Genomic DNA, 72,089 nt, shown 5'->3' with positions numbered 1-72,089 from the left:
GAGGGGAAAAGGGGGAAACTTCCCACCGTAATATGGCCTTGGTTGGTCCCTTTGCCTCCGCTAAGATTGGAGTTTGCCCCTCCTAAGTTTTATTTTGCTGTTTAGTTAGGTTCAAAAATTATTTAAGATTTGTCATGATACTTGTTAATTTGTGCGATACCAACTTGGATTAATAATATGACTACTGGATATAGCACTACAAAATATTTGTTTCGGTCAAATTTCGCATGGCGGCCAAGCGTCATCTTTTAGCAAAATATTACTTTCTCTCATTTCGTGGGAGAAACGTTGTTCAGCTGGTACACGTGCTTTTTCGGTTATCCATTGGTTTTCTAGACTCTCGCGCGAGTAGGCAAATATAACTGTTTGAAAAGTGGCTTTTATTAATTTAATTTTTATACTCGTCAATAAATAATTTCCTCTTTAAGGTCACATTTGAATGAAAAGGGATTTAACAGATTCTTTTTGCTGCCTTCGTTCGTTCTTCTTTCTCTTTTGATGAGTAGTTAGTGGAATACTTATCAGGAGTTGGGAATTCCAAAACCTGAAGTTATTTCCTTTTCCAGTTCTGAATCTTCTAGTAAGATTATCTATTTTACTATATATTATTTCTTTTAAACTTTTAATATATAATAAATGAGGTGAATGTGATGAAACAATTGTAGAAAATCATGCAAGTCTAGTAAGATTATCTATTTTACTATATATTATTTCTTTTAAACTTTTAATATATAATAAATTAGGTGAATGTGATGAAACAATTGTAGAAAATCATGCAAGTTAAGTTTATTGTATGTTAATAATTTACCCATATATTAACTTCTGATTAGATATATTACCGTGCGATAAGAAAATGGGCTGAAACGTCATGACAAACAACTTGAAATTTCTACATGTTAGGTATTTTCAATATTTGGAAATGAGATATGGGGAAATACCTCAAAACAAAACTTTAGTCGAATACTGACTCTCCGAAAGAGAGCGGTTCGCTCCATTTTTAATGCCCCTTATCTATCCCATACCAGTGAGCTTTTTATCAAAGCTAAATTCTTAAAAATAGAACAAATATACAAACTTAAAACATTAGTGTTCATTCATAAAAACCTTACAAACGGCCATTTGTTATTTGATAAACTTGTCAAACATCGTGTCTCTAAAAGTAATGATATTATTAAGCTCTCCCTTTGTAGGACTGCGAAACGTTTAAACTCGATTTATTATATGGCTGCAAAACTATATAATAAATTAGACAGTGGAATTACTAATATAAGACATTTTCCTTCTTTTAAAGCAAGAGTTAAAAAATTCATCTGTGATAACCTAGTATAATCTTTTAAATTTATACATTTTCATCGAATATATATTTACTTTGTTAACCTTTACTTTTGTTCATACCTAGTGGGGCTTACAAGTCGCATGATGACTTAGCCCCGTAGCACTTTTGGAAAACTCTAATTAAATTGAATTGTTTTTTTGTCTAGATGCTCAATACTGAAACCGAAGAAAGCGTTGAGGAAATGTTCAGTGACCAAGAAATAAACATAATTTTTAATGATATTGATGGAGGCATTTGCTCTTCAAAAGGGAAAAATCAACGCGAGCCATTAGGAACAATAACAAAGTAAGATGAAATTAGCTTTTAGCAAAATTTAGGTACATAAAATAATATTTCTTATATTTCACTATAGCAGTCCTCAAAAGCCAGTGAAACCCCCACCTTTTAAAAAGGTTAAAAATAGTTTAAAAAAATAATTATAAGTTGTATGATCAAACGTATGTATTCAATATTTCAATGCCTGTGATAATTATTTTTTATTGAATCGAAACATTTACATTTAGCGAATGAATATTATGCTGAATTTGGGGGAATAGGTGTTTCTATAAAATACGATAGGTCACGTGTAAATGTTTTTTTCTACGTCACTAGATAAAGTTATTGAAGATAGAGCGCGCGCGCTCGAGTCGATAAAGATTTTGGTATTTGAAGTCGACGTGTGAAACGCGCGTGCCAATAAAGCACTAAAAAGCTTAAGCTCGTGACGCGGGAAAAAACATTTTGTACATTTATTTTTTATTGATTTATTTTCTAGAAACACCTATTGTTTTTGAAGTACAACATTCATTCAGAAATTCTAAATTGGAATTTACAACTGATGCAAAAAAAGCTTACGAAAGGCTGCGTAAGGGAAATTTTTACTACACCTCGGGAGGATAGAGTCGAGTTTAAAATAATTTGTATAATCAAAAATTCAAAGACAGCCGAAAAAATTATGAAATATTTGCAGCACACGGCTGTAAACCGTATTTGTAAATTTTCACTGGAGCCATTCCCTAAATAATTTTCTTTTTTTAGGGTTTTCAAGATATTACAACACAAGAAAAAATTGGGCTACTAATTCACTAATTAGAAGAATTGTAGAAATGGGTTCAGCCAGGGGAAAATATTTGCCTATTGACACATTGATTGAAGAATCAAATGATACTCTAATGTACGTTGTAGGAGCTGTGTTAAGCGCCATTGCACAAAAATCTGACTTAGGGTTGCACCTTGTTTAGAAAGCTTACTACTACAAAAGAAAAAAAAAGTATGGATCGAGGCTCAAGATAGTGGTCGATTGTTTGATCCAACAAATGAAGCCTACAATTTTTTCGTACCAATGTACAAACACATTGGTAAATTTTGTGGAAAAATTGCCATTGAAAATAGGGTTGCAAAATCCAAAGATTTACGAAATAACGACATTGGGGAACATTTTTTTTACGATCATGTCTTAGAAAATTTAAGAAGAAAAATATTTAACCATTGTGTCCAAAATTTCAAACACAAATGCGAATTGGCATTTAAAAAAATTAAAAGATGGTTTTAAATCAAAAGCTAAAGCTAGCAAATGCAAGGCTAACTCGAACGATAGGCAACGAAAACAAGTTGTCAATGGGATTCAATAAATAAATATTTTGGTATTTTAAATGTTAATTAAATGCTTTTAACTCTCCTTATTAGACTGTCTAAAATATTCATTTGGAAAGGTGAGAAAATTATGAGAGTAGCAAGAAAATTACTAAAATAATTCTTCCACAGAGTCTATAGATGAGTTTCCCGAGTCGTTATGGCAGGGTATTTTGTAATTCTTTAACATCCAGACAGTTTCCCGGTTGTTGCCAACAGTATCGACTGTTGGGTTGTCATTAGACCTATTGGCCCCTCGACGCTGCCTAGAAAATTCCAGTCCGAGTGGGTCTGGGTTGAAATTCGCTGTGAGCACCTATTTGGAACCTTTCTTCCCAAGAAATTTGACAATCCTAATGATGGCTTAAGCTGTTACAGAGAAGTTAATATTTAATTTGATCAACAAATGAATTTTTAGGTCTAGTTTGTCTCAACCCTGAAAGTTTTTCGGAAGATAACATCATATTTTTTCTATCCTCCACTCCGTAAAAACCAGGTCATTGCTCCACAACTTGTTCCCAATCATCCAAATATTGTAGAAAATAATTTTCTAACCACTAACATGTAAAAAACAAATTTGAGTATAGTGATAAATTTTAGTTTGAAATATTTTTAACTGATATCTTAAGCCGTGAATAGTTTATTGTGGAGAATGACCTCTTGTTCACCTTCCGTTTGTGATATGCCTCGTTAAATTTTCTAGTATTTAGAATATCGAACCATTCGTCAAACAATCTAATAAATTTAACAGTTTATCTTTTTTTTATTTAACTTCTGGAAATACCAAATCAAAAGCATTTGGAACTGAGGTGCCTAAGACTTGAGAGGCATATCTCACTTTCATTTCGCTGTAGGAATTTTTTAAAATGTGGTCAGCTGTTAATATATGTGCTTTCCTTAAATTTCCTGTACTCAGCATTTCTTGTTTGTAGATCTGACTCACAGGGCAAAAAGCTATATTTTTCCCATGTAAATCAGTCGTACAGTTGAGCCTACATAGCTTGAGTGCTAGCAATTTCTTGTGGTGTATCGAACAAGAAAAAAATGGGCACTTTTCATCCAAACTATAGTGAGTAGTGGGGAATTTCATCTGTTACATTCACCTTAATGTTGAAAAACTTGCGATTTGTAGCTGCGCCATCCCCAGTCACTGAAAGGATTTTAAAGCCAAGTTCCTCTAGTTTTTCAACTTCTTCCCAAATGAGAGAATTGAAGTCATTGGCTGTCAGGGTGTTTGCGGCCAAATGGGCGAAAGGGTACTTTATGTGGCTTGTAATGCCTCGGAGCATCAACATTAATACTTGACTTTGCCACTCTTTGTCTACATAAGCTTTGGAATCAATGTTGGTAATATTGTTTCTTGCGTCATTTAGATGCGTATATCCTACAATATCGCCGGTAGGTGTTTTGCAAATTAATTCTTCTTTGACCTTTATTGGGTCCTGAGATAAAGTGTTGCAAAATAATGATCTTCTGTTTTTGATAGGGACGCTTCTAAAAATGATTGAATGCAAGTCTTCATCCTCATCAATTCTTGTTCCTTCTTAGGAAATATTTTTCTTTGTTTTTTTCTTTAGACGTCTCACTTTTCCCCTTGAAAGGTCTTCGTCTATCTTCGAGGCTTTGAGCAATTCGATTAACTCTTTCTTAAACATAGATTTATAGTACTTATTATCATTTAATGCCTTGGTTTTAAAGAATAGCTCCACAACTTTAAGCAAAAGACACAGGTTTTTTTTATAGGACAACCTGATTCACATATTGTCGCGCAAGCTATTTAAAACGTGTGCCATAAACCTGAATTGGTAAAGCGCACCCGCCTCATAGCACCGCCAGGCGGGAAACGCCAGCGGCAGCCCAACAATAGAACAAAGACGAGGCTCTGGTATAAAAGGGGGCGACCCTCGGGACTTGGGAGAGTTCCCTCTCCGGAGGCAGCCTTAGTAGGATCTTAAGACTGAAAAGTCCCGCCTGCTGAGGTTAACGGTTCTCGTGAGGATCTTAAGACTGAAAAGTCCCGCTTCACGAGAATTAGCTTCCGAAGACCACGACGCGAAGACGCCAAAGCTTCGCCCCTGCCTCGCCGTCGCTTCCTAATCTCGTCCCGGCCCGTCGCCAACCTTATTCCGCGAGTTTTTGTAATCTTTGTAAATATCTGTATAAACTTGAGTGTAAATAAAATTCCCTTTTCGTTTGAAACCACGTCTCGTTAATCGTACACGTGACAAAGTGCTGGAAGCGCCTGCCTCGATCCGCCGTACTATCTACCAGCTCTCCCCGCCGATGAAAGTACCTCTTGCGGCGTCCCCCTCACATTCTATTTCATCAACCGATACAGAACTTTATGGGTCTCCCAATTTACCCACCTTCACCGACTTCCTAGCCGATTTACCGGCTAGCGAACACGCCGTCGCGTCCACCGCCTCGTTCTATTGCACCGGAGCCAACCACTCGCCATTCCCGCCGGACCCTACACTTGGCACCCGAATTTTTGGAGCTACCTCCACCGACCCATCGACACCGCAGAACACCGGTAACAATGGCTACAGGTGCTGAGATTGCCGCCGCAGTTACCGCCGCTCTCGCCGCTTTAAATGTTCACCAGAATTCACTGAAGTTCGACCCCGCCACACAGGATGTTAACGACTTCCTCGCCATTTTCGAGCAACGCACTCACGGGAAATCAGATGCTGACCGAATTTCTCTTTTGCCGACTGTCCTTGTGGATTCCGTCCTGTCATGGTACCCAGGCTGCGCCCTATACTACGTGGAATCAATGGAAGAGTGCTTTGCTTAGCGAGTTCGGACGCTCCTCCCGCTCAATCTTTAACGAGGTCCTACTTCACCGTCAACTTCCCGGGGGTGATCCGGTTCAATATTACCGTGACACTATCATGTTATGTTCACTCGCAAACCCCACAATGCCAGAAGAAGAGAAAGTAAACTTTCTATTGAACGGCCTTCTCCCTGAACTAAAAGACAAACTCATCCTGATGACACCGACGTCGGCCACCGACTTTCTGGATAAGTTGAGAACGATAAGCAGCCTTCCCCACTCGATGCCAACTGCCGATGGAAAAATTCTTGAACTTCTGACTACCTTAGCCACTAAGACGGCTAACCTTGAAACGCAAAGGGTGGAACCTGCCCTCCTGCACCCTTCGGGTTCAGATATCGATGCGCTACGCCGCGAAATACAAGACTTGCGCCAAATTGTCACTCAACAGCGTTCCTCGTCTCGACCAAGCGGACCCAGTCCGTCATATTCCTGCTATACTTGCGGTGGACGGGACCACCTTGCCTCCTACTGCCGCCAGACGAATACCCGACAAACCGCTCATACCTTCAACGACCAATCATTGGACTACAATCGGGGCCGCTGACCGCCTCGTCCCGACCATGGCCGCCAGCAGTTCCAATACACATCAGGCTACGATCGCAACCGTTCGCCCCAGAGGTTTCACACTGCTCCCACTCGATCTGCTTCACCCCATGCGACGTCTTCATCTTGGAACCGGGGTCGCAGTCCGTCAACCCGTTACAACTCGGGAAATGGTTCTCGACGGTGGTAACAGAGGGAGCACCGCCGTCCTCCCACCACCCCTCCCTCTCCTTCTCAGCCCGTCAAACAAATTAGTCACCATTCCTGCTACAGTTAACACTACAAGAATTCACGTAATTGTAGATTCAGGAAGTATCAAAAACATTCTCAATCCCCGACTCCTGCCCAGATTGAATCTCTCTACAAGACCAGCTGGTTCTATTCAGTTACGGGTCGCTGATGGCTCGTTAATTTCTCCTCGGGGAACCACCACTCTGAACGTTTTACTGGGCAACACCGTCCACACTATAGACGCTCTTCTCGTCGACAATTTCGATTACGATCTCCTGCTGGGTTTGGAATTTTGTGACCAGAACGAGGTTGAACTCAGTTTTCGCGACCGGTCCATCACCAACGGTACCGACGTCTTTCCACTACCAGACTCCATATTTGACCACTCGAATCTTGTCCGCAATTCTCAGGATACAACCATCCCCGCGTCATCGGAACTGGCCCTCGAAGTATCCATTCCTGGGGCCTCCGGCGCCATGATGATCGAACCTCTAACTTCCACCTTCGAGCGCTATGGACTGCTAGTCTGCAAAACCGTGGTAACATTTCAGGACGGCAGAGCCGTGATACGAGTGGCGAACCCCCATATTCGCCCCATCATACTGCACCACCATGCTAGACTCGCTCGGGCCCATGACATCCTGGAGCTGCACCTACTGGACACCCACCAGGACACCAATGCCCGCTGCGATCTGCCGCCAAACTTGGACATCTGCAAAAACCTCCCTATCTCACAGAAGGACCAACTGCTATCGCTTCTCCGACAACATTCCTCCGTCTTCTCGCGGTTCGAGGGCGATCTTGGGCTCACATCCTTGATTCAGCACCAAATTCACACAGGTGATGCAGCTCCGGTTGGATCACAACCGTATCGCAAGTCCTTAAAGGAACGGGACATCCTCAAAGGAGAGGTCCACAAGCTGCTCGAGAACGGAACGATCCGGGAGTCATGTAGCCCATGGGCCGCCCCGGTCATTCTTATCAAAAAGAGGGACGGTACATGGCGCTTCTGTGTCGATTGGCGCAAATTAAATCTGGTCACCAAGAAGGATGATCATCCATTACCCCGTATTGACGACACCCTCGATCGCCTGGCCGGAGCGTCACTCTTTACCACCCTGGATTTAGCGTCTGGCTACTTTCAGGTCGCCATCAACGAAAGCGACAAAGAAAAAACGGCCTTTGTCACCCCATATGGACAATTTGAGTTCAATGTTCTTGGCATGGGACTCTGTAATGCCCCTGCCACCTTCCAACGCCTAATGTCAAGGACTCTGGGATCTCTCATGTGGCAAATCACTATGGCCTACTTGGACTGTATAAACTTGAGTGTAAATAAAATTCCCTTTTCTTTTGAAACCACGTCTCGTTAATCGTACACGTGACAATATCATCATGAACAGCCCTAATATCCAAACAGAAATTTCCTCGGGATCTCTTTTTTAACTAAGTTACTAGCTCTTCTTAAATTGGATAAGAAGTCACACAGCTCATCCCCATTATCAATATTCTGTGGTACTGTGAACATATTGTGTATATGCAAACTTTTACCTAAAACTGAGGCTTTAAATTGAAAATTGGTATTTGCAGTCAGAGCTTTTTCTATTCTTTTAGTTTCCCTGTTAAGCCGGAACAGCTCAAGTAATGGAAGGTGAATAGTTTGAAAACCATTTTAAGTATGCTTGCATTTTGAACCAATCTTCGCTGTTAAAAAAATGACCTTGTCACAATAGACACTGCTTCTTGGGCATTATTTGCAATTCCAAACATAGCTTCACCTGTGATTAAACTGTTACTGCTCTCTAATGTTTGCCCTTCTTGGGTTGTGTCCAAAACAGTTTGTATGTCCTCTATAACAGTCGCTTCAAATAAATTTCCCATTTCATCTGGAAATCTTTACCCTGAATTGGTGGTTTCCTGAAGTGATACAGGTGTAGGTTGTAAACTTGAATTAACATTCCTGGTGTCCTATAATAAGTATTTAACAACCATCAGTTACTATATATAAATTAAAACCCTTCATTTAATACTTACTAAACAATAAACTTTATCTGGATATTGTTCATTTGTTAATTTAGATTCCATTTCGTCTGTAATTATTTGGGCAGGATCCTCAGATTCCTTTTCACTTTGAATTCTTTGGTCTGAAACTGTTTTCCTTCAGAACAGGAGATGCATATGTAGGTTCTAAACGTGAATCTACATTCAAGAATTAACAAGCGTCAGTTACTATACATAAATGAACAAGATGTCCAGGACATTTAAGTACGCACAATTGCCCAGATGTATTAACTAAATTTCAAATATTAAATTTATATTTGAACTAATTAACTTTTAGACCGAAGAGGAATTTTATCGGAATCGAATTTTTCCAGTTACCTGGTTTTGGAAATAAAGTAGCGAAACGCGAACGAGTTAGATGGCGCCTGAATAGAGCTCGGCGGAACAGATAAATTAACCGCTAAAATTTAAATTATTCCTAAAAATTTCGGTTAACTGTTTATTTATGAATATTATTCTAGGTTATAAAACGAATTAATATGGCAAAAATAAGTTTGTATTCGGATAATTTTCGGCTATGGATAAAAACAAATAAGACCGATATTTCTTATCCTAACGACGAGCTCTACGCCTGTATCAATTGGCACGAAATTCAAATATGACAATAGTGCGTACTTTAAAATTGAAAATTCTTAATCCAACCGAAATAGTAGTTCAGAAATGATCAGTACCAACTAAAAATATAATATTTAAACAATTAACTCTTAATTTAAAAAAGTACGTACATTTTAAGACGAAAATCGCCAAAAATAACTTAAATGGGCAAATACCCCACTTACGGGGCCCCGATCTCCAAAATTGTGAAAATCCCGTCGAGGCTATAATAGTACCTACCGATTGAGATATCAATAGCCGTTGTACCACTAACGTGCCGCGAGCAACCGTGTGAGAGGCGGCGGGGGCGGCTACACAGTAGGTGATCGTAATACACACAAATCCCTAATGATTTGAGAGTTAAATCGCAGTACTCTTATTAAATTTTCGGTCTTTTTAAGCAGTTTGTCTCTAATTTGACTTCATAAGCTTGGCAAATATTTATTTTCAGATAAATGGTCATGCAATTAAAAAAATTAATATCCTCCCTGATTATTTATTAATGAGGAATAAGGACAATATCCCCCAAGACATAATCACCCTTTAATGTCCTAGACCCAAACAACGAAATGGTAAAAGATCATTCATTTTGAATATCAAAATAAAATGAAACCATTCATTTCAAAGATATGAATGACTTATAACAATAAAAGGGTGAAACAAGATTTTATTAAGCTATTTCTTTGCCTGTAAATGACGTGTTTTGAAGTGCTTGTTAAAATGTGGCCTCTTTTTGCCTTTAGTTTATGTCTAATTTTGTGAAGCCAAGCATTGAACGTGTGGAAACTCCGTACTCTAATTGTTCTTACAAAATGTGAACAACAATACCACTATTTGATTTGCCTTTAGGACTGGGTACACCTTCATCAGTTGCTATTCGTGGTGAAACACAAAACTGAGCTCTAGGTTTCGTTGCCTAGGTGGAGGAAATGGGCTTTCACTACCTGTTGCTCTAGCATCTGTTTATGAATGTAGAACAAAGGTAAAGCACTTAATAGTTTTTACGTGACGTTATTGAAATGTACCAATTCCTCCTCCATACTTCTAAACTTCTTTCCTCCTGCAGACTTATCAATTTGGGAAGCTAAACAAGATATTGTGTAACCAATGAAACCGATTCTACTTCTAATCCCATTTTACCACATCTCTTCAGTGAAAAGTCTTTAGCGTCACCATCACCGTCATTGATGGCGGTAACCCGAAATAGCCCACACAGGCAATCTATTGGACAATTTCTGCCCAGGGCTTCTACACATCTTCACTAATTTTGTATGTGTTCTCCATACCCATTTCCTTTTTTAATAAATCAGGCCTAGCTTTCAAAACCAATAATAAGTGCTTGAAGTTCTGTTGTACTAAAGTTCGGTTGTCTCTCTTCTCCTGCTTTAATTTCCCCCGTATTCTTTCTCCAAAAAAATACTTTCAACTAACTTGTAAACTTAAAAATGTGAAAATCACAAAAAAAGTTACTTTCAAAATAGAATTGGGACTTCGAACAAATGTTTAAATTTTTGCGTCAAAATATCGCTTCCTCATTGGTTGATAAGTGGGCGGAGCCTTAACAAAAACAAATTCCCAAATACCAGACTTTTAATTTACGAGAGCCCGAATAATTGTCTCTGCACCGCGATTTCGATTTACGAAATCGTATCTTTACGAAATCGTCAATCCGCTCTCGTAACTTACGATAATTTTTAAAACGTCTCTGCACGGGGCCCTTATTTTATCGCTTTTTAGCTACTTCGCTTTAAAATACCGGCATTGTTTTTACAACTTTTTTAGCTCACATTCAGGAATTGAGGAAGGAAAATTGCTTTGAATTTCCTGTGGCGCCTAATAGGACTTTCAATCAAAGGCAAGTGCATAGGGCCCTAATTGCTGAATATCGGCAGCGTAAACCAACGGAACCAAACTTGGCCATTCGTCAAGGTAAATTAGTCCCTCAACATTCTGATTGTCCACCCTCAAAAGCCACTGAACCACCTTCAGCTCCAAATTATGATGGGGCGCACTTGGCAACTCCCATTTCGCCTTTTGCACTCACAAGGAGACGACCCGAGGTGTAACCCACCGATTTGGCTTAAACTCGGTGAATTAGTAGACCTTAACGTAACTTCAAAATTCCCAAAGGGAAAAGTTACGCTGGGCTTTCGTTTTGCCATGGCAACCGAAAAGGTTTTTTGCAACACCAAATCCAAATTTCTCTATGTGATTTAACATGGGAAAATCACATATTTCAAGGGTCCCCACCCCCCCCCCTTATGAAAAAACAAAGAAATTTAAAAAAAATAAAATTAAAAAGAATATGTAAATTGGGAAAGTTTTTCTATTTTTGGGTGAATTGGTACGTCGCGTCGTTGGGTAAAAGCGAGCGAGGTAGGGTAAATTGAGGTAAGTTCAAATATTTGTGAATAATTGCTATTTATACTAACAAATAGAAATTTATTTAGCTATATTCGACTAAATTGGACCAATTTCAAAAAAATCATAATAAATTTTGGTATATTTATGTTAAATACGAGAAATATTCGGCAATATAAGTAAAAACGTTTAAATTTTAATTAATTTGAGTTAATTCGTCTGTATTGGACAAAGTCGATTAAATTGGGTAAATACTGATAATTTAAGGTAATGTTAATATATTACGGAAAATCCGAGTTAAATTCGGTAAGAGATAGTAAAGTTCAGTAAGTTAAGACTAATTGAAGTAAATTTGTCAAAATTCAACAAGGACGATTAAATTGGGTTAGTACTATTAAATTTAAAAAAATAACTTTAGGTAAATGCGAGTTAAAAACGATAAGATGAATAACTAAAAATATATAAATTGGGAACATTCTAGTATTTTTGGGTGAATTCTTCTACGTAAATGCGAGCGAGTAAAAGCTCATAAAAGAAGGTAAGTAGAAGTAGTTGAAAATAAATAAACAAAATATAAGTTTATGCAGATAAATTCGACTAAATTGGATCAATTTAAATAAATTCGGTAAAGCCAAAAAATACAATAACTTTTGGTAAATTTGAGGTAAATACGAGTAAAATTTAGTAAAATATAAATAATAAAGGGTAAAGGACATCGCAGTTCTTCTATGGGATTTATCTTTCGACAGATTTACCCTATATTACTTATATTGTCGAATATTTCTCGTATTTCACTCAAATTTAAAAAAATTTACTGAATTTTTCGGTTTCACCCAATTTATTGAAATTGGTCCAATTTAGTCAAATATATCCGAATTAACTTATATTTTGTTCATATATTCACAAATACTTCAACTTACCTCAGTTTATGAGCATTCCCTTACGAAAATGGAGGATCATAATTTGATTTAATTTATTGGATCCAAATGTGATCAAAAATTGGACAGATCAAACGGGGATCCAATTACAGTTGGATCCAATTTTGTTTTTACTTTAAGGCCTCTCGATAAAATTTAGGAACCAATTTATATCAAATTGGGATCCAAATTGGATCAAGTAAGGATAGATTTTATGAAATTTGAATGCCAATTTCGTAAATTAGGATCCAATATATATCACAATTTGATCCAATTTCCTAAGTTGGGATCCAAAATATATCACAATTTTATACATATTGGAATCCAATGAGATTGGATCGAAGTGGGATCCCATGAGATTGGATCAAATCGGGATCCAATGAGATTTGGAACCCGACTGGATCAAATGATATTTGGATCCAGACTGGGACCAGCATTAAAAGTACGGACTCTGGACGGTAAACAATACTTTGAAAAAAAGGTAATTTTGGTGCCATGAATTATAATTAAATAACCCTAACAGCGGATATACTACACTTTACACCTAGCCGTGAGAGTCACTCACAGTGTAGCACATGTGACAATTAACCATAGCCAAGAGGACGAGAACTGTCAAACTTTGTGGAAAAATTTGTTACATACATAACAAATTATGCCAAGAAACGGTAAGAAACTATAAAGAAAAGCTAATCTTTAGGCCAAAAAGCTAGGAAACCTACAAAACCTGCCAAAAGACGTCTACTTTGGCCTAAAATGAAGAAACTGACCAAAAAATGGCACGTGCATCACGTGCTCTCAGTGCTCAAAACGCGGTAAACGAAAATAATTGAGGTAAATATAACAAAAATTAACAAAATCAATGAATTATATCCCCACCCAAATCCCTTGTTTTTACCCCTGGTTCCGCTTAGATGGTAGATTAAATAAAACAAACAAATGTAATTGGCCTGAACCGAGTGACGTCACTGTAACTTTGGGAGGGCTGACTATTAGAGAACCGTCTAGAGTGTAGAAGGCAGGGAACAGACTTAAAATAAGACGACGCGTAAACCAAAACCACCCAAACGAGGCTACCTTTTATAGCATTTTTTACTAACTTTGGGCGTTACTGACTAATCCGCCAGTTTCAAATCGGCGCGTGTCCATTGCAAAAATCGTTCTAGTTACATTCTGATTTCTATGCTGTAGAGTTTTATAGAAATGTTGCCAGCTGTTCGATAAATTTAACTATTGAAAAAAATATATATTTACTGAGATCGATATTGTTCTGGCGGTCTCGCCAGTCATAAAAAGTAGTCATCTAATCTCCTATCGCCTTCTATAATTATGTTTATACCATTGAGTTAGGAATATTTACTCTAGATTCTTGAACACTCAATTGCTATCCGCTTTGGTGTCTCGGTTGGGACCAATTTCTAGAAACACTTACGGCGGCCGTCATCTATTTTAGAAATAATATATTTAAGCTACCGGCTTAAGTTATTCTCAGTGTTTCTAACCGCTGGCGGTAGATGACTACACATTACAAGATTCCATACACGATTCCAAGAAAGTGTCCCGGCGAAATATCAATTGGATCCAAATTTGATACAATTTTATTTGATCAAATTAATTTGGATCAAACTTGGATTCAATTCTTAGTTAAAAGATTTTGGATCCAAATTTGATACAATTTTATTTGATAAAATTAATTTGGATCCTACTTGGATTCAATTCTTAGTTAAAAGATTTTTTGGATCCAAATTTGATACAATTTTATTTGATCAAATTAATTTGATCAAATTAATTCGGGTCCTACTTGGATCGAATTCTTAGTTCAGATTTTTTGGATCTAACATCGATACAATTTTATTTGAATAAATTAATTTGATCAAATTATTTTGGATCCAAATTTTATCCAATGCTATTTGATCAAAACAATATAGATCAAACTTGGATCCAATTCTTAGTTAAAAGATTTTTTTGTTCCAAATTTGATATAGTTTTATTTTATCAAATATATTTGGATGAAACTTGGATCCAATTCTTAGTTAAAAGTGTTTTGGATCTAAATTTGATACAATTTTATTTGATCAAACCTATTTGGATCTAAATTTGATACAATTTTATTTGATCAAACCAATTTGGATAAAACTTGTATCCAATTCTTACTCAAAAGATTTTTTGGATCCAAATTTGATACAATTTTATTTGATTAAATTAATTTGGATCCAAATTTGGATCCAATGCTATTGGATCAAACCAATTTTGATCAAATTTGGATCCAGTTCTTAGTTAAAAGATTTTTTGGATCCAAATTTGATAAAGTTTATTTGATTAAGAAATAGTTGATCCTTATTTGATCCCTTCAGGATATAGCTTGATACAAATTGGATCCAATGTCCAAAATTGGATCAAGTCATTTTCGTAAGGGTTTACCCTAGCTCGCTCGCATTTACCCAACGAAAAAATAATTCACCCAAAAATACTAAAATATTCCCAATTTATATATTTTTAGTTATTTATTTTATCGTATTTAACTCGCATTTACCTAAAGTTATATTTTTTAATCGTCTTTGTCCAATTTAGACCAATTTTCTTAAATTAACATATCTTGATTATTTTATCAAGAAGGGCAAAATGTTATTTTGGATAATTAGGAGTACAGTCAGTAAATCCTGGGGCCTTAGTCTCAGAGTGGTCTCAGACCCATTCTGTCTGGTGGTCAAGGGTTACTTTAAAAACCGTGCAGTCTGAACTGCGCACCTTACAGAGGCTAGCTTGTATTGGCATTACAGGAGCTATGAGAACAGCCCCAAGTGTTCCTCTAGAAGTTCTCCTGCACATTCTTCCTCCGCATCTTTTTATAGAGGAAGCTGCTGCTTTTGGTGCCTAAAGGCTTTACAAAAATGGGTGGTAGAAGGCTAATAATTGGATTAACTGGATTATTTTTAATCCGATACAATTAGCGGATAACATATTTTGTTACTCTAATGGCAGACGCGGATACGCTTTGCGGTTGTCTGACAAACCAAAATGATTTTCACGGGTTGATCTGCTTTTTAAATTCTATCTTTAATCCGCGATAACTGCGGATATACTATTTTAGTGTATCTTTATTTTGGCTTGGTGGAACTAAGCCAATTATTTGTTGCAAGGATTAAAAACCTTTAACTACATGTCTAAAAGTAGACAACATGAAGACCGATATATACGCGCTTATCTGAGAAAAAACTTCTTACAATATCTGTGGTCTCGTCGGTTACCGAAACCAAATAAAAAAACCCGATAGCCGCGGGTCAGATAAAAAAAAAGGGTACAGGTAGCTAGAGAAATCGGGTTATTTATCGGAAATATATCTGATATGAGATATAGTAATCAGTTTGCCTTATTCAGATAATCGTTAGAAGCCCTAGATACACCAAGCTCGTTCGTAATATTTCTAGTTAGATACCGGTACTTACGATGGATTCTGACACTTCGGCTGCTAAGTTACACTTTAGTAAGCCTTTGATATTAACTTCCTAAGGCACATGGGTTGGTTTAATATTCCCCTCGGTACTAGAGACAAGGTGGTCTGGCTAACCACTTCTGGTACTGGCGCGGGATGTACACTCTGTTAAATAAGTCTTCGGCCGTTGGGATTTTGACACTTATTTGCGGTTATCTCAAAAACTATGAATGATAGCAAGTTGAAACCAATTTTATTTTTAATATTTTACTAATATCTTTCATACCTATGTCTTGATTCACGTGTAGCATTTCCATATCCGCCGGAAACGCCAAATATCGTTTTTGACAACTTTTTTAATAGTGATGTTACGCCCCTGAAACCTGCATTTTCGGATTCACAAGGGTCGATTCATATTTAGAAAGTGTCATTGTTATCCGGTTACGTCGAACGGCTGCTAAGATATGGCCTATCGAATATTCGGGTCTCATTCGGAAAATTCTAAAATGCCTAATGAATCAATATTATTAATCTGGCATATAACCACAGCTTTTAAACAACTCGTTAAATCAATATATATATGCATATTGTGTTACCCGCAATGAAACGACGAAAGTTGTTTTTTTCCTCAACAATAAAATATTATTTCTCGGTCGCCTCGAGCATTTTAGAATTTTCCGAATGAGACCCCAATGTTCGATAGGCCATATCTTAGCAGCCGTTCGACGTAGCCGGATAACAATGGCACTTTCTAAATATGAATTCACCCTTGTGAAACCAAAAATGCAGGTTTCAGGGGCGTAACATCATTATTAAAAAAGTTGTCAAAAACGATATTTGGCGTTTCCGGCGGATATGGAAATGCTACACGTGAATCAAGACATAGGTATGAAAGATATTAGTAAAATATTAAAAATAAAATTGGTTTAAACTTGCTATCATTCATAGTTTTTGAGATAACCGCAAATAAGTGTCAAAATCCCAACGGCCGAAGACTTATTTAACAGAGTGTACTTCCTAAATATTAACTATGGTTTTTACGAAAGCCTAGGGGAATACGCTACCGTTTTCCAAGCAGAAATTTCTGCTTTTGGCTTCTGCACCGACTATTGTCTGAAAAAGGAGCATTGAGGGAAAGTTATCCAAATCTATTCAGATAGCGAGGTCGCTCTTGATGCTTTTAACCAGTATAGTATCACTTCTAAACTGGTTCTTAGCTGTTTGGATCTCCTTTTTGGAACGCACAACAAAGTTCAACTGTATTGGATATCTGGTCATAAAGGGCATCACGGGAACGGAAAGATTGACGTCCTGGCCAGGAAGGGTGCAAAAGCTGGGTGTATTGGGCCAGAACCTGCTCTACCCATCCCCCGTGGCCTGGTAAGTAGCCTCGTCTCCAAGTATATGTCGGATCGTCCACTCAAGCTCTGGCTTGAGATGGATGGTCAAAGGCAAGCCAAAGAGCTCCTCTCGCTCTCTAATACGAATATAAGATTGGTAACTGACTTACTTACAGACACTTAAATCTCATTGGAGGTAGTGATGACCCAATTTGTAGGGCTTGTCTCAAGTTGTCTGGCTGAGGAGGAAACTGCCTCTCACATTCTCTGTAGCTGTGACTATTATGTGGCTCAAAGGTTTGAGCATTTCATGTGCACTGCTTGGAGACGCGTGACTTCTTCAACATCCGGGACAAGGGGATTCTTAACTTTGTGTCGGAAATAGGACTTTTTACTTAAAGTCACAGGTTGGGGGTTGCATAATGAACCAAGGTTCGAAGTGCGCGGCTTTCCACCCCTTTCACTAATAATAATAATATCATAAGCTACTATTTGATGATCAAGTCAGGTTTTCCCATCTTTCCAAAGTAAATCCAGAGTCTTGTTTAAATAATCATCAGGATTCTCCAAAAACTTTTGCTTTAAAGTTTTATTTTCTTTAAAGGTCGGTTTTTCCACGCGCCGCCGATGCTGGTAGGTGCGGTATTTTTACCACTGTTTTTCTAGTTACCCCAGAATCCTCCTATCTTACCTAGAACGGTTTCCCTCCTTTTTTGGGTTTTATTGTGATTCATCTACATTCCGATTCATTCATTGTGCTCAACTCCAAACCTCTGTTTTCAAGATATTTTATAAATTATATTCTTGAGAATCCTTTTCTCAATCGAATAAAAGAGCTTCTTAACGTCATTTAAGGTATTTTGAATATTTATTATTATTTATATATTGTTATTTCGCTATTTCTTATTATATTTATTGTTTAACTCTTAGTTCATTTCATATACAGAATGTCTTCAAAAATGATATGCATAGCTCCAGGTTGTAAAAGTACCAGCAGCAATTCTGGTTTAACGTTTCACACGCTACCCAAGAATGTAGAAACTAGGGCTAAGTGGCTCACTAATATGGGTCCTTCGACTTCCAAGGTTTTTGAACGGTCAAGAATTTGCTCACTTCATTTCGAAAGTGACTGCTATGAGCGTGGATGTCAAACTTTTGATGGAATTGACCGTAACATCATTCCAGCTGCAAATCGATTGAAGCGAAATGCCACACCAACTTTATTCGGTGTTAGGAAAAGGAATTGTGCATCAACTGTAAGCTTACGAACCCTCAATGTTAACCAGCATCTAAGCTCAAACATATTTTTACAGAGTGCTACGAGTAACATAGGGGAACCATTGTCTAAAATTTCTAGTAAAACGTATCCTCAAAAGGTTGCCACTAAAAGTGTAGTTGTTCAGACTGAATGTGAAAACAAAACTCGAAATGTTAAACATATAGGTAGGTTATTACTGCATGAAGAAAATAATATTCCTTGCTTTGCATTTTAATTTGGTTTTGGATGACTTATATATAAACAGATTAAACCATGAATCCTGGTTAAAACTGGACTGTTGGGTTTTTACCAACCTTTATTAGATCAAATGATATATAACTTGGAAAATTTATTTTATAGCCATAAAATCCAAAATTGCCAAGGCTGCCAAAACAAAAGGCTGTGAAGTTCTGTTCCAGTGGAATAGATCTATTCAGAATCACCTTTACTGGATAGCCAATTCCAGTTCTGGTGATACCGAATTAATGAGGGCAAAGTGGACTTCGCTACTGCATCATGTTATTAATAAACACGAAGGACACGAACCACCCTTTGAGAAGTGTGCTCATGACCCTATCAATCTGGCTGAAAGAAAAAAACATTGGTTAAATCCAAGTATGTGCTTTTATAATAGTAACTAAATTGAAGAATGCCTTTTATATTATAATTTATGTTGTAGTATCTGATGCGTATGGCAAGCTATCAAAGATAGTGAAAGCCTATACGAAAGATATTGGATTTATGTCATCTAATGCACAGACATCTTCAGTAGAGGCTTTCCACTCGGTCATTATTAATTTTGCCCCTAAAAATACCCACTACTCATTTCACGGAATGTATGCTAGGCTTGTGCTTGCAGTTCTTCATTTCAATGAGAACTCCGTAAGAATTCAAGCCAGGACAAGAGCGGGTAAACGGAGGTGGTGCATATATTTTCCTAAAGCTAAGGCTGGGGAACCTTCCGTAAAACCAATTATGGTTGGATCAACTTATGGTACGCCTATTATATATTTTTTAATTTGCCAGAGATTTCGTAAGTTATTTATTTTTAGAATATGTTGCACGACTGATGAAAGTAGCCTGTGAGTATTCTGTTGATTCTATAAATGATGGGACAGAAAAGACGTTATTGGAATTAGGGGAAAGCCCAGCCCCCCCCCCCCTTTGCTCTTCCTTCATTCATCCCGATAAGGAAATGGCGATAGAAACTTATATGAAATGCCGAAGATTTGGGTGAAAAACAATTTACTTTGAGACTCAATTCCTTGACTTACTTGAGTATTTTGTAACTTTACTGTTTTTCAAAATATTGACTTTTGCAAAGGACTTGGGTACTGGGTTAAAACCTGCATACTTTTAAGCACACCAATATTTATATTAATTATATTATATAATTTTTATGTAGGAATGAAATGTCACAATAACGCACATTCTACATTATGGAAACAAGGAAAAAAAAATTTTATTAATGGGATCAAATTAGATGGTTGAAATTTTACAGATAAATCTGAAGATAACATCTCAGGAGTGCCTTAGCAAAAAAATATTGGTATTTTACTATCAATAGGAAGTTACAGTGAGAGATGATGATAAATCTATTGAAAATATTGATGTTAAAATGCTCGCTGGAACCCACAGTATTCATCCGATGAATAATGGGATCTGATTTCTGACACAACGCAACTTGGGATAGGGTGACGATTATAGCGGCCCATCGCCCCGAAGATCCATTTAATAAATCTATAGTACGCTTGGTACCTATAGGCTCTATTGGAATAAAATAAATATTACTACAGTTTGAAAGTGATTTTAAATAGAAACCACAACCCTATACCTTTTTATCATTCATGCAAATATATTCCACAAAACTTGCTTCGTGAACTAATACCTAAATCTTATTTGTAAACTGAAGCATTAACGCTACCAAAAAAATGATGTAACGCAAGCTTCTAATATAACCAAAACTTACCTGCGTGGAATATTCAAGCCACAATAATTACCTAACTTACTTATAAATATAACCTTCTGGAGGCTCTTCCCTATCTCTACCTCGGGCATGGGGATCATAATGGGCCTGGTATGCAAGGTCCAGCATCAGCCGATCAATGCATACCCGATGGAACGCATCATGTTGCGTTATGCAGCTGCCATGGGAAATTTTGGCATCCACAGAGGGCATTTCCCGACAACACTGACTCTCTGTAAGTGTTGACATGGGATGGCACTCACCACACCTACACCTGGTGTTAAAATTATACTTTATTTCCAAGCTGTATGAATAGTAAATACAAAGGCGCTTACCAGTCAGTGTTGTCCAGTCTATCATGTGGCACAACTTCATTTTCAACATCAATATCCTCAATAGCTACACCATCATCTTCCACTGGCGCCAAAGGCTCAAATTGATATGGTAAAACACCAAAATCAATTTCATTGCCAAGGCCCATGTAGTCTTCCTCATCTACAGCTGAGTTGCTACCTTCAGATTCATCTATAAAATTAATCGAATCATCCGATTCGTTCCCAGATAGACCCGAATAAAATACTTCATAATCGTTTGAATTCTCCATTTTTAGTTATCACGTGGGCCGTGGCTAGACCAAGAAAAACCCGTGGTCGGAGAAAACAAATTGTAGTATAATCATGGTAGCATCACGTGGTTCGATAGGAGATTTTCCGTTACACCCTCCGAGATCAGTAGTTTCTACCGTTTGTATATAAGCCAAAGCTCTACATTGTGGAAGCTAAGAAAATATCGGCCAATTGGGTAGCGAGCGGCCGTCTACGTCACCGGCTGCTGAAAAATAATTTGAATAAACCTACAACATCTTTTTCTTTTAAATATTTCTAATTAAATATGTAATGTACAGCAACGAAAATTTATATTCGGATATTTTAAACGTATGCGCATCGTTTAATACTAAAATTAAGCGTGGAAGAAATAATTTGCAACTATCTCTTTAATACATCAAACTAAGGCTTATTTGTTTACGTTTAATGATACAACAATTGTCCGCTTTTATTTAATTCCACCATGGTTCATAATTGTTTTATTAAAAATTGCTTGTCAACTAAAAAACAAATTGACGCTTAAGTTAGTTTTCACAAATTTCCTCAAAATGAAAAAACTCGACGGAAATGGGAACAGGCAATTTTAGAGAAGATTCCTAATCACAAGGAAAGTAAACCAGTTACCTTGAACTTAGACGGAAATCCGAGAATTCGTAGTAAGCATTTCCTATTAAGGGATTATGCTATAACGCCTACTTCTAGAAAACAACTTTCACCAGAAGCTATTCCTTCACAATTTGATGGCATTCCCGTGATTAAGAAAGCAAAATATGTCTCAGCACCTTCAGGATTAAAACTAGTAGTTTCTGATGTAGGAAAAAGCCCAAATACTTGCAAACGCCGAACACCCCTGAACCCGGCGATAAGTATAGAAAATGAAAGCCTAACACCCAAACTTTAAGAAACATAGACATAAACCTCAATGCCACAATTAAAAATACTGCTATTTGTACATTTAATTCAAAATCTCCAAATCAGTTACGAAGAAAAAGGCTTTTTATTGAAGAGTGTAACATTGACTATACGGTACCCCTTAAAAGGTTACTTTTTAGTCAAAGTTCAACCATTAATATATCAGCTCTTACACGTAAACAAATAAAAGCGATACATAGAAGTGAGCAAAACTCGGAACTTGCTACCTGCTCGCCTCCCCACCTAACAATTTCCACTCCCCAGTCAAGTACTTTCCTAACGAATTTAACCCACTCTGCATCGACACCAGTTTCAACTGAAGAATTTTCCTTTTATGAGTTAATTTCGCAAACATTAACAAAGTTTAAAGTGGATGTTGCTATCCAAGTTTCCATTTCTACCATTTCTACAAATGATTCAGGAAAATGCTACTCATAACATGGGAAAGCTAAGTTTGGAAACATATGACGCTATATGTTTAACTACCAAATCAACAGTCTTGCTTATTCATCATCTTCTTAACTCTGGCTTCTATTATGTTTTAACAAGCAAAGCGTCAAGTGATGGAATTGAAATGTTTTTTAGTCATTTACGTCAAAAAGGAGGCTACAATGCTATGATGGATGTGAGAAACTGCATCAATGCGATTGAATCTACTCTAAAAATCGGCATTTACAAGCCATCAAAGTATGGAAATGCTCTTAAATCCAACTACATGTGACCTAGAAAGCTCAAATTTACCCAACGTAAACGTAAAAGAACAGCAATCTCAAGCTACGCATCGGCCATTTTCTATAGATGATACTGTAAATGCTATACCAGAGTCAGTAAGACGAATACTTATTCGGATTGAGCAACTTGATTTCAGAGGTAATATGAAAATAAATATTATAATTTAAACAAAGAAATATAAATTTATCCGGTTTCGTTACAGAGGCCTGCATTGCGACATTGAAAAACACCACCATAGCGAGGATAGCTGGGTACATTGTTCGTATTTGTGAATAAACAACAGAGTGTAATTTATGTTTGGATAAATTGTATCAACCCAAAAATAAGATAGAGGAGGTCTGAAATATCCGAGTAATTTCCTAGTCAATATTCTAACGATCATAACTGATTTCGTAAAGGAGGCTTTGCCTACAATCCCTCGAAAACATACTTTAGCAGTCTTAGAAAAAGGTATAATGCCCATATTTATGAAAGCTCTTAAATGTGTTTGTGCAGACTATGAAAATCTTTGTAATGTAGTTTTGAAAAAGTTTCTTAGGCTGTTGCTTGATAATTATGGAAGAGACATTGCGGATGTAAAAGAGAAAGTAAAAAAATATAAAAAGAAACCTTTATCTAGGAAATATGCTAAGTTAAGTTAAAAAGTTCCTGTGAAAATTTTGTACAAACATATTCACTTGTTTAATATTTTTAAAATCAAATGTATTAACTGTTAAAGTATTTTGTGATATTTACACAATCAAAAAATTTTATGCTTATTAAGTACTTTTGCGATATTTCCACAATTAAAAATGTTTTAAGTACTAATTATATTTTCATAATTACATTGATATTTTAAGGCTTACGGTGAAACAAAATTTTACTTTGAAAATTCCCGCTTCTTATTTTCCCCATAATACCGCCATCTGTCGGATTTCAAAAAACCGTAATGCCGCCCTCTCGATTTTCTCTATAATATGGCCTGTATTCGGTAATGAACAGTTCAGTTGGCTTTTCCCACTTAATAGTATCCGCAGTGTACAGTGGATCACACGTGGAGTATTTTCCCGTTCTTTTGCAAGCACGCCATTTTGATTTTTTGTATTTTTAAATATTAGGCTTAAGAGAATAATATAAACATATCGAATTACAATAATTTAAATACTTCAGAACTTTCTTTTTGAAATGCCTTATTGATTTTTTTTTTTGAATAGCCATATCCAAATCAAAAAATCCACCAGAATTGTAGTAAAATGGCGAAATGATGAAATTTGGGACATCATTGATATCGTTTTCGCAGTTTGCCTTTAGTAAATGTGTACTTTGCAATACAATTTCGACTGTATAAATAATATAAATAATTTAGTTTTGAAGCCTAGGTTGATTAATAATTTTAATATAATTAATTTAATATAATATCAATTGAAAAGTATAAATTATCATTTCGATGAAAACCGGGCCCTATTTTATTTGTTTTATTTGGTAAAAAGAAATTATTTGTAAATTACTCGGCCATTTTTACAGAGCTTACTGTATATCGTTTCAAAATAGTTTTATTTCCTATTTTTATGGAAGGAAAAACTTTTGCAACGCGTCTAGAAAATTACCCCTCACATTATCTGTGTAAATATGATTAATAAGTTCTATCACTTATTGATACGATTCTTTTGTTATAAACAAATCTTACAATTTTCAATTATAGAGAACAAAAAATTGTGATTTATGTAATTTTAATAGCGTAACTCGCCGTATTTTTTTTGTTATGAGTGGAAAGTGTTAATTTTAATTAACACTAATTATTCTACTAATTATTTGCTGATCTCTCCAAAGACCCAAATTAGCTATACATCCCCAGAACCTTCTATACTTGGTTTTTCGTATTTTCGCAATAACGTCATGTGGAGGCTGGCCACGACCTTCCCATTCGAAATTTCTTTCAGAAATGCGTAACATTGTAAACAGTGTGGACACTGTCCGTTGGGGTCTTCAGAAGCTCCAGTGGAGGCATTTATACATAATAACAAAAAATTTAAACGTACTTGTCTCTAATGTCCATCTGTTTTCAAGAAATAAATTGTTAATGGCTTCTTCATGTTCTGAATTTACTTAGATTGAAAATTATTTCCTACTCATTATTAGAAGTTACAAATTCTATTTGAAAATTCGAGTTTCTAACTCCGGCTAAGTTTCTCAACTGATGAAAAAACGGCAACTAAAGGCTGCTAATATCTCTATCTTGAAGTTGTGGGAAAATCCAAAGTATAACGTAGATAGCCCAGGTGGCAAACAGGTTTTGTCATTTTATTGTAAAATGTGGGGAAAACACTAGACACATGCATTTTGGTTCAAGTTTTGAATCGTACAGTGGGAAGTTATTTATCTGCAAATTTGGATGTAGTTCGGTCGTGCAGTGCTTCTTTTTTATCAAATATGTATCCTACTGCTCTCTGCGACGTTTCAATACGACTACCTCGAGAATTGTTGCTAAATGTAAAACACGTTTATAGTGTGGAAACGTGAAAGAATACTTTTATAACCGAAAGTACCCTTTTAGAAAATCATTATCTTTATATTTTGCATCGAACGAACAAAAGTTGTATTTTTATGGAAGACCAGCGGAAGCGAAGGAAAAGTTTTCAACAATATCTGTAACAGCTACCTTTATGAAAGCGGTGATGTACCTCTGCAATTTGAACAAACCTATTTCTGTTTCTGAAACGGACACAATGGGATCTGTAAGTGAAGAAGCATCGCCAGAAAATTTCATAAACGGAACTCCGAAGAGCTCTTCTTTTCAAAATGAAGTTATATCTACGCTTCGCGATGGAACTACAAAGAAGTACACATATTCAAAGAAAGCGCAGACTCAAAAATCAATTAGTTTGTGTTTTGAAAAACAGATTTTCGAAAATAAATACGATGAGGCGAAATGGAAGCATTTGAGAGTATCCATAGGCCTTTTGTTTAAAAATGCACTGGAACTTCTCAATACAAACATAAGCTGAAAATAGAAACGCAACACCTTTCAACATGACCGACACATCATTTTGTTCAGAAGCTCAGGAGGCCATTGATTTTAGGAGTACAGAAATGTAATGTGATAATCCTAATGATACTGCTGAAGATTATCCACGTTTACTAAACTAAATGTTGAAGTGCATTCTCGAAAACGTCATTGTGCTCTATCAGTTTTCGAGAAACGAGAAGTTGGTCATGTCACAATATACTCGTGTTCCTGCAAAAACGGTCATTCAGTTGAAATTACGTCATCCAGTCGACTTGGAGAACAATACAACGTAAATGGCATAATGTACGTGGATTTCATTTGTTCCGGTATTCTTGGGGCTCAGTACAAGAAGCTGTGCGATTTTGGAAATTTCGGGTTACTAACCGATAGTATAATGAAGTCGATTAAAACCTCCGTCTGTGCCATAGTGGACATACTCAAATTCCAATCTATTTCGAAGGCTATATTCAATGAAACGGAAAGCGAACCCATTGAAAATACAAATTCGTATCACACTGATGTAGTGGCCTTAGGAAAAAATACGCACAAAGTCGTAGGTATAATTCACGTGACAAAAGAAGTAGATAACTGTTCCCAAAGACACAAAGCGGACGGGATAGAAAAAAAGTACCAAGACTTCGAAAAATAATATAATAATAATCAGCTAGGCTAATCACGCGCGTAATTGTAATTCTTCGGTAAACAAAATAATAAGTAGAAGAACGGCCTCACTAGCACCAATGACAGGTGGCACGCTGTGAAAGCCATTTCGAAATAGCTGAAACTACTTGGAAAAGCTCCAGTAAAAAAACACGCAGTAACGTGGCACGAACAGCTTCAGGACAAAGTGGCGGCGGTAAAAAACCATATATATTGAGAAATTGAAAACTGCGAAAGTAATGGTGACAAGCTTCGGGATTTCCCATTTTCAAGGTATACATCACAAATACCATGAAGAGTCAAGCTGTGAAAAGTTAAATTATGTGCCTTGCACTCTAATACTATCAGATTCTGTTGGGTGATTTTGTTTTTTTTTCGGTAAAATTTAGTTTCGACAAAGCGACAATAATTATTAAATTTTACAATGAGTATGTTTCTGACTATATCATTGAACTAAATCAAAATTGTGAGTTCCCTTCATATTACATACGTAGAATGAAAATAAAATTAAAATTTGCAATATTCACTTATAACAAAAAAAAGTACAGCGAGTTACGTGATTAAAATTACATAACTCACAATTTTTTGGTCTGTAATTGAAAATTGTAAGATTGGTTTCTCACAAAAGAAAATATTTGCAGCTGAAAATAAAAACAGTTGTACCATACCCCATAGTTTGCTATCGAATACTCAATTGCTTCAGAAGTCACAAAAAATGTCTTATTTTGGCACAAATATTTACACCAACTTATTTTTTATAATAACTAAATTATTTTATTTAGTTTTATTTAGTATTTCGTAAATTTTTATAATATTTTTTCGTAAAAATTAAAATTGTAAATCACTTATGATATATAAATGCTTCCACTGATAAAATGCTTCGAATTCCATTTTATTTAGTAACAATAACAAATATCAAACAATTTTTGGCTACAGGCTTATGTTGTTCCTTGTAAACAGCTATAGGATAAAAATCAAAAATTATACTATTTCACAATACCTTTTCAATTATTATTAAAATATTTAAGCCAAGAAATCGTTTACAAAATATCTAAGAGTAGAAAATTATTGAATTTTTTTTTTTACATCCTTTCTTCATAGTGACTTCTAAAAACATCAAACTTGTAATAATAATAAAAAAATCAAATAAATATCTTTTATAATTGAAAATAAACTTAAAACATCACAAAAATGATACCCAACAAATATCGCGTCTTTCATAATTCGTTTATCAACACAAAAGATGTCGTAATACCGCATTTCACTGCCCATAGCAATATAAATGAAAAGTGTTAGCTGTCCTTTTCAATATAGCACTTCAAAATCTATCAATAAATTGCAGTGTTTTCAAATATAAATAAATAATTACAAATAATTAATTTTATAGTTCAGTTTCAAAGTGCATTATATCCGTCTATGAATAATACAGGGCGGTGTTATGATTACCAAGAAATATGTGCAATAAAATGTGGCGGAGCATTTCGTAATTTTCTATTGATATAAAAAAAAACTAATTTTTAACTGAATTATACTCTAATTTCCCGTACGTACCAGTGCCGTCTTTCCCATTGGGCAAAAAGGGCACTGCCCTAGGGCCACTAGATTCTGGAGGGTCCCATTTTTCAAATTGTGAAATGCAAAAGAAATTCTAATAAAAAAAGTTTTTAATCTTCGTATTGTGATGAGCAACTCCGGACCATAGCGGTTGTACCAACTGACCCCCACTATCTCCCCCTAACTCTTCATGCCCATCAATGGAGATAATCCTTTTACCCCAGAGCTGTCAAGCCCCACAGCAAATTTTTGTATACCCGTAGCCGGGGAAAACCACTCTTTGCTCGGTAAGACCTATTTTTGGAATTGTTGTAATTTTTACCCCTCTAAAAAGGGATCCTTTTTCGAGGCTTGGGTCAGTTTGAACTGAGACTCTGAAGACAGAGGCCACTCTCTCCTTTATTGTTAAATAAACTTCGTTATGTTGAACTAGTACGAGTGTAATTCTTTTCGCCGTGGTTATTTTACTGTAGCCGGACGCATCCGCAATCGCCTGCTACAGTATTTAGTCGCGTCTATAGACAGGGTAAATCTAAAACGAATAAAGACTTTTGGTTGTTAGTATTTTTAAATTCAGAATAAGCTTCTTCTTTAGTAACTTTTAGTAGGACAAGTGAAACCATTTGAACCGATAGTTGTAGATTAGAGCGACGATGGACTTCGCACTGAAGGTTAGAAACTGGGGTGGAATTAAAGGAGATCGCCCATAGCTTTGCCCAGGGGCCTCCAATTAGGTAAAGACGGCCCTGGCACGTACGCGCGGCAATAATAACGCTTTTTCGTAGTTTGCTTTTCCCAGTGAAAAAGAAAAGAAACTGAACTGGATATCCATTCCAATATACATTTTATGCTGCATTAAAAGGAAACGTAAAGAGTATTTAATGACGCTCGATGAATTTACCAAGAAAGATACCCAATCCGAAATGTGCCGAACGCACTTACTTTTACAAACGTCCATCGTAGATTGCGTGAGACAGGCACAGTAGAGGTACGATACAAAATAACTACTAAAATAACTACCATCTGATTGCTTTAATTTTTACAATCTTATTAAATTACAGAACAGGAACGTCAGATTCCACCCACGGGAAGTTCGAAATCCCGAGTTCGACGAACAAGTTCTACAGGCATTCGCCGACAATCCGTCAACAAGTACCCACGCGCAATGGGAGCCTCCCAATCTTTGGTTTGGTGGGTGATGCACTAGGACCATCAGCACCCTTACCACCGCCGGCGGATGCGAGCCCTTTAAGAGGAAGATTGGCAAAGGCGTGTCGAGTTTGCCCGATGGTTCGTGGAACGTTCGGAACAGGATGTCAATTTCCCTAGAAGCGTATTGTTCTCGGAAGAAGCCACATTTGGACGGGAGGGTCGTTTAAACACTCACAACCAGCAAGGGACCGACTGAATAACGTGGAAACTGAATAACGCGCATCCTGATTTACGTGGAAAAGTTAGTAAAACCTGAATAACGTGGAAACTGAATAACGTGGAAACTGAATAACGTGGAAACTGAATAACGTGGAAACTGAATAACGTGGAAACTGAATAGCGTGGAAACTGAATAACGTGGAAACTGAATAGCGTGGAAACTGAATAACGTGGAAACTGAATAACGTGGAAACTGAATAGCGTAGAAACTGAATAGCGTGGAAACTGAATAGCGTGGAAATGAAACATTTATTATTGCTTCTTCTCTTTTCTCGAAATTGTTTTTATTTGATAAAAATAGGGCCTAATTATGCATTAAGCTAGAATGGGAATATAGCCCCAGGGCGGTAATCGCTCAATGGTGGCTGTTGTTTCAATATTGCACGGAAAAGAATTACGATTTTGTATAAAAGGGTGGCAAATTTTTGGGCGGCAAAAGTATAAAGACGGCCCTGACTATAGTTTTAAAACAATAATAAATAAATTATATTAAATAGTCAGATTTTCTATAACGAAATTTTCTTAAAAAAAGGTTAATTAACTAAGAAATATAAATTAAATATTATTCTTATATCAATTGTCTAAGAACGAGTGACACTATCTTTAGAAAAGTAAATTTTAGACTAGAAATGAAGTTTATGAGTGGAACAATTTTTACCAAAGAAAATTGCGTTATAGCCAAAAACGTTTCTTTATTCACTATATGAGGTAAAATTTATGAAGTCGCAGATTTTCTTAATGAAATTTGAAGAATTATAGTAAAGTTGCACTTGGAAAATCCACGACTCGAGTTTTGGTCTACAAGTGAGCGGAAGTGATCTGCGAATGACCGGAAGTGGAAGTTTGTCTTCCCCTTATAGATGATTAGGGAAAAAAGGAAAAGTTTTCTTCCGTTAACGATTTTAACAGGCTACTTTGCACATATTGAAACGTTGAATTTATTAGAACTAAATTGAAGTGGTCGTTTATACATAAGAGGTTTATTTAAGGTTTATATCTGGGACGAAAAGTTCGAGGTCGGAAGTTATAGCGTCGTGGCTGGACGGCAACGGCTGTAGATGGAAAGGGAACGATTTGCGGCGGTTGCGGCTCGACGGGATCGGTTGACGGAGGCGGCGGATCGACGGGAATGGCTGGCGGCGGCCGGACGGGAACGGTTGACGGAGGCGGCGGATTGACGGGAATGGCTGGCGGTGGCCGAACGGCGGCGGTTGGGGATCGACGGGAATGGCTGGCGGCGGCCAGACGGGAACGGTTGACGGAGGCGGCGGATCGACGGGAATGGCTGGCGGCGGCCGGACGGGAACGGTTGACGGAGGCGGCGGATTGACGGGAATGGCTGGCGGTGGCCGAACGGCGGCGGTTGGGGATCGACGGGAATGGCTGGCGGCGGCCAGACGGGAACGGTTGACGGAGGCGGCGGATCGACGGGAATGGCTGGCGGCGGCCGGACGGGAACGGTTGACGGAGGCGGCGGATTGACGGGAATGGCTGGCGGTGGCCGAACGGCGGCGGTTGGGGATCGACGGGAATGGCTGGCGGCGGCCAGACGGGAACGGTTGACGGAGGCGGCGGATCGACGGGAACGGTTGACGGAGGCGGCGGATTGACGGGAATGGCTGGCGGTGGCCGAACGGCGGCGGTTGGGGATCGACGGGAATGGCTGGCGGCGGCCAGACGGGAACGGTTGACGGAGGCGGCGGATCGACGGGAATGGCTGGCGGCGGCCGGACGGGAACGGTTGACGGAGGCGGCGGATTGACGGGAATGGCGGGCGGTGGCCGAACGGCGGCGGCTGGGGATCGACGGGAATGGCTGGCGGCGGCCAGACGGGAACGGTTGACGGAGGCGGCGGATCGACGGGAATGGCTGGCGGCGGCCAGACGGGAACGGTTGACGGAGGCGGCGGATCGACGGGAATGGCTGGCGGCAGCCGGACGGGAAAGGCTGGCGGCGTTCGAACTCGTTGTAGAATCGGTTTATTAGACTCGGAGTCGGACTCGTTCTCCCTCCCAAATATTTTTTTTATAAATGTGATCAGGAATTTGAGGAATAACGTGGAAACTGAATAGCGTGGAAACTGAATATCGTGGAAACTGAACAGCGTGGAAATGTTTCCCATGGTCGTAAGGGAACGGCTACCGGCGGCTGCGGGTGGACGGAAATGGCTGGCTGCGGCTGGACAGGAATGGCTGCACGGGAACGGTTGGCTGCGGCTGCCACTGGACAGGAATGGCTGGCGGCGGCTGACTGCGGCTGCGGCTCGACGGGAATGGCTGGCGGCGCCTGGACGGGAAAGGCTGGCGGCGTCCGAACTCGTTGTAGAATCGGTTTATTAGACTCGGAGTCGGACTCGTTCTCCCTCCCAAATATATTTTTTTTATAAATGTGATCAGGAATTTGAGGAATAACGTGGAAACTGAATAACGTGGAATGTTTCCCCTGTTCGTAATGGAACTGCTAACGGCGGCTGAGGGTGGACGGAAATGGCTGGCTACGGCTGCGGATGGACAGGAATGGCTGGACGGGAACGGTTGGCTGCGTCCGAACTCGTTGTAGAATCGGTTTATTAGACTCGGAGTCGGACTCGTTCTCCCTCCCAAATATTTTTTTTTATAAATGTGATCAGGAATTTGAGGAATAACGTGGAAACTGAACAGCGTGGAAACTGAATAGCGTGGAAACTGAATATCGTGGAAACTGAACAGCGTGGAAATGTTTCCCATGGTCGTAAGGGAACGGCTAACGGCGGCTGCGGGTAGACGGAAATGGCTGGCTGCGGCTGGACATTAATGGCTGCACGGGAACGGTTGGCTGCGGCTGCCACTGGACAGGAATGGCTGACGGCGGCTGACTGCGGCTGCGGCTCGACGGGAATGGCTGGCGGCGCCTGGACGGGAAAGGCTGGCGGCGTCCGAACTCGTTGTAGAATCGGTTTATTAGACTCGGAGTCGGACTCGTTCTCCCTCCCAAATATATTTTTTTTATAAATGTGATCAGGAATTTGAGGAATAACGTGGAAACTGAATAACGTGGAATGTTTCCCCTGTTCGTAATGGAACTGCTAACGGCGGCTGCGGGTGGACGGAAATGGCTGGCTACGGCTGCGGATGGACAGGAATGGCTGGACGGGAACGGTTGGCTGCGTCCGAACTCGTTGTAGAATCGGTTTATTAGACTCGGAGTCGGACTCGTTCTCCCTCCCAAATATTTTTTTTTATAAATGTGATCAGGAATTTGAGGAATAACGTGGTAACTGAACAGCGTGGAAACTGAATAGCGTGGAAACTGAATATCGTGGAAACTGAACAGCGTGGAAATGTTTCCCATGGTCGTAAGGGAACGGCTAACGGCGGCTGCGGGTGGACGGAAATGGCTGTCTGCGGCTGGACAGGAATGGCTGCACGGGAACGGTTGGCTGCGGCTGCCACTGGACAGGAATGGCTGGCGGCGGCTGACTGCGGCTGCGGCTCGACGGGAATGGCTGGCGGCGCCTGGACGGGAAAGGCTGGCGGCGTCCGAACTCGTTGTAGAATCGGTTTATTAGACTCGGAGTCGGACTCGTTCTCCCTCCCAAATATATTTTTTTTATAAATGTGATCAGGAATTTGAGGAATAACGTGGAAACTGAATAACGTGGAATGTTTCCCCTGTTCGTAATGGAACTGCTAACGGCGGCTGAGGGTGGACGGAAATGGCTGGCTACGGCTGCGGATGGACAGGAATGGCTGGACGGGAACGGTTGGCTGCGTCCGAACTCGTTGTAGAATCGGTTTATTAGACTCGGAGTCGGACTCGTTCTCCCTCCCAAATATTTTTTTTTATAAATGTGATCAGGAATTTGAGGAATAACGTGGAAACTGAACAGCGTGGAAACTGAATAGCGTGGAAACTGAATATCGTGGAAACTGAACAGCGTAGAAATGTTTCCCATGGTCGTAAGGGAACGGCTAACGGCGGCTGCGGGTAGACGGAAATGGCTGGCTGCGGCTGGACATTAATGGCTGCACGGGAACGGTTGGCTGCGGCTGCCACTGGACAGGAATGGCTGACGGCGGCTGACTGCGGCTGCGGCTCGACGGGAATGGCTGGCGGCGCCTGGACGGGAAAGGCTGGCGGCGTCCGAACTCGTTGTAGAATCGGTTTATTAGACTCGGAGTCGGACTCGTTCTCCCTCCCAAATATATTTTTTTTATAAATGTGATCAGGAATTTGAGGAATAACGTGGAAACTGAATAACGTGGAATGTTTCCCCTGTTCGTAATGGAACTGCTAACGGCGGCTGCGGGTGGACGGAAATGGCTGGCTACGGCTGCGGATGGACAGGAATGGCTGGACGGGAACGGTTGGCTGCGTCCGAACTCGTTGTAGAATCGGTTTATTAGACTCGGAGTCGGACTCGTTCTCCCTCCCAAATATTTTTTTTTTATAAATGTGATCAGGAATTTGAGGAATAACGTGGAAACTGAACAGCGTGGAAACTGAATAGCGTGGAAACTGAATATCGTGGAAACTGAACAGCGTGGAAATGTTTCCCATGGTCGTAAGGGAACGGCTAACGGCGGCTGCGGGTGGACGGAAATGGCTGGCTGCGGCTGGACAGGAATGGCTGCACGGGAACGGTTGGCTGCGGCTGCCACTGGACAGGAATGGCTGGCGGCGGCTGACTGCGGCTGCGGCTCAACGGGAATGGCTGGCGGCGCCTGGACGGGAAAGGCTGGCGGCGTCCGAACTCGTTGTAGAATCGGTTTATTAGACTCGGAGTCGGACTCGTTCTCCCTCCCAAATATATTTTTTTTATAAATGTGATCAGGAATTTGAGGAATAACGTGGAAACTGAATAACGTGGAATGTTTCCCCTGTTCGTAATGGAACTGCTAACGGCGGCTGCGGGTGGACGGAAATGGCTGGCTACGGCTGCGGATAGACAGGAATGGCTGGACGGGAACGGTTGGCTGCGTCCGAACTCGTTGTAGAATCGGTTTATTAGACTCGGAGTCGGACTCGTTCTCCCTCCCAAATATTTTTTTTTATAAATGTGATCAGGAATTTGAGGAATAACGTGGAAACTGAACAGCGTGGAAACTGAATAGCGTGGAAACTGAATATCGTGGAAACTGAACAGCGTGGAAATGTTTCCCATGGTCGTAAGGGAACGGCTAACGGCGGCTGCGGGTGGACGGAAATGGCTGGCTGCGGCTGGACAGGAATGGCTGCACGGGAACGGTTGGCTGCGGCTGCCACTGGACAGAAATGGCTGGCGGCGGCTGACTGCGGCTGCGGCTCGACGGGAATGGCTGGCGGCGCCTGGACGGGAAAGGCTGGCGGCGTCCGAACGCGTTGTAGAATCGGTTTATTAGACTCGGAGTCGGACTCGTTCTCCCTCCCAAATATATTTTTTTTATAAATATGATCAGGAATTTGAGGAATAACGTGGAAACTGAATAACGTGGAATGTTTCCCCTGTTCGTAATGGAACTGCTAACAGCGGCTGCGGGTGAACGGAAATGGCTGGCTACGGCTGCGGATGTGCCAGGAATGGCTGGACGGGAACGGTTGGCTGCGTCCGAACTCGTTGTAGAATCGGTTTATTAGACTCGGAGTCGGACTCGTTCTCCCTCCCAAATATTTTTTTTTATAAATGTGATCAGGAATTTGAGGAATAACGTGGAAACTGAACAGCGTGGAAACTGAATAGCGTGGAAACTGAATATCGTGGAAACTGAACAGCGTGGAAATGTTTCCCATGGTCGTAAGGGAACGGCTAACGGCGGCTGCGGGTGTACGGAAATGGCTGGCTGCGGCTGGACAGGAATGGCTGCACGGGAACGGTTGGCTGCGGCTGCCACTGGACAGGAATGGCTGGCGGCGGCTGACTGCGGCTGCGGCTTGACGGGAATGGCTAGCGGCGCCTGGACGGGAAAGGCTGGCGGCGTCCGAACTCGTTGTAGAATCGGTTTATTAGACTCGGAGTCGGACTCGTTCTCCCTCCCAAATATTTTTTTTTATAAATGTGATCAGGAATTTGAGGAATAACGTGGAAACTGAACAGCGTGGAAACTGAACAGCGTGGAAACTGAATAGCGTGGAAACTGAATATCGTGGAAACTGAACAGCGTGGAAATGTTTCCCATGGTCGTAAGGGAACGGCTAACGGCGGCTGCGGGTGGACGGAAATGGCTGCACGGGAACGGTTGGCTGCGGCTGCCACTGGACAGGAATGGCTGGCGGCGGCTGACTGCGCCTGCGGCTCAACGGGAATGGCTGGCGGCGCCTGGACGGGAAAGGCTGGCGGCGTCCGAACTCGTTGTAGAATCGGTTTATTAGACTCGGAGTCGGACTCGTTCTCCCTCCCAAATATATTTTTTTTATAAATGTGATCCGGAATTTGAGGAATAACGTGGAAACTGAATAACGTGGAATGTTTCCCCTGTTCGTAATGGAACTGCTAACGGCGGCTGCGGGTGGACGGAACTGGCTGGCTACGGCTGCGGATGGACAGGAATGGCTGGACGGGAACGGTTGGCTGCGTCCGAACTCGTTGTAGAATCGGTTTATTAGACTCGGAGTCGGATTCGTTCTCCCTCCCAAATATTTTTTTTTATAAATGTGATCAGGAATTTGAGGAATAACGTGGAAACTGAACAGCGTGGAAACTGAATAGCGTGGAAACTGAATATCGTGGAAACTGAACAGCGTGGAAACTGAATAGCGTGGAAACTGAATATCGTGGAAACTGAACAGCGTAGAAATGTTTCCCATGGTCGTAAGGGAACGGCTAACGGCGGCTGCGGGTGGACGGAAATGGCTGGCTGCGGCTGGACAGGAATGGCTGCACGGGAACGGTTGGCTGCGGCTGCCACTGGACAGGAATGGCTGGCGGCGGCTGACTGCGGCTGCGGCTCGACGGGAATGGCTGGCGGCGCCTGGACGGGAAAGGCTGGCGGCGTCCGAACTCGTTGTAGAATCGGTTTATTAGACTCGGAGTCGGACTCGTTCTCCCTCCCAAATATATTTTTTTTATAAATGTGATCAGGAATTTGAGGAATAACGTGGAAACTGAATAACGTGGAATGTTTCCCCTGTTCGTAATGGAACTGCTAACGGCGGCTGCGGGTGAACGGAAATGGCTGGCTACGGCTGCGGATGGACAGGAATGGCTGGACGGGAACGGTTGGCTGCGTCCGAACTCGTTGTAGAATCGGTTTATTAGACTCGGAGTCGGACTCGTTCTCCCTCCCAAATATTTTTTTTTATAAATGTGATCAGGAATTTGAGGAATAACGTGGAAACTGAACAGCGTGGAAACTGAATAGCGTGGAAACTGAATAGCGTGGAAACTGAATATCGTGGAAACTGAACAGCGTGGAAATGTTTCCCATGGTCGTAAGGGAACGGCTAACGGCGGCTGCGGGTGGACGGAAATGGCTGGCTGCGGCTGGACAGGAATGGCTGCACGGGAACGGTTGGCTGCGGCTGCCACTGGACAGGAATGGCTGGCGGCGGCTGACTGCGGCTGCGGCTCGACGGGAATGGCTGGCGGCGCCTGGACGGGAAAGGCTGGCGGCGTCCGAACTCGTTGTAGAATCGGTTTATTAGACTCGGAGTCGGACTCGTTCTCCCTCCCAAATATATTTTTTTTATAAATGTGATCAGGAATTTGAGGAATAACGTGGAAACTGAATAACGTGGAATGTTTCCCCTGTTCGTAATGGAACTGCTAACGGCGGCTGCGGGTGGACGGAAATGGCTGGCTACGGCTGCGGATGGACAGGAATGGCTGTACGGGAACGGTTGGCTGCGTCCGAACTCGTTGTAGAATCGGTTTATTAGACTCGGAGTCGGACTCGTTCTCCCTCCCAAATATTTTTTTTTATAAATGTGATCAGGAATTTGAGGAATAACGTGGAAACTGAACAGCGTGGAAACTGAATAGCGTGGAAACTGAATATCGTGGAAACTGAACAGCGTGGAAATGTTTCCCATGGTCGTAAGGGAACGGCTAACGGCGGCTGCGGGTGGACGGAAATGGCTGGCTGCGGCTGGACAGGAATGGCTGCACGGGAACGGTTGGCTGCGGCTGCCACTGGACAGGAATGGCTGGCGGCGGCTGACTGCGGCTGCGGCTCGACGGGAATGGCTGGCGGCGCCTGGACGGGAAAGGCTGGCGGCGTCCGAACTCGTTGTAGAATCGGTTTATTAGACTCGGAGTCGGACTCGTTCTCCCTCCCAAATATATTTTTTTTATAAATGTGATCAGGAATTTGAGGAATAACGTGGAAACTGAATAACGTGGAATGTTTCCCCTGTTCGTAATGGAACTGCTAACGGCGGCTGCGGGTGAACGGAAATGGCTGGCTACGGCTGCGGATAGACAGGAATGGCTGGACGGGAACGGTTGGCTGCGTCCGAACTCGTTGTAGAATCGGTTTATTAGACTCGGAGTCGGACTCGTTCTCCCTCCCAAATATTTTTTTTTTATAAATGTGATCAGGAATTTGAGGAATAACGTGGAAACTGAACAGCGTGGAAACTGAATAGCGTGGAAACTGAATATCGTGGAAACTGAACAGCGTGGAAATGTTTCCCATGGTCGTAAGGGAACGGCTAACGGCGGCTGCGGGTGGACGGAAATGGCTGGCTGCGGCTGGACAGGAATGGCTGCACGGGAACGGTTGGCTGCGGCTGCCACTGGACAGGAATGGCTGGCGGCGGCTGACTGCGGCTGCGGCTCGACGGGAATGGCTGGCGGCGCCTGGACGGGAAAGGCTGGCGGCGTCCGAACTCGTTGTAGAATCGGTTTATTAGACTCGGAGTCGGACTCGTTCTCCCTCCCAAATATATTTTTTTTATAAATGTGATCAGGAATTTGAGGAATAACGTGGAAACTGAATAACGTGGAATGTTTCCCCTGTTCGTAATGGAACTGCTAACGGCGGCTGCGGGTGGACGGAAATGGCTGGCTACGGCTGCGGATGGACAGGAATGGCTGGACGGGAACGGTTGGCTGCATCCGAACTCGTTGTAGAATCGGTTTATTAGACTCGGAATCGGACTCGTTCTCCCTCCCAAATATTTTTTTTTATAAATGTGATCAGGAATTTGGGGAATAACGTGGAAACTGAACAGCGTGGAAACTGAATAGCGTGGAAACTGAATATCGTGGAAACTGAACAGCGTGGAAATGTTTCCCATGGTCGTAAGGGAACGGCTAACGGCGGCTGCGGGTGGACGGAAATGGCTGGCTGCGGCTGGACAGGAATGGCTGCACGGGAAGGGTTGGCTGCGGCTGCCACTGGACAGGAATTGCTGGCGGCGGCTGAATGCGGCTGCGGCTCGACGGGAATGGCTGGCGGCGCCTGGACGGGAAAGGCTGGCGGCGTCCGAACTCGTTGTAGAATCGGTTTATTAGACTCGGAGTCGGACTCGTTCTCCCTCCCAAATATTTTTTTTTATAAATGTGATCAGGAATTTGAGGAATAACGTGGAAACTGAACAGCGTGGAAACTGAATACAACGAGTTCTGACGCCGCCAGCCGTTCCCGTCCAGGCGCCGCCAGCCATTCCCGTCGAGCCGCAGCCGCAGTCAGCCGCCGTCAGCCATTCCTGTCCAGTGGCAGCCGCAGCCAACCGTTCCCGTGCAGCCATTAATGTCCAGCCGCAGCCAGCCATTTCCGTCTACCCGCAGCCGCCGTTAGCCGTTCCCTTACGACCATGGGAAACATTTCCACGCTGTTCAGTTTCCACGATATTCAGTTTCCACGCTATTCAGTTTCCACGCTGTTCAGTTTCCACGTTATTCCTCAAATTCCTGATCACATTTATAAAAAAAAATATTTGGGAGGGAGAACGAGTCCGACTCCGAGTCTAATAAACCGATTCTACAACGAGTTCGGACGCAGCCAACCGTTCCCGTCCAGCCATTCCTGTCCATCCGCAGCCGTAGCCAGCCATTTCCGTCCACCCGCAGCCGCCGTTAGCAGTTCCATTACGAACAGGGGAAACATTCCACGTTATTCAGTTTCCACGTTATTCCTCAAATTCCTGATCACATTTATAAAAAAAATATATTTGGGAGGGAGAACGAGTCCGACTCCGAGTCTAATAAACCGATTCTACAACGAGTTCGGACGCCGCCAGCCTTTCCCGTCCAGGCGCCGCCAGCCATTCCCGTCGAGCCGCAGCCGCAGTCAGCCGCCGCCAGCCATTCCTGTCCAGTGGCAGCCGCAGCCAACCGTTCCCGTGCAGCCATTCCTGTCCAGCCGCAGCCAGCCATTTCCGTCCACCCGCAGCCGCCGGTAGCCGTTCCCTTACGACCATGGGAAACATTTCCACGCTGTTCAGTTTCCACGATATTCAGTTTCCACGCTATTCAGTTTCCACGTTATTCCTCAAATTCCTGATCACATTTATAAAAAAAATATTTGGGAGGGAGAACGAGTCCGACTCCGAGTCTAATAAACCGATTCTACAACGAGTTCGAACGCCGCCAGCCTTTCCCGTCCGGCTGCCGCCAGCCATTCCCGTCGATCCGCCGCCTCCGTCAACCGTTCCCGTCTGGCCGCCGCCAGCCATTCCCGTCGATCCGCCGCCTCCGTCAACCGTTCCCGTCTGGCCGCCGCCAGCCATTCCCGTCGATCCCCAGCCGCCGCCGTTCGGCCACCGCCAGCCATTCCCGTCAATCCGCCGCCTCCGTCAACCGTTCCCGTCCGGCCGCCGCCAGCCATTCCCGTCGATCCGCCGCCTCCGTCAACCGTTCCCGTCTGGCCGCCGCCAGCCATTCCCGTCGATCCCCAACCGCCGCCGTTCGGCCACCGCCAGCCATTCCCGTCAATCCGCCGCCTCCGTCAACCGTTCCCGTCGATCCGCCGCCTCCGTCAACCGTTCCCGTCTGGCCGCCGCCAGCCATTCCCGTCGATCCCCAACCGCCGCCGTTCGGCCACCGCCAGCCATTCCCGTCAATCCGCCGCCTCCGTCAACCGTTCCCGTCCGGCCGCCGCCAGCCATTCCCGTCGATCCGCCGCCTCCGTCAACCGTTCCCGTCTGGCCGCCGCCAGCCATTCCCGTCGATCCCCAACCGCCGCCGTTCGGCCACCGCCAGCCATTCCCGTCAATCCGCCGCCTCCGTCAACCGTTCCCGTCCGGCCGCCGCCAGCCATTCCCGTCGATCCGCCGCCTCCGTCAACCGTTCCCGTCTGGCCGCCGCCAGCCATTCCCGTCGATCCCCAACCGCCGCCGTTCGGCCACCGCCAGCCATTCCCGTCAATCCGCCGCCTCCGTCAACCGTTCCCGTCCGGCCGCCGCCAGCCATTCCCGTCGATCCGCCGCCTCCGTCAACCGATCCCGTCGAGCCGCAACCGCCGCAAATCGTTCCCTTTCCATCTACAGCCGTTGCCGTCCAGCCACGACGCTATAACTTCCGACCTCGAACTTTTCGTCCCAGATATAAACCTTAAATAAACCTCTTATGTATAAACGACCACTTCAATTTAGTTCTAATAAATTCAACGTTTCAATATGTGCAAAGTAGCCTGTTAAAATCGTTAACGGAAGAAAACTTTTCCTTTTTTCCCTAATCATCTATAAGGGGAAGACAAACTTCCACTTCCGGTCATTCGCAGATCACTTCCGCTCACTTGTAGACCAAAACTCGAGTCGTGGATTTTCCAAGTGCAACTTTACTATAATTCTTCAAATTTCATTAAGAAAATCTGCGACTTCATAAATTTTACCTCATATAGTGAATAAAGAAACGTTTTTGGCTATAACGCAATTTTCCTTGGTAAAAATTGTTCCACTCATAAACTTCATTTCTAGTCTAAAATTTACTTTTCTAAAGATAGTGTCACTCGTTCTTAGACAATTGATATAAGAATAATATTTAATTTATATTTCTTAGTTAATTAACCTTTTTTTAAGAAAATTTCGTTATAGAAAATCTGACTATTTAATATAATTTATTTATTATTGTTTTAAAACTATAGTCAGGGCCGTCTTTATACTTTTGCCGCCCAAAAATTTGCCACCCTTTTATACAAAATCGTAATTCTTTTCTGTGCAATATTGAAACAACAGCCACCATTGAGCGATTACCGCCCTGGGGCTATATTCCCATTCTAGCTTAATGCATAATTAGGCCCTATTTTTATCAAATAAAAACAATTTCGAGAAAAGAGAAGAAGCAATAATAAATGTTTCACTAAATAAATCAGCAAGTGAAACTATTTGTACGATTTTGCCCAACTTGTTTAAATGGAAAACGACGCCTTTAAAATTCAGTCAGTGGCGACTTCTAACAACGACAAGGGGAAACATTTCCACGCTATTCAGTTTCCACGCTATTCAGTTTCCACGCTATTCAGTTTCCACGTTATTCAGTTTCCACTTTATTCAGTTTCCACGCTATTCAGTTTCCACGTTATTCAGTTTCCACGTTATTCAGTTTCCACGCTATTCAGTTTCCACGTTATTCAGTTTCCACGCTATTCAGTTTCCACGTTATTCATTTTCCACGTTATTCAGTTTCCACGCTATTCAGTTTCCACGTTATTCAGTTTCCACGCTATTCAGTTTCCACGTTATTCAGTTTCCACGTTATTCAGTTTCCACGTTATTCAGTTTTAACGTTATTCAGTTTCCACGTTATTCAGTTTCCACGTTATTCAGTTTCCACGTTATTCAAGTTGCTGTCATTTTCCACGTTATTCAGGATGCACGTTATTCAGTTTCCACGTTATTCAGCCTCCCCCCAGCAAGAGTGGGCGCATGCAAATCCTTATGCCACGTTTACACGTGGCTATCAGAAGAGATTATCCGTTAACATCTAGGCTGGTATTGTCGGAGATAATCTGATTGGCCCTTACATGCTGGTGACCAGCCCACTTTGCCGTACCAGTTCGAGTCCCCCTAATTTGGAGCTATCCACATCGATGGATTGGGTGAGTGCGATCTTCGGACCTAAATCCACTGTATTTTTTCTTTTGAGGCTGGATGGAAGACCTCGTGTATGCGACGCCAGTGGAATCCGCGATGGATTTGATTACAAGAATCCACGCCACTTCCGAACACATCTGAACTACACCCGGAGTGTTCCAGCACGTTCGTGATTCACGTTTTCGTCGGTGCCACCTTTACATAAGAGCACTTATTGTAATGAAAATATATTTGTGTACTTTGTGTGTATTTTTGTTTTTGGCTTATTTCCTACCCATTCGAAACTCTATCGCGCCCGTGCAATTGTTTTTCATTACTTTAATGGAATTGAATTGAATTTTATTTACTCAACACCTTTTAAGTGATTCCCTTTTTCAACAGGGAGGAATCTCTAAATAGCATTAAGAAAACAAACTATATTCTTATATCAAAATATCCAAGTATAGCAAAGTGATATATAAAGAAAGTTATAAAAACATATTTACATTTTGTGTGACAGTTTAGAAAAAAATATATAATAATAAAATAAACTGAAACTGAAACAAACCAATCTCCACCCTAACAGACAAATAGCTATATTATTGTTGCATTTCTCTTTATTTTAACATAATTTTAAGAGAGAGTCACCCTAATGGCTACGTATCTTCAAGAGGTCTTCGTGATTGCGTGCTTACGGCAGCGTACTTCCAGGGACTAGTAGGCCAAACTTTGAAGCCCTCTAGCGCTGTTTAAACTCGTCGCAGAGATTCGCGACCACCGGCGTAGGAACCTGGAGGGGCAACCGCCTTTGACAGTGCAATCCCCCCCCCCCACCCCACGTTCCTACGCTCATGATCGCGACAGAAACAAACATAATTTTCGGTTCATCCCCTACAAACACCAGAAATCTCAGACTGACCATTGAATCACCCTGTATATCTTAAATTCTGATGGTTCCAGAGATGTACCTCGAAAAAGTTAATATCGTCTAAAAAAGAAACTAGAGGATGTTAAGAAGAACATGAATTCTCGAAATTCTTCACGCTACACCGGTGTAGAAACAATTTTCAGTTCAAGCGATGACTTTGATTCAGATAGCTCAGCCACTAACGACATAGGGGTAAATGACAACCTAAAGATAACTGGCAATTCTGAAAACAGCGACAGTACAGATTGTAACACCAACAGATCAAATGAATATATTCTACATGAATCAACAGTTTCAGAATACTCCTATAATGAGAGCGTACTGGTAAGCGACATGAAACTGAGGATGAAAACAATGTAATGGTTAATTCCGCTCAACCTTTACATAATCAGGCCTTCAGACTTTATTGTTGTTTTTTTGCACAGTAAAGTAGCGCAACACTAGAAATGTTTTACAGGTAGGTTTGATGTATAGATTTTGTGGCCCCAAAAGGTTTTTTATAATCTTATTTGTTTTTTTAAACAAAAATTCCCGTATTTTCATTATTTTTGGCGTACCTTTATAAAATTCAAGAAGATATTGCCCGTTTTGAAATTCGCGGTGGGCTATAACCTATACTTCTACCTACCCTTAGCGCAGCAAATGATGATGTATATAAACTTTCAATGAAAGTAAACACTATGTAAACCATTGTTTAAAGCCAGAACGCCGTGAACAAGCTCATGTCACTTGTAAATGTTAGATGTATAGGGTAGAAAAATTAATATAAATATGGATACCTATGTGGCCCAAAAAGTAATCAAAAATATTGTGTTAAAAATTGGAGTAGCAGTGGACTGTGGTTGGAAAGACTGAATGACGTCATTTTGTTGTTCACAGAAATAAATTTTAATACTATTAAAATGAAGTTGACATATTAATCAACAATAAAAATAATATATGTCCCTCTAAGACCGCACCTATAACGAGCTATAAACTATTTTTGTTATAATATTATCTTTTCGTCGGAATCATAAATGTCCTAAAAAGGATACTCAAAAAATTAAATAAAATATTAAAACAAAAGTTCAAAAATTCAAAAATAAAAGATGTATTTTCAACAAATTAAATTTGTTAGATCTTTAACGGAGAAATTTCTAAGGTAAAATAATAATAATAATCAGCTAGGCTAATACCCAAGGCACCACCATATGCCCAAGTCATCTAGCGACTTATAATGCCATTTCAACAGGTTACAATGCGTAGGAGAGTATTGACAACAGCTCCCTACCAACAGCTCCATACCACACTATAGAGGGTGGTAAGAGATATAACCTATTTGGAAAAAATTTAATACCTTCCGGAGAATTCCTGTACATTCAAATAATTGCGAAGATATCTTTGAAAAAAGAATTAATTTAACGAGATGTAAAGACTGTGGCCATATAAGAAGCATACTCGCTAAGTAGAATGAAGAAATCTGAATATCTAAATAGAATAAATACTCGCTATACGACAAAAACTTAACTATAACAGCTTTGTGAGATAAATTATTGCCACCACCCTCCTACGCAGTGTAACCCGGCCACCTGAATTAAAGGCTTCAAAAGTCGCTTGATGACTTAGGCCTAAGGTGGTGCCTTAGGTATTAGCCTAGCTGATTATTATTATTATTATTATTAAGTCGTTAAAGGGCCGTAAAAAGACCTCAATTGCTATTTCAGAGATTTTTCGTTTATTGTATTGTAGAATTTGTGAGCTTGTTTTGAAACTGTTTGGTAGGGATTGTTTTTGGGGTATTATAGACCCATAACAAAAGAGGGGCCGCAGACGAGGCTTAAGTGAGACCTGTGGACGGAACATCCTGTTTGTGACGTTTTCAACCACGTGACCGCCATTGAAATATACAGGCGGAAGTAAGGAAACGGATGTTCCGTCCAAATGCTGAGTTGCCAGGTAAAAATGTTAATTTTCGGCCCCCCAACTTTCAACATGGGTCTATTATTGTATTTTTGTGGGTTAGGGAATAATTAAGGGTAGTCACCAAACCAAGTGTCAAGCCAAGAAAAATAAGCCATAAAAGCCATAAAGCCTTTTCTATGAGAGACTTTCAAAATATTCGTAACGTCCATCGTAATTTTAAACTAATTGTCACATAAATTCAAGATGGCAGTAATCTTGGGATTGAGTAGTAATAACACCACCCAGGGTCAGCGATTAAGTAGCCCACAGGCTACCTACACGTCGCCCCTAAGATCCCGGATGTCCTGAGACATCAAAATCAGGCAACTCAGTGGACGGGGTCCGAAAATGAGAGCTTCTTGATTTAAAACCAATCTCTTTCTACAACGAAATAAATTTAGTGCGCTATTAATCAACGTAGTTCGTGTTATTTGCAAATCCAAGACGTCTCTTGGTCGGAATCGTCTTACCACACTGCCATCTCCAAGCTCCTAGTCTTCCTCTGTAGTCAACTTCGCTAACTTCAATTTCCGTTTCTGAAGGTGACATATCAGCAGTCGGTACCGACAACACTTGTGATAAGTACTATTAAAATAAAATAAAATGGCTCTGGTTCGGCGTTTAGTTTAAATAATTGGGGATTTGTAGATAACTGTTTACTGTATAATAATGTGTCAACCTCGTGTTAAAAGTGAAAACAAGTTGTAAAAAGTCACGATGGTAGACAATTTTCATCATCGATTCAAACGGAATTTGATTGTGAAGCTCACTTCAAATCAAATTGTTCTTTTGAAGTTCATAATACCTGATCATTACCATTTCGAAAACCAAGAAAGGGACAGAGCCTGATCTCTCAACCTAAGCTACTTAATATATCCATAAATGCTAAAGTATACTTAATGATTAATATAAAAATATATTCTATTTTGATTTAGGACGAAACTAATGTGATCTCTTTATGGTACTAATGATAAATGTTATCACGATATGTTTTGTCTGATCGATAAGAACACTAATAACACTTAGCTTTACATTATCTTACCATATTGAAAAATATAATAATAATAAATAGTATATTTAATTTGGTGCATAAAAATATTTTACAGGATGAAAAATTAAAATTTACTAAATTTCTTTGTCGAAACAAATATTTTATAGCTTTTTTAGGATAATTCAGAATTAAGGTAGATTTAAAGAGGTATCTATGACACAATATTTAAATAAAAGAAAAATAAGTGTGTCAATTAAAAGCAAAAGCTTTATTAAGTAATTATTAGTTTTATTATTTCTAAGCTTTCGAAGGTCCAAAACAAAAAAAAATAACTTAAAACACTTTTTCAGTGTTTTACATGATTCGTGTCAAGTAAAATGCGTAGAATGTGGTGGTGTGCTTTGAATAGGGCATATCTTGTATCGGTCATAAGTTATAGAGTATTGAATATTTTGCGGGATGGGGTTCCAAATTGTGCCGCATAAGGGCCAATGGTCCAAACTTTAACAATTTAACTTTTAGAATTTTGAATGCCTGATTTTTTGCTAATATAGTTTTATTTCTGATAAACAAAGTTTTTAATATTACACTTTTTCAAGTTTAAATTATTTCATTTAAAATGAACAATTTTAAAATGTTCAATATTAAAATAATCAATTTTAAAATGTACAATTTTAATATGTGCAATTTTAAAACGTTTAACCGTTGTAACATGATTTATTTCAGGGGAATTGAATATGTTCCTCGTTGTACTGTTAAACATAAAACTACACTATTAAGATGATAAAAGTATGTTTAACTATCTTGTAAAACATACTCTTATGAAAATCTTTAAAAAAATTTCAACACCACTCTTTTCTCCTTTGAAGTTGTAGTTCTAGCAAATGTACAACCTCTAATAGATAGTATGCATCTTCTTTGTTAATAGTTTAGTCAGCTTGTTGAGAAATTTAAAATTCAATTCAGTTTAATTGAAATAGCCTTTATTCAAACACAAAAAGCGACACGCTCCAGTACACTTACTAGGTCGCTACATTTTTTGGTAAAGCACGCGACATAGCAACGAAATGTGTATTTCTAAACTTCTAAAGAGTGATGACTTATGATTATCGATAAGAGATTGATTTTCCAAATTACGCTGATGCCGAGTGCTAACGATATTTTTACGTATTTTGTTTACGATAAAAACTTCAACATAATAAACATAAGAATGACCCTTTCTATTCTCGAACACTGATATTTTTATGATAGTCCGTTTTTCCAATGACCGCTTAAATCAAAACGGGGTAAGAACTAGCATCTCTCCGCTAGTCGATTTTTCGTAACTGTCAGGTAACAAGGCCTAAAGTCGTCTTTTAACTGATCAACCAATGCTTTTTAGAAATTGATTCGCTCTTAATAATGCTAAATTTGGGGATACTATTACTAATTGTAAATCGGAACATAAAATAAGTTATTATTAAAACTAGTGGAAAGTAGTAATTTTGTGAATTTGAGAACTACAACCGGCTGCAAACATAAAGACCGCAAGTGAATTTTGAGCGCGCAAGCATGCGTAGTTTCAAAAACCAAGTTCGCACACGAGCAAGCTAAGCGTGTGTGAAATTGGAAATTTTCTAATTTCGCGTTGCACGTTTCGCGTCTCATGTGTGCAGCCAATTCAGCGTCAGACCATCATTTAAAATATATTTCAATGGGTCGTAAAAACGGCCATTATATTACCTATGATGTTACTAATATTCATCCACACCCAATTATTTGTGCATGTCAGATGAACCAACTAATCGCTCACCGTATGCTATTCGCACCTTTCCTCAAAAATGCATTTTAATTAATAAAGTTGTATAATCTGAACTTCATTTTAAGCCCGAAACATTTTAAAGTGGAACGAATGTTTAAGGACCGTTCACATATTACGTGAAGCCAAAATAAACTTTTTCAACACCTTCCTCCCCTCGTAAAGAGAACCCAACCTCTTTTATTACAGAGCGTTTTTTTAAACCTCCCTGAATTACAATAGCACGATCAACCTTAAAATTATTAAATTTTATTTAAATTGAAGTCTAAATATTTAAAAAATAAATTGCGATTGTAAGTTAAAATAATTAGTGATTAAGCTTACATGTGTACTATAACTTTTAAAATCAGAAATTCCCTTTTGACCTTACGTCATTGGTGAACTGAGCCTATTTTCTTCCCATTATCAAGATGCAATTTAATATAACTGGAACTTTCATATCTTCGGTTTCCTTGACGTCGACATCAAGGCCCATTTCTCGCAGAATATCGTTCTTCATTTGGTTCAAGAGGTTTCTGGCTTTTTCCTCTCCTTCCTCTTCCACGAGAAATCTGTAAGTTGGATTTGAGCGCATGTGTCCAATAACGGTGGCCAGCGGCACCTCAGTCTCGAAAGAGAGGTCATCGAAACGAACACCGTCCTTCAGTAGAGTCGAATCAAAATCGTAGAGAACGCCGCGCTGACGCCAACTCGGGTTGTTTTTCAGAAAAGAAAATTTCCGGAATTCCTCGTCCGTTCTCTCGATTATACTCTTCATTTTCTCGGTTTGCTCCTCAGTGCTTCCTATTTTTGCAAAATTATATAGTTCTGATCTTGAAAATTTTGATATGATAGCTAGTTTTGTTTTTAAAGGGTTAGTATTAACATGTTTAAAATGTAAGTATGTCATACAGATATTTACAACTAATCACATAAATTCTTGGTTTAGAGAATCTGTTCATTATTTAAAAATAACATTATATACCAATACCTTACAAAGAATTTATTAAGGTTAACAGCTAATATCATATGTAACATAATCACTCATAAGGATGGTTTTATTTCATCAAAATTTGTACACGGGACATGTCGTAAATTTCGTAACTCGCAACTCCGAGACGAAAAAAGCAACATCTGTATAAATGGGAAATAGAATCGATTTAAGCGAAATAGACGCTGTTTCTGTTTTAACAATTACATAATTGAATTAAATTTATCTTATTCGGCTTCCTCTATAGTGCTTAAAATAATTTTGATATTTCTAATATTAATAGTTAACGAGATATAATGTCCTAATTAAAGGGTAGTTTAGGCGCTTGCCCAACTTGTTTAGCTCCGGGAGTCTGAATTAAAACGTAATAAATTAATTACTTTTAAGTTAAAAATTGACAAAATTATTTTAAGCACTAAACGAGAGGCTTTTCTACTCTTAAATATTAATTTTATAAGTTAAAATACAAAATTAAAAGCGTTCAGCTTGATATAGCGCGAAAGTAGACAATGGCCACTGTAGTCTTCCCCCTTAAACCTGTTCAGCGTTTTGCGCCTGCTCGAAAAAAATGCGCGCTATCAACTTGCGCCTTCAAATAAATCTAACATAAACGCGTGACTATTTTATTCAGTGACTCGCGCGCATGCGTGTAGAGGTGAAAGAAAAAGAGAGCGGCCTATTCGAGAAACAGCGTCATTCCTCGCGCGTTTTTGGCTTTGGCAATCTTTAGACCACGAGATTTCGTTCCGATGATAACTTTTTAAATAGCGCAAGGAATACAAGTATTTCAAGAGTTGTTTATTTTTCGGAAAAAAAATTAAATGCGAAACAATTTCCGGAAAATTTCGAATTGCGGAAATTAAAAATTTAAACACATTTATTTTTCATGGTTTTTTATTCTAGACTAGTCTAGAGGTTTAGTTTTACTTTTGTATTTGACAAAATGAGGCGAAACTGCCGCGAAATTTATATTTTTAAACAATATTAGGCTAATCATGGAATGAAAACCTTTTTTATTTCGGAAAAATACGGAAAATTTTCCGACTTACAACTTTAAGTATTTCCCATTAATAGTTCTTTTTATAAAGTCACGTGGTCTTCTTGGTTTAATGTGGCTCTTACGTCACAGTCTCTAACGCTTACAAATATTGTCTACGAACGCGCTTCAATCGCGAGGAATATAGCGTTTACCTGAAAGCCAAATCAACTTATCTTTTTCACATTTGTTTATAAAGTAACGTGAATTTTGCTTTTAGGCGGCGGTAGGTTTTTCTAGCAAGCGTGCGAAGAATATTCTATTAAAGTTGTGTCTAGTGACGGAAGAGTAACATTTTATATTTTTTACTTTTTATTTGTCTTATTTTATAGAAACAACTATAATACCCTAATTGTGTGTTCCGTTTTAAACAAGGTCTTATTGAAATTTCTATCAATTGAAATGTTATTCATAGGCTTCCTTATGAGTGATTCTGTTCAATACGGTATTAAATTAGAAGCTTATTACGGCCGCTTGTTCCCTCGAACCTAACTGGGGATCTGGATCCAATCTGTGCAGCCCAATTCTTTCTTCCATTAAGTGCCCTACATTTCTAAAAAGTATGACCCCCCTCTGAAATTTTATCCAGTCACACCTCCTTACTCCTATGTAACATAATCACTCAAATGTATACCAGAAATATATTTCATTTAATGAAACTGCGTAATGACTTCATTTGCAAATGCGTCAAGAAAAACGTCTCATCAACTTTGTTGATGGGAAACTGAAGGTAGTTAATGTAATTTTGAAAGCGTCCAGAATTTGTCGAGTGTTTCTTATTTAAACAATATACATGTATAATTTGGCTCGTGCTTCGTGATCACGAGATTTTGAGATAGCGCGAGCTAGGAGCAACAAACACAGCACCCCACCCAAGGAGAACGCAACCCGTCGAAAGTCGTGGATTTTCTTGTGTACATTTTTCATTGGCTAGAAGCTTTAGCGCCTGCTGCCGTCGGAAGGGGAAAATTCGGAAATTGTCTTCCCCCCGCCCGTAAAACGTTCAGCGTAAAGGCTCGTGACGCTCGTCCATTGAAATTCGTACACAACCCTTCGTTAGCGTGTTTAAAGGCTAGCTGCGTTCTCCTTGTGTTTGTTGCTCCTAGGTTTTAGGAACGAATTTGAAATTTTCAGGTCGCATAGAGCGTGTAGGGGGGACACCTACTATGAAAATGTCGACGACCTTGAAAAATGTCTTCAAGGTAGTCGAGAAAATGTTTACTAAAATCACGAAGGTCGTAAAAGGGAAAATTTGCAAGAAAGAGCTAATAACTCGAAAACAAGTCGTGTTGCTCCTAGGCGAGAGGAATATGACAAATTTCCATTTGCTGTCCGAGTGAAAAAGGTCTCATAAAAAAATTACATTGAAATCTGACACCGATAAAATGAGTGATTGTATTATATTTGCTTAATCGATTTATAGGAACGTCATTTTAAAAAAAAATTAAAGCTTTCACTTTGATATAAATCCCAAAATATTGATCGAGTAAGTTCTTGAAACGATCTGACGTTTAGTCTACGATAGGGAACCTAAATTTTAGTCATCCTGAAGGTCGAGATCACCATTTTCAAGGTCAAAGTCACCCCGATTTTGGTGTTATAAAATTTTAGTGTATTGTCGATATTAACATTTTGATGGTCGAGATCACCATTTTCAAGGAGAAAGAGTTTAAAACTACCGATAATCGATATAATTAAATAAGAAACTACCTTTGATATATGGGCGGCGAACGAAGTATATCGCTAACACTCCATTATCTTGAAGCATTCTTTTCGCCGCTTCCAGAAACCTTTCTCTGTCGAACCAATGAATGCAAGTACTGGCCGTGATCAACTGTAAAGAATTGTCTTCGAATGGCAAAGATTCGGCTGCCGCAATCTTGTATCGGACATTGTCTGGCGTGTTAGCTTGTTTCCTGGCTTCACAGAGTTGCGTTTCGCTGACGTCCGTCCCGGTGACCATTTCAAAATACGGCGCCAGGATCCGGGTGCTCTGTCCGGTCCCGCAACCGACATCCAACGCCTGCCGGTAAGGAGCGGCCAGTTTCTCAGAAAGGTAAGACATGATACGATCGACGATTAATTGAGGCGCCGAAAGACGGTATTTGGCGTAGCATTCCGATTGTGTGACATTCTTATAGAGATCGGCCTTATTTCGATTGGAATCCATTTTCAGCTGAATAACGAATGCGTGAAAGACTTATTTGTGTTAGAATTCGCATTTTTGGCCCTGTAAATCCAAGTCTACTTTGGCCTTGACGTTTACGCGCGCGCATATACTTACCTTTACCTTTCCACATGTGCGCGTTTTATTTTCCCACTACCTGTTTTCTAAATCAAAAATAAGCGTGGAATGATAATAACCAGTGAAATACTAATGTAACTGAATTAATACGAAAATAAGTCAATAATGAATATCCTAAAGATATTGTTAATCCCAAATGACATAATATGGAAAAAGCAATTACCGTTTTAAGTTTGTTGGCAGAAAAGAGCCAATCCATCGCCTACTAATTTATGGAAACTACTTAATAATTATTGGTCGCTCAAATGATACATAACATAACAAAACACCGAAACCTAAATTATCAATTATTTTAACTTAAGCCGCACTTTACCGCTGGGTTTACTAATTTATAATAGCGTAATTAGTTTTCTAGAAGTAAAACAAGAAATAAATAAGTTTAAAAAATGAGTAACGTAAATTGCGATAAGCCCCAGTTGGGGAATGGTCTATTTAGCCGGAAATCTTCAATGAAAAGGAACTGAAATTACCGGGCTAGTAAATAATCCCCATAAATACGTTGAAAGAGCGAATGTATGGTGGATTTATAATTTCACTACGATGATTAGTCTCTTCGATTCATTATTAATTATCGCTTACTAATTTCCGGTCTGAACATAAAATCTACTGTTGCGAACTAGCAGTTAACGGTTTATTCGACTAGTAATTTTTACTTAATTTACAATTTATTAAATTTTATTTCCATTAAATATATTTTTCGTAAATGTCCAATCAACTGGGTTAGGCTTAAGACAGTGGTCTCCAAGTTCCAGAGGTAGGCTATAACCTACTTAGCATTTTACATAAGGAACGCAAATTTATTTTAAGGGCTCCTGGAAGAGACTCTTACTTAAAGGAAAAGTCCAGGTTGGGTAAAACTTGGGTCTATTTGAAAGATCATGTTTAAATATACTCAAAAATATCAGTCGTAAAATTGTATCTTTTTTTAATGACGAGAAATTAATTTTTAAACGAGTGAAATTTACCGCCAAGCGAGCTGCCATTTTCTTTCGCCTTCCCTCCGCAGACCGCACGCGGAGCAAGCGCGCGCGGGGAACAGAGCGCTGTTAAAGCCTGTTATAGCGCGAACAGCGCGTGATTAAAGTCCTAAAACGTCACCCCGAAACAAAAAATGGCAGATCGCTTGGCGGTAAATTTGGCTCGTTTAAAAATTAATTTCTCGTCATTAAAAAAAGATACAATTTTACGACTGATATTTTTGAGTATATTTAAACATGATCTTTCAAATAGACCCAAGTTTTACCCAACCTGGACTTTTCCTTTAAACAAGATTCCTTAACGTATAATGATAGGTTCCGATTTTACCGAAATGTCGTGTTTATTCTGTTTATTCTATTCTATTCTAATTTATTTTAAAATATTTTTTATTTATTGGTCCTATTTATTTTAAATCGATTTAATTGTCGGATACATATTAATTTAGTCATCGAGATTAAAATTTTAAAATTTCGTGTAAAGTATTTTGGGAGTAAGTTAGATTCCAGGAAGTTCTTTAATTAATGAGTGCATCTTAGAATTTAATCCACATCACCACTGATTGAACGCGCAATTTTATTTGATTTAACTGCAAACACTTAGAAGCATGAACGTCACTTCCATAGTCTTTATAGATTTGTTGGCTTGCTAGGGTAGGTGAGACAGGCCAATTGGGCTACTTTCGACAGTCATTCACGATAAATTTATCGTTGGGCTGTTGGGCGATTTTTTTGGGCTATTCGATAGACTCCTCTCTTTGACCTTCGGGATAGAATTTATTTTTAGCAATTGACGTAACTTATTCTTCTTTATTATTTAACTCTGAAATAATTCCCGTCCTGAGTGTCTGCAATAGGCGATATAATAAAGTAACGTTGCCTTCTTGTTTTGATGGGAAAGACCACCTTCCACTATGTTTCCATTAGCTTTCCCACCAAAGGGCCTATGAATTCATCCATAGGCTTTAACTGTACTATTTCGTTATCCCATTTTAACAAGTTGAGCAAGCATATCTGACTTTATAATATCGCCTATTATATTTTTACACCTGTTAGCCAGACAGACGGCTCTCCATGGGGTCTAGACTATACATAACCAGACATTTTTTATAATGGAATTTTTCTGTGCAGGTGCATGTTTAGTTGCCCTCCTTATTGCTCATTTCTACTTACAAAGACCCTAATATAGTAATATAGCCTAGTGTCGGAGTTTGGGGGTAAATAGGGGGCGGTAAAGAAAGACTAGAATATGTTTTTAGGTTATATTTGCGATTGGAACTTAAGAGTAAATTATTTATTTTAGAAGTCGACTCTTCGCCTCTTCGGTCTTCGACTTACGTAGTTTTATTTTAAATAAGTACGGTCGTTTTCGACAATAGTTTTATAAAGTAGTCATGGGTAAATGGGCGAAATATAAAAAAAAATAACAAGGAGTTGGAGAAAGATCCTATTTTAAGATTTTATATCTGGAAATGAAGGAGATGCGGAAGCAAGATGTCTATTGTGCCATCAAAACTTAAGAGCTCACTATAGCGATTTAATATCCCATAGTAAAACTCTCAAACATCTGAAAAATGTACTAGGGAGCAGCGGTTTAATAAAGGTTACCTGAAAATTGATGAGATGATGGTAAAAACAAAAGAAGATTCTAGCGTAAGCATTCGGAAGAGACGTGAACTCAGAATAGCTACGCTCGTTGCTAGCAGTACTTCAATTAAAACCATCGATAAATTGGGTGAAATTTTAAATGATGAGCTTCAAGACACCGGCTTCAAAATGCATCGTACAAAATGCACAGCTTTGATAGAGAAAGTTTTAAGCCCCCATTTCAATGATGAACTTTTAAAAGACATAGGCGACGCTCCATTTTCCATCCTAATTGATGAATCGACTGATGTAAGTGTCCAAAAACTGTTAGCAGTTGCTGTGAGATATTTCAGTAAGGAAAGGCTATGTTTTACAACAACCTTTCTAGGGTTATTATCGGTCACCGATGGAAGCGCCGCTACCCTTACTGAAAATATAGTTAAATTTTTGGGTGTTCTTAATCTCGACCTAAAGAAGATGATGGGTCTTGGTACAGATGGTGCCAATACTTTACGCTGTAATAAAGGTGGCGTGATAGCCTTATTAAAAAACGAAAACCCAAATATCGTGCTAGTGAAGTGTGTGTGCCATTCAATCAATTTAGTGGAAAAAAAGCAATGGAGATAATGCTCGGCTCGGTAGAGCATTTCATTAAAAGTGTTTATAATTTTTTTACACACAGCTCCACACGTTTAATAAAATACAGATAAATTTTCAAAACTATGAACGATGACGAAGACCCAGTCAAATTAATTTCTTTGTCGAAAACGAGGTGGCTAGTTATCAGCGACTGTATAGATCGCGTTTTAGGCCAGTGGGACGAGCTTAAATTATACTTCACGATATTTGTTACCCAAGACAAGGATTGCGACGCGCGAGCAATACATGGTATGTTCAAAGACCCTTTAACTCTATTGTATCTGGACTTTTTGCGATATACCAAAACGACTTCCTTTTCTCTTGCCCGTCTTTGTATTTAAATGGTCCAACGAAGTCAATCCCCGTCGTTTCGAAGGGTGGCGTTTCGGTTACTCTGTCTCGTGGGAGTGGAGCCGGAGAGACTTCAAATGGTTTGGCCTTCAGTCGTTTGCATATCAGGCATTGATGAATGTAGCTCTTTACTTGTTGACGTCCTTTCAGGATCCAGTACTGTTCTCGTACCTGCACCATTGTCTCAGTAGTTCTGGAATGTTGAACGTCTTCATGAGCTCGACGTATGATTAAGTCGGAGAATGGATGGCGACTAGGTAATAATATTGGATGCTTCTGATGGAAGTTAAGATTGGACTGTTGTAATGTTCCTCCCAGTCTGATAACCCCGTCGTCGTCTAGGAAGCCGTTGAATTCGTATATATGCGACGTTTTCTCAATCGGAATACCATCCTTTAGGCCTCGTATCTCCGAAGCAAATGCTTCTTGTTGTATGATTCGAATCCAATAGATTTCAGCTCGTTTTAGGTCGTCGACGGTGAATGGACCGATATTCTTGGTTACGTTCTTTTTATCGTTGAGAAAAACTCGTTGAACAGTGGCAGTGACTCCCAGTAGTTTTTGTAATTTACTGAAGTTCTTCATGTCTAGAATCGGACTGATTTTCTCGTCGTCGTTAATGACGGTACATGTAATGATCTCTTCAAGACTGACTTCTGATTCGCATCGATTGGAAAGAACGTTGTTTGGCCATTCGGACATTGGTTTCGACAACCATTCTGGTCCATGCCACCAGGATTCAGTGGACAACAATGACCTCGGCTTAAGTAATCAGCGGGGTTCGTTGAACCGCTGCAATGTCTCCAATTTGACGCATCGGATATTAGATGTATTTCTTTAGTTCGGTTGGCGACAAATGGCTTCCATTTCCGAGTGCAACCTTTTATCAAATTCAACACAATTGAATAATCAGTCCAGTAATAAATTTGCGACTCACCGACAGCGAATTATTTCTTCAGGTGGTTTGTTAGTCTTGCGGCAATCAGAGCACCCATCAACTCCAAACGTGGCAACGTTATTTTCTTTATAGGCGAAACTCTGCTCTTCGATGAGACAAGACTGATTATTATTGGACCATCTTTCATTCGGCAACGGAGATATAAAACTGCTCCATACGCCTTTTGACTAGCATCGCTGAAGCAGTGTAATTGAAATTCGCCACCATCGTGACTTTGATATGGTGCGGTATATTTTCGGTCGATGGAAATCTTCCTGAGACTTGCCAATTCGGAACACCATTGTCTCCAATCAATCTTCTCGAGCCAGATTTCTTGGAAGATAATTTTTACCCTTATTGTAAATGGTGATAGATATCCTACCGGATCGAATACTCTTCCAGCTGCGCTCAGGACGTCTCTCTTCGTAGATTTGGCGGTAACTAGGAATTCCAGAAGATTTCCAACTTCAAACGAGAATATGTCCAATTTCAAATCCCACGATATCCCTAGGACTTTCAGCAGCGACGTTCCAGGATGCTCAATTCGGTTCATCTCCCAACCTTCAGTTTGCCAGCGTTGACTTAATACAGGAGAGTTACTTTTCCACTTTCTCAAAGACATGTTATCGTGTTGCATGACCTCCTTTGCTTCTTTGGATCGTTGATACGCTGTTTCGTCGTCCTTTTCGCCAGTAAGTAGGTCGTCCACATAGAGGTCGTCGTTAAGTCGTTTACAAGTTTCAGGATATTTTCCAGAATGTTGTTTTGCGCGATAGCGTACTGTGGCGGCCAACAGAAAGGGACTGCAAGTTAGGCCAAATGGTACTCGTGCGAATTGATATTCTCGGACGTTGATTGATTCGTTCTGAGGAGTTAATTTATCCATCCAAAGAAATCTCGTCGCTTTCCGATCTTCGGTCTTCAGAGAGATTTGAAGAAATGCTTGTTTTACATCGGACATGATGGCAACGTTATGTGATCGGAAGTGGATTAAGATCTTAAATAATTCCGGATTTAGATTCGGGCCGGAATGGAGACAGTCGTTGAGTAAAAGGTTGCCAGATTCTTTTGACGAACCGTCGAATACGATGCGAGTCTTTGTGGTTGTTCGGTCTGTTCGTATTAGGAGCTGGTGAGGTAAATAATAAATTCCGGTTCCGTCGTCTGCTGGAGTTACTTCTTCGATGATATCGTTACTTTGATATTCACGAAATTTCTCTTGATAATTGCTGTATAATTGCGGATTCGTCAGAAGCCGTCTGCGCAGCGAATAAAGGCGATTAATAGAGTTATTATAATTTTTTTTATAAGTTACCACCATTTTCAACCCATGGCAGAGCGACTTCGTAGCGGGAATTTGTGAACTGAATGTTCTTCTCGAATTCTTGAATTAATATTTTTTAGATATATATTTCATTTTTCTTTCGACGTGATTATTTTACATACCTGTTCATTTTCGGACACCATTATGTCTATGTATGTGTCCAGTGCTCCACATTTAGAGCGAACTTGCCGAAGCGATGCTAAAGCTTTGCTGGGTTGTCTTACCAGTGTCACGGTCACCAGAGTGACCAGACTCACCACGAATAACTCCAATGGAATCTTCTATATCGTCAGACTCACCACGAATAACTCCAATGGAATCTTCTATATCGTCAGACTCAAATCCAAAATATTTATTTAGAGATTCATAAACAACTGGTGGAGCCAATTCCAAGTCTGCTAAAACCATGGAGCTTGATTTTGAAAGATGAAGTTGTCCAGTTTACGGACCAAGGTCATTTTTGATAGACTTCTTTATTGAATACGGGCAATTTTAGCATTTTTCAAGCTTGACATTCTTGTTACATTTCTAGCGTACATTTGGCCGCAAAACTTGCAGGCAAACAGATCGAATTTACCGGGTTTTAACGAATGTTGCTCAAAATATTTCTGAATGACTGATTCTACTTAATTTTTTTGCCCATTTTTAGCAATGAAAACTTAATAGTTCTTTTGATAAAATAACCTGGGCCAATGGCCATCTTTTTGAAATGTTGCCTCCCCGCTTTAGCTGTGGATCCGTTTTATCTCCCACTAAAGAGTTTATGAACTCATTCTTAGGCATTGGCTGAACTATTCCAGAGCAACAAGTTTGGCCAGCGTAAAGACATTCTATAAAATCAACTATTATATGTTCGAAAATTATAGTAAGAATACCATAATATTTTGCTAGAGCCTAGATTACTTCGAAGTCACGCTAAACTAAATAAGATGCTTCTAGACATTCGAAAACACTCCAGCAGTAATGTGAATCGACTAAATAAGCGACAACGGCAGTACGGACTGTACGGCCATGGATGTAGAAAGAACTGGATATTGCACTCCGAGAAAAACGTGTAAACAGAATTCGCGATGTTGGCTTGCGCCATCTAGTAACGATGGTGGTCGTTAGACCAAAAGTGAGGCGCTACGTCACATCCTTTTTTTGAGGAAATTACGCGCCGGGTATTTTGCGCATGCTCGCAAGCAGAAATTAGGAACTTTTAAAATTTTTAAACTGAATGTTCATTCGAGGCGTGTTATGAAAGAGCGTAAGTATGAATAGTTCACATTTCTGTTTATTAATTACGGTAAATAATTAACAATAATTTTTAGAATGGATTATTGGAGCTTAAATACTTATGAAACTCTAGGCCTATCCGAACAATGTAGTAATTCTGGATCAGATTCCGAAGACGGGATAAGTGCAATATCAACATCTTCCTTTGAAAGTTCTGGTAAGTTTTGGTTTGTAAAGTAATTTTATATAATCGTTCAAATGACAATTGTTAATTAGAGGTGAGTAAAATTCTATATCAACTGCTATTAACAATGGTACTACACCCTCAGAAATGTTTAACGGTATGTTTTTATGGCCTTAACAGTTACGAACAAATTTTAATTGTAAATTTCATTTCATCAGATGAAAACAGTACAAATAGTAGCGAAGGTGATTCAGAGGATGAACTCGAAAAAATGCTTGATGCCGATGCTATCGAAATAGCCTTATTGAACCTAAGTCCAGAATTACAAGTTTCTACCGCTTTCACTTCAAATCCTCTAGGAGCAATAACAAAGTAAACCCTCTGAAACAATCCATCTAAATGCTAGACATTCCCACTAACCAATTTATTTTAGCTGTAAATCAATTGCCAGAAAATCACCTGTTAAGAAGAAGAGAAAGACGGATACTCCGATTTCCCCACCAAGAAATTTTATGATTGCTGGTATGGTTTACTTTGGGCTTTAAAGAGTGTTTAAATTTTGAATAACTTAATACCAAATAATTGTTTAGATGAAGATTTTGATGAAACATTTAAAGGGCTGGTTTTTGAAATACAAAATCAATTCAAGTCTTCAGAATTAGGAACATTAAGCGTCAATGATAACTATAAAAAAGTATATTTGTGGATAACGAAGCTACACTTCAGGGACCTGAACGAACTTAAAAGGGTTGTTAGACCAATTTTGGTAAACACAGTTGAAAACAAAGTTACACCAAAGCTAATGCAACTGATTAACTATGGCCACAAACAAAAAGAACGAATTGTAAATTCCCTCAAACATACTACGGTAAGACTTTACTTATTCTATAGATAAATGTTATATTTTTATGATATTCCAGGGTTACAATGATCTCCACGAAAGGGCAAGAGTAGTAGGGGATAACCTTCTTTTGAAGCGAATAATTGAAAATGGTTCTAAGAGGATTGCTGTCTTGTGAATTGATGTTAATGACAAAATTGAAGAATGCCCCTCAGTGTTCATGTATATTTTAGGCTCGGTGATTCAATCACTATGCAAAAAGACAAAGTTTGGAAGGTTGCTAAGTGCAAAGATGCAAACGAGCAAAGAAAACATTGCCATTCCTTTAAGGAAATGGATAGATGACCAAAACAGAGGGGGTTTGATTTATCCAACACAGCAGGTATATGAACTCTTTGTAGAAATATATAAAATTGATATACCATTCTATAGCAAAACGTACATTGAAAATCGATTTCCTAAAGCCAAAACCGCTATTAAGACGAATGAAATGATTATTGAATCTTGGAGGCTGTTGTGTGAAAATTGCATTCCAGAAAGTGAAACGCTGAAGTTGTTTGAACACTGCCTGAAATATTTCATAAATACCATTGGCAATGGACATCTCAAAAAGCGTAAAGAGGAATTAAAACTAAATATAGATTAAAATCTCTTAAATCCCTAGCTAATTCTAAAGCGAGATTAAGAAAGCAGCTAGAACAACTTTCTTCAGGTCAATTTCCAAAGTAATGAAACTATTTTGAAGGCTAAGTCTCGTGAAATTTCGCATAAGGGTTTAAAGTAATGTGGCAATACTATTGTGATGAACAGATTATTAGTGAGATTTTTAAACCAAGATGTATTTCATTTTTCTAAATTGCATAGTCATAAGCAAATTGTGATACTTTAATACAATTGTGTTTTTATATACGGGCAATATTGTTACCCAGCTTCAAAATTAGTAACTCTAGCTTTGCTGGTCCGAGGCCTTACACAGTTGTGTTTCCGTTAACATCCAGCATAGGGATTTTGTAACGTCTCATTGTAAGAAGTGCTTTACGATTATTTCCCACATTTTCAATTGTTGGATTATCATTTCGCCCATTGACTCCACGATGCTTAGAAAATTCAAGTTCAAGAGGGTCTTGATTAAAGTTGCCCGTCAAAACAAACGAAGCACCTTTTCTGAGGAGGAATTTTATCACAGCAACCTTTGCCTTTGCTGCAATAAGAAAAGACAAGTGAATACATTAACTTAAAATATACTTAAAATGATTTCTCCTTACTAGTTTGTCTCAAGCCAGACAATGTTTCCTGTGAAAGGATCATTTTTTTTTCTGCCTTCAGCTGTAAAATCACCAGGTCTATCCAGTGTGTCTTTTTCCCAGTCATTCAAATATCCCAGGAAATCTCTTTCTAACCACTAAAATTAATAAAAGTTATCAGTTTTTATTGATAACTACATAAAATGGAATATTTACTTGAAGTCGTTGGTCATCAACTGTCTTAAATGGTGTTTTATTTGGTTTTCGCTTGTGGTAAGCTTCGTCAAAATTTGTCGTGTTAAAAATGTCGAACCATTTATCAAAAATCTCTATAAACTTCCCAGTTTCTGAATACTTATTGCCAAACTCTGATGTTATTGCATTAGGAACTGTTTGGCTGATAACTTGCGCAGCGTATCTTACTTTCATTTTGCTGTATGAATTAGGAAATATATGATCTATTGTTAGTTTGTGGGCTTTTCTAAGATTCCCAGGCATGGATATTTCATGTTCATATAACTTTTTAATCGGCTCCCAAGTGATATTCTGTCCATTTTTATGCATTAGGCGAACTTGACACGGTTCTTAACTTGAAAATAAACAATTTCTTGTGTTTTTGAGTAGGTGGGGTGGATCGAAAAAGAAAAAAATGGCCTTTCTTCATCTTCACTAAATGGATTGATACAGAAGTGAGGGGTATCTGCCGTTGTATTAGTTGAAAAGAACTTTCGATTTGTTGCTGCACCATCACCGATGACCCCTAACACTTTGATCCCAATTGCTTCGAGTTTCTCCACTGCTTCCCATATAATTGAGTTTAGATCGTCTCCTGTTTTTTATCCGAAAAGTTTTCAGACTGTAGGCCATTTATCTGGTTTCTGGAGTCGTTCAGCTGGCTATAACCAATGATGTTTCCAGTTTCCTTTTTATATATTAATTCTTCTTTTACCTTCATTTCGTCTAGAAGAATAGTGAATTATTGTTGATAGGCTTGTAGATTCCACGGTTTTATGTCTTCTTTCAATTTATTGAAGACCTCATCAGAAAATCCTGGCAACTTTCCATCATGGGCAGAATGTCTGAATAAAGTGCTATACGAAGGTAGTTGTAATATTTTTGAATTAGCCAAACTTTTGTATGCATTTGGAGCTTTATGATACTGATAAAGACACCACTGGATGACGTAAGGATGCCACCTTCGTCCACGAGGGTCTTTACGTTTGATGGCTTTCAGTTGTTCTCGTTAAAATAACGCTACAAATGATTTATCCTGTTTGTTCGGTAAGGACAGTTTCAAAATTGCTTCTATAGAATTGTTATCCTCTTCATTCTCTAATCGACCACTGCCAGCTTCTATATGGTTCCTCGCTTTTTTCTGGTGTTGCTTTATTTGCCTTCTTGCTTTTCTTTCGTCCGCCTTTGATTTCTTCAACAATGTTATGAGTTCTTCTTTAGAGAGTGACTTGTATTTCTTTTGTTTTTGTTTCTTCTCCCCTTCAGTAATGGTTTTTAACACATAACTTCTTAGCTAGGCACAGTGGATACCGGTTTTATTTTGGGAAAGCCCCATGCAATTACCATCTCGCATAACGTTACCACTGTAAAAGCCCCGAGCTTTTAATAGGTCTACAAATTGTTCATCTTTAATACCTTGGCAAATTTTAAAGTGGTTGATTTTTGTTAAGAATTCAGCCAAAGAATATGCGCTAGATATAGTTTCTGGCATCTCGACCAATGGATGGTTTGCTAAGTTCTTTTCGTGTACTCTACCTTCTATGCGGTGGTCCTCATTGACAGTGATGGATATCAAAGGCATGTTGGTATCTTTCATTACCTTCAGAAATTGAACTTTGTTATTTTCTAAATTAGAGAGGTTGGACAGCCAATTTTCATTGACCAGTTTCATCCATTCTGGTGAGACCAAAAATTCTTTGAAAAAGTTATTTTCAAAACCCATCTCTGCATTATTCTTTTGATCTTCAATAATCAAGCTCACATTACCATCAAACATTATGTCTTCAGATTCAGCTAGCGCTATCATCGATGAACTGATTTCGGGGTCAAGATTATGGTCTGTGTGTATGGTAGAGTCAGCAATAAAGTAGCACAAAGAATTATCCTTTTCAACGTTGAAAGTGTTTAGATCTCCAATATCCATGGATTCTGTGCCATCTTTAAGAAAAGTAACTAATTCTGAAGAATTATTTTCATTCAGTCTAGCCTGTAAATATCCCAATTACACAATATAAATTAATTACACTTGTGTTAAAATTACGAAAATACATCTTACATTGCTTGATATTGGTAATCGTGAAGGTGCTTTAGGCGTACTGACAAACTCGGTTCCAAAATAGATATATTCTAAAAGGAAACCCAATTTTTTATGTAAATCCTGGAATTATAAACAATATACATTAACTATTACTAACGTTGGTTTGTGTGGTCTCATGGAAACTTGATTGGTTTTCTGGAATTGTATTCTGCGCTGACACAGGTTTTAAAACAGAAACCAAGCTCTAAAAAAATTACATAATATACAGGTTTTCAAATTACACAATGAATACAAAACTGTACGAGATGTTATTACTTACATTCGAATGAACAGGATTTGGGAATTCCTGAGTAGGTCCTTTCAATCCCACAAGATGTTTAGTGCATAAATAAGTGTTTTTCGTTATCTTAGCTTTGGTGAAATCTTTTCTAACCTCTTTTAGCCATTTTAACCATTTAAAACATAAAGCTGGTTTTGATATTGGCTTTGGGAAAGGTATAAACGAAACTCCAAACATGTGTGGCTTATCAGAACGCCTAGAATCGCTATTACATGACGGATATATGCAGTTCTTATTTCTTACCATGATAACTAGTTGATTTAAATTCTGTTTAATAAATTAATTTCTGCAAGTGAAAAAACATGAATCACATGACTTAATTCCTAAACAAAGCACGACCGTTGAGAACTATGCAGACGACAAATTCAAAAACAGGAAGTTCATTTCACCAAAAAGCGCCTCACTTCCGTCGTGAATAGCAGACGACAAGATCCGAGATCGCGATCTACTGAAAATGCCTTACAGAAGGTACGAGTGCAATATCCAGCTCTTTCTACATCCATGGTACGGCATATGGTCCGTCCTTAGTCTCATTTGAAATTGGCTTACAAAACGAATCTATTTGGTGTGGCTGCGTGGCGGCGCCTACTACTATCCTAGAGGTAGCGCGTTACGCGCCTGTTAATTAAGCCAGGTTCACACTTAGCCCTAAAATCGCTTCGTTTTAGATAACTAGATTTCAAAACCAGCGTGAGAAATCGCTTCGTGTTACGGTGTTGGTTCGGGAAGCAACTCGTCAAAGTCGGTTCGCTTAGAATCGCTTTCAAAACGATCGCTCGTATTTTCAAAAATAATTGTAATACAATTCTAAATAATGTCAAATAATATTACTGTGTGTGTGGTAAACATGAATAACTAATTGATTTCGGATAAATTTTAGTATTTTCAAAATTCTGGTCATAATTTGAAATGACGTTAAGCCTTGGCTATAAGCGAACCGGGGTGAAGTGATTTCGCACGGGTGAACCAAATGTTATCGCCGGTGGTCAAAACTGGCATTCAAACCGACCTAAACTGGTTTTTAGGCTCTAGTGGGACCGTAGCTCTAGTGTCTGTTATAGTGAAATTACAAACAGTTGTAAAAACAACTTTTTTTTAAAAAAAAGGTCATCCAAATCAGGCTTATGTCCAAATATAATTAAACGACGTAAAAGTATACTAAAACGCGAATTACGATAGGTTGTGAGTTTTGTTATCTTCTGCGACGTATTTTAGGCCCATTTTCACGCGATAGATAAAAGAAAATTGATAAACAGTGAAACACGAATATGAAGGTAAATAACCATGGTAATTTACCACTGTAAATTACCCTGGTTATTTTTAGGGTATTTACCATTTTCGTACTTTACCTGAGAAAATTGTAAATTACTGTTACCAGGGTAATTTACCGATTTAGAACTCTAGTTAGGTTATGTTACGTTTAAGGTTGGGTTACGTTTAAGGTTAGGTTAGGTTAGGTTACGTTTCAGGGGATTACCCTATTACTTGCTTTTTGCTTGAGTTGGTGAAGTTAAAAGTACAATTAACGCAAATTCCAGTTTATTTTCAAAATCAATAGATAATTTTTAGAAAATTCTAGAGTTATATTAGGTAGGTATTGCTTAATTCACAGCTACTGCATATATTTCCGAAATCGCATTTTTGGGCGGCGTTCGGTCGAATGGGACGAACCCAAAATCGCCGTCGGCCGAAAGGGATTTCGGTCTGATGGGACTGAAGCATCTAAACCTAGTTGCCTAGGCAACAGTGAGGTTGCAACTTTTAAAAAAATGGCGTTGCAAAGTGCGAATTGTTGCAATATAACAAATTTTGGGTGTAATTTACAATTTTTAACTTCTTTAATGAGGTCAAATTCCTAGAATATAAGCAAATAACAATCAGGCCACATTTCATTAATATAAATAGTTTTAATATGATATTATCTTTTGTATCAACCTCCATATTTAACTGATAGATCTTAGAATTCATGATGTTAAGGTATAAATAAGCCTGTTATTTATCATGCAATAGAGGAACAGCTTACCAAAATCGGAACACATGAAAATTTATGGTGAAATTTACTGGTTATAACGGTGGTAAGTATGTGTTTGGAGTATATTAACCTGAGGGAGAATCGTCGGCACTACAATTCTGTAATATTTACGGAATGTAAATAAGACGGTCATAGGGGTTGGCCCCATTGAACTACATGTAGTAATAGTCCAATCATTCGAGAAAATTCCTCGCAAAAAATTTGTTAGATTTAAAACCACCAGTTAATGTTCTCATTGTAGAAAATATAAATAATATGTATACTTATATTTCGAGTCGATGTATATTGTTACAAATATTATAAGATGTATACGTTGAGCTCTTGGTGAGCCGCCCTGTTACAAAAGGGTTTCTTTCGGACAGCAAAAATAAAAACCTTTAATCATAGATTATTAATTTATTAACCATGGTAAAATTCTATACTAAAATTATAAATGAAACACGACGGATACTTCATGGCTTAAAACATTTTAATGTTAAAATTCATCAAAACGCTAGCTTTTTATCAATTTTAACATTAAAAGGTTTTAAACCATGAAGTGTCCGTCGTGCTTCATTTATAATTTTAGTATAAAAACCTTTAAGCCTTGATACCGGTTTAATGACGTTTCGCCCCATATTGTGCAAACCATTCACTGTAGAGACAAGGATAATTTTATTGGACAGAAAAATACACGACAATATATTAATATTTATATGTCCTGTTAATAATCTACAAAATATTAAGTTTGAAAGCCGGTGAATTATATTGCGAATATTAAAATTATTGTATTGGCAACTTTTCGTGCTAGAAATTGCATTAAAGCTTCTGATAACCGCAGCTTTTATGTATATTTTTCATGTGTATCATAGGATAGCGCAAATTTAAATTTTCTGTGAGCATTAGTAAATAAATTAACAAAAGTATGCCACAATAAAATCCACTGTAATTGAAGCGAAGCAAAGTCCGACCTTAGCTTAACTGAAGCCTTCTCTAATGGACAAAAGTATGATCACTTATCAGAGACTATTTCCCTATTTCAGATATTAAGTTCATTAGTAGTGGACAAATGTAAGATATGGCTCATTCATAATATTTAATAATATTCTCTAACTTATACTAAAAGTATACTTAAGCACGACCTCACAAAAAGTTCATGGCTGCAATTTAGCTGCAGGACAGTCATATTACAGACTGCCAAAACCATTCTTTTATAATCTGTAAATAGTTTGTAAGGGAACTGTTATTTGACTGAAAAGTCTGCGATTTACAGACTACGGCAGCAAAAAAGTAACTTCATTACAGTTTTGTTGAAGTCTAAATACAGCTAAATAGCAGCTGCTTTACGGCAGAATTACAGTGAAAACAGACCTGTACTACAGGACAATTGCAGTCCCATTATAGATATTTTGCAGATTACTTGTAGTAAACTTACAGCGCTAAAGCAGTGGAAAAATAGATAATTACAGACTTATTGCAGTTCAGTTACAGATAAATAACAGCCCCTTTACAGTAAAAATGAAGTAAAGAAACAGACTTGTATTAGTGACATTTCAGGGCAAATGCAGTCCCATTACAGTTATTCTCTAGTCAAATTGCAGTCGCAATTCAGCACCACTACAGTTAAAATGTAGTATAATTGCAGCTCTTGAATACAATCAATTTGTAGTTCCATTACAGTTAATTAAATTTTCACCATTCAATATTTCTTTTCAATTTGATTATTATTTCATTTTATAATAAGCTTTTATGAAACTTGTTTATTATTGTCAATATTGTTTGCAAATGTGATTTTTAAGAAATAAAAACAAATGAAATATACATTATTTAATTTAATTCTGGCAGTTTTATAATCTGCAAATGCAGCTTCATTACAGTCGTTTGTGAGCCATCGAAATCTTTTAATTATATAAGAACTGATTTTTCAGCCAACTTTCACTCATATTACAGCTCATATTAAGATTACATTTGTAGGCTAGTCAAGTTGCAGAATTCATCACCAGGCCCGTCTTAAGAAATTTTGGGGCCCTGGGCTAAATTATTTGTAAAGACCTTTGCGATCCCCAACGGTCAGCTAAATTCAACTACACAATAATCAACCAAAACTTTTAATTTCAAAAGTATAACATAGGCCTACTGGAATTAGATTTTTACTCGCTGTTAGGTTTAAAAATTGTTGGTACCGTATGATACGTGATGTGGCGATGAGTCTAATTACTTTAAACGTAACTAAAAGATGCATAATATTAAATGGGCATATATATTATTTAAACAATTAAACCCTTATCCCTAGAGTTGAGGCTGTATGGCTGGCCTTTCCGGGGCCCCAAAACTGGCTGGGGCCCTGGGCTTTAGCCCATTTAGCCCATGCCTTAAGACGGCCCTGTTCATCACAGCAATTTTTACCTTTTTTTAAGCCAAATTACAGTCATATTACAGACTTTATGTTATTGAAGTCCAAAATCTGTAGTTGTAGCTCGATTACAGTTTCAATTTTTTTTTAAATCTCAACTGTAATTCCAGACAATTCCATTTACTTTGCAGTTAACATTTTGGACTGTAATTAGACTGTACTCCATTACAGTTCATTTCAACCAACTGCAGCTAAATTTCAGACCAGCAGCCATATAAAAGCCCAACTGCAGTAAATATACAGCCAAACATTTATATCGAATAGTTATATTCTTATAATGCCAGTAATTTTGTTTATATGCATTTGTGTAATGATTTATGCATTGGAAATACGTTTATAGCCATGGTTTTAGGGACCCAAGCTACCCGAAAAAAATGTTTTCCTTAATATAATATCTGAAGACTGCAAATTTTTTGCCCATTTGAAAAAGATTCGTTTAAGCTACTCAACTAGCTTGCTTCGATTGAATTATAACGTATTATATTGTGGTATACTTCTGTTTTTTATAAATTTTGATCGCAGCAAATGTAAATTTGCGCTTTTCCAGGATACACTAGTAAAACGAAATAATGTGCTGGTTATCAGCGGCTTTGATTGGAATTCTTAGCATGACAAGTTGCCGAAAACCGATAATTTTAAAATTCGCAAGAAAATTGCCAAATTTTGTGATTTATCAATCTATCTAATAAAAAACTAACCATGCCTCTAGAGTGAGAGCATGGTTTGCAAAAAAAAAGAGAAACGTCAGAAAACAGGTGGTGTTGTCGTCCATTTTCGAACATGGCGGCGAACTCTCATTCCGGACACCTAGGCAGGAGGATCAAACCTATATTCCCTGAAATAAAAAAATCCGAACTATAATACCTGTACAATAATAGTAAATGTAGATAACTGTGGCATGTAGGGCTTACCACCTCCCTACTAATCATTGTAATCGACGACTTAGACCTATGTCGGTTTATTACTATTATTATTATCCGACCGATTCGTAATTTTATAACCCTTGTTTACTTTCCATTTGAACGGTTCGAAAAGGGCCAATTCACAAAACAATATTATTATTATCGGAGCGATTCGTAATTTTAAAACCCTTGTTTACTTTCCATTTGAACGGTTCGAAAAGGGCCAATTCACAAAACAATATTATTATTATCAGAGCGATTCATAATTTTAAAACCCTTGTTTACTTTCCATTTGAACGGTTTGAAAAGGGCCAATTCACAAAACAATATACATTTAGGGATAAAATTAAATTAAAAGTGTTTTTTATTTAACGTAGCATTTAAAAAAATTGTCCTTAAATAATTTTGTTTTTATAAAGAATACAGGATTGTATTGAATCAAAATGGACATGAAATATTTAAGAGAGTACGCATGATTATGCAGTTCGAAATACGTATACAATATTTACGATTACGTAGTATAAAATACATTCACAATAGGTGAGAAAATATACATGATTATGTTGTATCAACTTATTTAAGAAAGAATAAATGGTAATTAAGTACAAAATACTAATACAATAATTAAAGAAGTACACATCATTTTATAGAATAAAATACGTATAATAGTTTAGAATGTATTCAGTTTAACATTTCTTAAAGCTCATTCGAACTATGCCTAAAATTTATCTATAATAATAATTACATTGCGAATTACAAAACCCGCAAGCGTCATTGCACTCGTAATAATACGTGTCTACGTAATCGTCATAATAGCAACTGTAACAAATGTGGCAGGCGTCGACGCACGGATTAGAATTGAAATAGTTTCTTTTACTTCTTTTGGAGTCGACATTCATTTCCCTTTTTTTAAATCGTAAAGGCGCAGAAGCGACATCTGTTGCAAAAAAAAGTGAATAACAATAAATGTACATAAAATAAAAAGGTCGATTTCTATAGTCAGTGTTGTTAATTATTTAACTAAACCCACATCAAAAAGGGTAGAAAATTCATGTTTTTAGGGGCCGTCCACAAATTACGTTACAACAAAATCTACGTTTTCCCCTAGGAGAGGTTTTACAATCACCGTATCTGTCTGTCTGTCTGTCTGTCTGTCTGTCGGTCGGTCTGGGCTGCGATTGCGTAAGCATTTTCGGGGCAAAGTGTAATCACTGCGTTCGCAGTTTTTTTGTAATTAGAGGAAAGCTTTTTCCAAAAGAGCCCTCTTTATGTCATCGGGTGTATTATAAATTTCTTACAATTTGCGTTAGTATCGGGTGGGATTTGAACGACAGGTGAGCGTTCTATCACAGAACCACGGATACATGTAACGCTTCAATGAAAATTAGAAACTCTTCCGAGGAGAGGTATATTTTGGCTTGCCAACTTGTTGAATCCTCAAAAAGGTAACAATTGGAAAGATCCCCTCTCCTAAATTACGCAATTATGACAATACCATAAACCCTAAAATAAGAAAACAATATTCAGAATTATGTCTATTTTTATTGTATTAAATCTAGAAAACTAACCATTCTATTAAAAATGAGAAATGTTCCGTTAAAGAAGTAATATATTTTTTGGATTATTTATTGATCCGAAATATGTCGTGCTATTTAGAAGTACGATATTTCATCAACCCAGGGCAAACGTACGAATTTACAAAAATATATAAAATTAATTAATATTTACACCATACAAGATTACGTGTGTGCATATTTTAAATATAACATACCATTAATCTGAGTAGATTCAATCTCTATCAGCCATGCTATTACTTTAGATTTATATGATGGAAAATGAGTATTTTTCTTGGGTATTAGCCTAGCTGATTAGCGTAGCTGATTAATATCTTGGTTTAAATTAATAAACAATTTAGGGCCTAAATAATAATATAGATCTACAAAACAATTGTTTTTGTAACACAAGCACGTGGTGTCAATGAAGACTTCGGGGAAATTAAACAAAGAGAGAGTAAAACAAAATAGACAGTATAGGCCTATAGAAACAAATTGAAACCCTTTGCTTTTACCATTGCTGTAATATCGTACAGCCGTTTTTCGATTTCCACAAAAGCAAGAAAATTAGTCTTTCATCCGTCATACCTACTCATCTGTTGCATGTAGATTTAATGTCTTCACGTTTCAAATAGCATCTCTTGAAATCCATTACGTAAATCAATTGTTAGTGTCTCTGTTTATACGGCTATACCACAGTATCACTGAAAAATGTGCCCTGCAAAACTTTTTTAAGTACACTCTTAGAAAAATTGGTGTTATGTAACCGGAGAAAGGGTTTTTTACCGATGTCCCTTATTTTCAACCCGTAAAGGTGTTATGTATAGCCCTTGTTTTGAGGTTTCATTTGGCACGGCCAGGGGTTTTATTATCTTCCATTTAAGGTTTTATCTTGTACCGTCAGGAGTTTTTCATACATCTTCTTTCGGTTTTATTAACAACCCTTTTAGGTGATATTGGAACTATAGAAAGTTCTATGTAACTCCAAAATAGGTGCTTAGTTAATCCCCCGTAGCACCTTTAAGGATTTACCTAGCCCCGTCATGGGTTC

At 38.8% G+C, this 72,089-nt stretch overlaps 4 protein-coding genes and 1 long non-coding RNA gene across 5 annotated transcripts; 1 reads left to right on the top strand and 4 right to left on the bottom strand.

Annotated features, from left to right (window-relative positions):
* Nucleotides 1-20,049: 20,049 nt before the first annotated feature.
* On the bottom strand, nt 20,050-20,554 carry LOC149936647 (uncharacterized). The gene is made up of 2 exons (XR_016472298.1): nt 20,356-20,554; nt 20,050-20,288 (listed from the first exon to the last, which is right to left on the bottom strand). It is a non-coding gene; the product is annotated as an uncharacterized LOC149936647 (long non-coding RNA).
* A 27,771-nt stretch (nt 20,555-48,325) lies between these two features.
* On the bottom strand, nt 48,326-52,113 carry LOC149936646 (uncharacterized). The gene is made up of 2 exons (XM_090153715.1): nt 51,654-52,113; nt 48,326-48,720 (listed from the first exon to the last, which is right to left on the bottom strand). The coding sequence occupies exons 1-2, from the start codon at nt 52,111-52,113 to the stop codon at nt 48,326-48,328; spliced, it is 855 nt and encodes a 284-aa protein (XP_090009841.1).
* Nucleotides 52,114-54,848: 2,735 nt separating this feature from the next.
* On the top strand, nt 54,849-55,436 carry LOC149936645 (zinc finger protein 862-like). Its single transcript, XM_090153714.1, has one exon. The coding sequence runs from the start codon at nt 54,849-54,851 to the stop codon at nt 55,434-55,436; it is 588 nt and encodes a 195-aa protein (XP_090009840.1).
* Nucleotides 55,437-55,703: 267 nt separating this feature from the next.
* Nucleotides 55,704-56,501, bottom strand: LOC149936644 (uncharacterized). Its single transcript, XM_090153713.1, has one exon. The coding sequence runs from the start codon at nt 56,499-56,501 to the stop codon at nt 55,704-55,706; it is 798 nt and encodes a 265-aa protein (XP_090009839.1).
* A 245-nt stretch (nt 56,502-56,746) lies between these two features.
* Nucleotides 56,747-58,468, bottom strand: LOC149936643 (uncharacterized). Its single transcript, XM_090153712.1, has 4 exons — nt 58,285-58,468; nt 58,183-58,208; nt 58,065-58,120; nt 56,747-57,995 (listed from the first exon to the last, which is right to left on the bottom strand). Exons 1-4 carry the CDS (start codon nt 58,466-58,468, stop codon nt 56,747-56,749), a joined length of 1,515 nt encoding a protein of 504 aa, XP_090009838.1.
* Between the last annotated feature and the right edge of the window lie 13,621 nt (nt 58,469-72,089).

Source organism: Leiobunum rupestre, chromosome 7, assembly GCF_980474605.1.
Source record: "Leiobunum rupestre chromosome 7, qqLeiRupe1.1.hap1, whole genome shotgun sequence".
Classification (NCBI taxonomy): Eukaryota; Metazoa; Arthropoda; class Arachnida; order Opiliones; family Sclerosomatidae; genus Leiobunum; species Leiobunum rupestre.
This window is presented reverse-complemented; position numbering and strand designations above follow the sequence as displayed.

Coding starts and splice junctions, on each gene's coding strand:
- LOC149936643 (XM_090153712.1), bottom strand. CDS start 58,468: ATGGTTTTAGCAGACTTGGAATTGGCTCCACCAGTTGTTTATGAATCT. Junction 58,121..58,182: donor TGGTGTCCGAAAATGAACAG/GTATGTAAAATA, acceptor TATTAATTCAAG/AATTCGAGAAGAACATTCAG. Junction 57,996..58,064: donor ACGAAGTCGCTCTGCCATGG/GTTGAAAATGGT, acceptor TTCGCTGCGCAG/ACGGCTTCTGACGAATCCGC.
- LOC149936645 (XM_090153714.1), top strand. CDS start 54,849: ATGGTAAAAACAAAAGAAGATTCTAGCGTAAGCATTCGGAAGAGACGT.
- LOC149936646 (XM_090153715.1), bottom strand. CDS start 52,113: ATGGATTCCAATCGAAATAAGGCCGATCTCTATAAGAATGTCACACAA. Junction 48,721..51,653: donor TCGCCGCCCATATATCAAAG/GTAGTTTCTTAT, acceptor TTGCAAAAATAG/GAAGCACTGAGGAGCAAACC.
- LOC149936644 (XM_090153713.1), bottom strand. CDS start 56,501: ATGTCCGAATGGCCAAACAACGTTCTTTCCAATCGATGCGAATCAGAA.